Here is a 66,509-nt window from a genome sequence, read left to right as displayed (position 1 = left end):
ATTAGGGTAAATGCTGGCTTTAGAAATATTCAATTTAGACATCTGCTTAGGCAGAAAGGGGTTAGTTTCTTTCTCATCGGGGGGCTCATCCTCATCCTTGTCCTCTATTTCCTTCCTGTCCTCACTCTGATGGCCCATGTCATGGCACTCCCTGGAAAAGATGGTGATTTCTTCCTCCTCCACTTCAGACTGCAGCAGATCTAAGGCCGCTGCAATCTGTTGGCCTAAAGCCCACACCACCAGTGGTATAGTCTCTCCTTTTTGGTATGCTCTATATAGCACCTTCATTACCTGTTTCCACTGTTTAAGATTCAAAAGATTTTTTCCTTGTGGCTGAAACCAATAACAGTGTTTTTGTACTAGACCAAAAAGTTCAAGTAAATCAGCAGTTTTCACTGAGACTCTGATAGTATTTAAAAGAGATTTTAGTACCTGTGAATATTCTTCCAGATGTCCTGGTTGATTTCCCATACCCTGATGCTAGCAGCAAGCAAAATTAATTAAGATTCTTACCACTGTATTGTCAGACTCGAGTCACCTTTTCATGGATGCCTCAACCTTTCAGGAAGATTTTCAGTTTCTGCGTTCCCAATACTGCCATGGAAGAATCTCTGCTGCAGTCACTGCTTCAGGCCCCAGATTTCGGAGTCGCAGACCGAAGTGTATTGGGAATGAAAGCAAAGAGAGATTGGGATCAGGGGACCTGTGAGCATTGAAGCCTCATGCTCATCAGACAAGTTTATTAATCTCAAGGGCTTCTTTATATACCCCAAGCAATCGTGAGAACCAGCAACTATTCTAGCTAACTATTCCCATTACCTCAGCCTGTGTAATATAATGGATCAAATGCTACGATTATAATTCAAAGTACAAAATTTCAATGTTCTATTATATTGTTGAGAAAACATACCCATAAATCTTGTTGCCCAGGTTGTTCCATTCTACCTGGTCCTTGTTCCACCTGAATGGATACATCTCCTTGCTCGATTTATGACCTGCACATATAACTATGAAGAACACATGACTCAGTGGTCAAGGAAGTAACTTGCTTCCATGGAAACAACATGCCTTTGTTTCCCACACCAACTGACATGGCCCTGAACTCCAGAGCCATCTGCCTTGACCATAGAACCTGTAGGTCACTGCAGCCCTCAGGAGAACCAGCACCTGGGTTGCCATCTACCTTGACTGTCTTTGGTACTCTGCTGAGGTGTGCATAAGCATCACCCTCTGATGACCTCCCGACTCTTTTTTGGAGTCTCTTAGCCATATAAACTCACTTGTCCTTTCCATTTCCCCCTTTTTATCCAAAGTCAAAAAGCAGTTTTTAACATCTGATATTACATGTAGGCTGAGATATTTTGCTGGTTTGAGTTGACCTCTTTGTTCATGGTCTTTTTGTAGTTACATCACCAGCTGGTGCTTGGTAGTAATCCCTCTGTGCCAGGGAAGTTCATCCCCAGGAGTCATGTCCCAAGCTGGGGGGAAGGCAATGTATCTACATGCTGGGTTTGGCTTAGAGAGTGGCCACATTTGAGCAACATGCAGGCTCTCAGGAGGTAACTCTTAGGCACTCCACAGCTATAGGCCTAGTTCATATTTCAGGCACACAGGCTCATAATTGGAGCCATCAGTATCAAGAGCTCATCATTGGACCATCCATCTTTATTGGTCTTTGCCATTGCACTTGGGGGATTCTTGTTGTTCCATTGGGGAATGTGATAGAGCTCCCCTGGTCAGGAACTCAGCACTCTCTCATCTGTCAAAACCGCTATGAAAATATCCAAACCTTCCTATGTACACTGTATAAATGCCCTGGAGAACTCCCTCCCAACTGTGTGTCCCCCACCAATGATGACCCACACAAGTGCTCCTCCCCCACCATAGTTGAACCTCTCTGTAGTCCAAAACTTCTTCAAAAAGGAAACCCAAAATATCGCCGGGTTCCCTTAATAGAAAAATGGAATATAGTGATGGGTTTAAAGGTTAGATATAGAATACATGGAAATTTAGAAAAATTAAAGGAAAAATAAATTGGGGTATCAAAGAAATGAAAAAATGAAAAAGCTTTGTTTTTGACATTTTGCCTTTCACTACTGCTACAGGTATTGCCCTATATGTACAGTGGCAAGGCAATTTCTTCCATTTCTTCCTCAGTGTCTACCTCTTTTTTTTTTTTTTCCTGATTATTAAGTTTCTCTTGACATAAGTTTTAGGTTACAGTAATTCACATATACAATATATGGAACTTCCACATATTGAACATCAAACTTTTTGTCTCTTCCCCAAAAGTGATCTTTTTACATGTTCATATTTTTTTTTTTTTTTGCAGCTAATGTACAGATATTGAAATAATAGCTTTCATACATGGTTCCATTTGGGTTTACATTACGGTTTATATTTTAGATGATACAATTTTCTAAATTTTTAGTTATCTTATGTTATACATTATGGTTTACATTTTAGCCTATAGACTTTTATACATTTTTGGTGTAATTTAATATGACCTATATCCACCATGGCATGATTTGGTGTATCAAATTGTGTATCAAATTGTCTCAATCAAACACCCAAGTAAATGCTGATCCATTTGAGAACTTCATGAACTCAATTATATCCATCTTCATTCATTAATAACCCAAATTAATATATTTGGCTCAATCCAGTGTGACATTTGATATTCCTTGGTTACACATCCTCAGAATTCATTTTCACAGTTTTGCCTATATAAATCAGCAAATCTTACAATTCTTTTAGAGTTTAGAATTTTCTCAGGGTTGATATATTGTTTATCCTGTTAGAAGAGGCTGACATTTGCTTCTTGGTTTAGAGGGAATAAGGGGTGACTAGGATGGTTTCCATGAGGGATCTAAACACCTTCCTCTTAGGCAACAGCCCCAAGTGAAATTGTTATAGGACCTTCAAGCAAGAAAGACTAATCTATTTAGACCTAGGAAAGCAGGCTAGCTTCTCTGACAGAGAGGCTCAAAAGTACTTGTGACTGCCAAAGAATAAACACAAATAGAAAAAAAAAATACACATGAAGAAATGCTCAACATCATTAATGATTAGGGAAAAGCAAATCAAAACTATGAGATATCATTTCACATGTATCAGAATGGCCACTATGAAAAAGACAAGTTTTGGAGAGGATGTGGAGAGATAGGAACACAAGTTTGCTATTGGTGGGAATGCAGAATGATACTGCCTGGTTGGCAGTTCCTAAAGAAGTTGAATATATACATTGCCACCTGACCTTGAAATACCACTAGTGGGTATATACCCAGAAGAATTGATAGCAGCATCAGTCAGCACAGCAATGTTCATAGCAGCATTACCCATGATTGCCAAAGTTGGAAACAATCCAGTTCTAATAAACTGATGACTGGATAAACAAACTGTAGTCTATTACATGATGGAAGATTATGCAGCTGTAAGAAGAAATGAAGTCATAAAGCATATGACAACCTGAACCGGAAGGACATATGTTGAGCAAAGCAAAAGCAAACCAGACACACACAAAAAAACAAATACTGTATGATTTAGTTATTATGACCAAATACATTGTGTAACATACTGTATGATTCAAAAGAATTTTTTTATATATATCCAGTACATTTAACTGAGAAATGTATGTATTTATTTAATGGTGTTTTGTACTTATTTTTAAACTGCTTGTATTTTCAATTATTAAATGTACAAAATAGAGTTTAAAATAAAATACTTGGGGTTGGGGGGTGGGGTTCAAGATTCTCAGCTTCATCCAAAACCAGCCATCCATTTCTTTTCCAAGTCTCAGCCTCCTGAGCTTTTCTAATCGCTCCTAAATGTCATATAAAGGACCCGAGAAAATCAAGGTTTCAAGTTATACTGAAATTCCTCAACCAATGCAATTGAATCTTGGGTCTGACTTTCTGCATTTGCACCTTCAGTCAAATGGGATGGGATAATTTTGGAGCCACAGGACAGTTTGTCATCTTTGACAATGATTTGACCTAAGAGGTAAGCCCTGACTGGGAGTGGCTTCTAGTCAGTTTCCCAGTGTATCAAGAAGCAAAGCATCCAGCGCCTGGTCTTTGTGGTCAATAGTGTCACCATAGCAGTGAACAGCAGTAGCCGCAGGTCCTTCAAGTCACTAGCTCCAGAGGCTCTTCATCACAATCAACTATAAGAGATAATTTCATTAATCATGATGCCATTGCACATAGACTTTGACCCATCTAAGGAAGAAACAAAAAGAAACTTTTCCAAGATTTCTCAGTGGATGGGGACACACACACCCATTTGGTGGAGTGAAATATTAACCTGATACCATGATCTGACCAGAACATTCCAGGAAAATGAAATTGGAGACCAATATTCATCATGAACATGGGAAAATACCAAAAAATTAAGCAAAGGAAATGACCCAGAAAAAATTATTCCTCAATAAGAAAACTCAAGGAACAAGACTGTCAAATGTTCAAGATTTACATAATTCCACTTTTACATGGACTCTTCAGATATGTGAAATCAGGAGAAAAGACATCCTGCAATGATGTTTGGGTATGCAATGATTTTCTGCAAGTCACTGTCCTCTCTGAAGCTTGTGCATCTTTCTGCAGAGGAGGGAAGTGGGAATGGCTAGTCACTAAGGACCTCTCTGTTGATCTGTGGGTCTGAACTTCTGTGGATCTCCATGTCCACTCCCAATGGTGGCCTGTTGGAGCATCCATGTGTTTTCCCATGCAATTTTTATTTAGCCTGAGGAACCCTGGGAAGCAAACATCCCTAGTGTTCAGTGCAGAACTCTCAATTCAAGAGATGCTCCTGGCATATTTCCAAAGTAGACATACAAATGACCAATAAGCTTAAGAAAAGATGCTCAATGCTATTTAACATTTGGGACATGAATATCAAAAGCACAGTGAGACACCATTTCACACCCACTTGATGCTATTACTAAAAAATGGGAAACAGCAAGTGCTGGATAGGATGCTGAGAAATTGACACTCTAGAGGGTTGTCGTGGGAATGTAAAGTGGGGCACATGCCATGGAAAGCAATGTGTGAGTTCCTCAGAAAGTTAAATATAAAAATCCCATACGATCCAGCAATTCTCACTTCTGGGTGCAATCTTCTGCCCACCCAGAGCAGATTGTCTCTCCCTGATCATTGTCTTCCCCATTGACCCCAAACAAAGCCCCAGCCCCACAGCTGGTCTGTACTGATGCCTCCTTGGCCTCCCTCCAGTAACCGGTGCAGTTCTGTTCCCCTGCCTGGCTGCCTCAGTGTCTTTGCCCCTTGCTTCCTTCCATGTGAGATACCCTCCCAGCCTGTGCTGATTGCACCATCTCCCCTCATCCTTCTAGTCCCAGTTCAGCCTCCCCTTCCCCCCTGAAGCCTAAGCCTGACCTGGAGCCAAGGTCATTTAGACATTTCGTCCCATATTCACCCACCCCTGAGCCTTGCCATAAGGTCATGAGCACTCTGTGTCTGTGAGTGGGTGCAAGGGAGAGCATGGGAATGTACTTCTCTAGGGTGGAGAGGGACCTATGGTGAAATATATTTACATAAATAACCAGCTGTTGTTGAGGGTGACAGGTAAGGAGTAGGTCAAGGAGAGGACACAGGGGCTGGATCTTGAGTGGCCCCAGGGCAGGGCTGACCTGGGATCCCTGCTCCTCATCCTGGGGTTAAAGCAAGGCTGGGCTGAGGGGAGGAGCTGGAGCAAGCCTGAGGCTCCTCTGGGGCTCACCTTGGCACCCCGTCCTCCTGGTCCTGCATCACCCTCTCTCCTCATCAGCCCTGACCCACAAGCCCCAGGTCCAGATCCCTGGCACTCTTGAGTCCAGCTGTGCCAGCACCCTGACCTGCTTTGTGACCTAGGTCTTTGGAAAGATGCCCCCCACCTTCTCCTGGACTCCAGCCACCATCATCATCCTAGGCCCCGGCACCTGCATCTCCTCCATGCTCATCCTCACCCCACGCCCCCAGGACCACGGCGCCAGCCTCACCTGCCAGGTGGCCTTCCCTGGAGCTGGGGTGACCGTGGAGAGGACCGTCTGGCTCAATGTCTCCTGTGGGTGCTGGGCCAGGATGCTGGGTCCCTGTGGTGGGAGGTGACAGAATGTCAGGGCCTGGACACTGGGCGCTGGTCACGGGATCTGGGTTGGAGGGTGAGGGGTCACCTGCCCCTACCCTGCTCTCCTCTCTGGGCCTGGGGTGGGGTGCTGTCTCCCAGCTCTCCCACTGACTCAGGTCTGCCTGTCCCTGCCCAGACGCCCCCCAGAACCTGACCATGGCCATCATCCAGTGAAACGGCATAGGTAGGACACGCCTCTAGGGGCTCGGGGTGGGGGCTCTGCCGGCTCAGGCCTGTCCTCAACCTGCCCTCACCTCAGACCCCCTCGTCGGGGAGCCCAGGGCCCCTCCACCCGCAGATTCCCTGGGCCTCAGCACAGCAGGAGCAGAGTCTTCCATCTGCTGATCTGGGCGCAAGGTCCCTGATCAGGAAGATGACGAGCTCCTTCCCGTCCAGAGCCTGCACGTCCTTCACCCTGGAACTCTGTCCCTCCTTGGCCTGGTTTTCTGCTCAGTGACTTGACTTTCATCATTCACATCCGGAGCTCTTCCCAAGTTAGAGGAATTGGTATGGTCTATGGTGAGAGGAGCAGGGGCTTTTCCCAGCAGCCCACGTGTCTTCCTTCCTGGATAACGTGGTTCTTATGCCTATTGGGATGGATTTCTTTCTGTAGTCAGTTGCTAAGCTCTTCTTTCATGGCTCCTGATTTTTCTTGCTGAGTTTGTAAAATATGGCCTCACCATTCCCCTCCCATGGCCTCGTCTCTGACCACATGCCCTGCTTCCCCAACCCTACCAGTCCCCCTTACTCCAGGCCTGGGGTGGTTTGCTGTTGCCTGGCTGTGCCTGGGTCTTGGACCTCTCTTCCTGTTCTCTTTTTCCTCCACACCCTAGCCTCCACCAGTGGCCCCTGCTTGCCCTTCCACCTTCTACTTCACATGCTCCTCCTCCACGAAGCCCTTCCAGATGAGCCAGTTGCTCCCATATTTCCACCCAATCCAAGCAACTGTTCCTGGAAGCCTGTCCCCACCAGACTGGGATTTTCTCAGATAATTTCTTGAAGCCCCCTCTCAGAGGCACCTCATTAAATCAGTACACTGAGGTTTGATGAAGCCATGAAGAGAGGTCAAGTCCCTTCAAGGACAATCTGGGTTCTGAGTTGTCAGCAGGACCAGCTGGGGGGACCTGCAAGGAAGGACTTGGGTGGGCTCTGTTGGGCATCCTGGGAAGCCAGAGGCCCACCCTCCCTGCTGGCTTCTGGGGCAAATCCAGCCTGAGGGGCTGCAAGAGAGGAATTCAGGTCCTGTGTGTGGGGAGAAGGGGCCTGAGGGGCTCTGGTTTCTGTCTTTCTGTCTCCACCTGTGTGTGTCTGCCTTCATCCTCCTGTACCCTCCCTGTCCCCTCCTTCTCTCCCTCTCTCTCTCTCACTCTCTCATTCCCCAACTCTTTGTCTTTCCTGCGCTCCAGCATCCACATTTATAGGCAATGGCTCATTGCTGCCAGTCCAGGATCGCCAGTCCCTGTGTCTTGCTTGTGTTGCCCTCACCAACCCCCCTGCCAGGCTGAGCTGGTCTCAGTGGGGCTTAACCCTGAGCCCATCCCAGCCTCAGACCCCAGGGACCTGGAGCTGCCTCAATTGCAAGTCAGGGATGGAGGAGGATTCACCTGCCAAGCTGAGAATGCACTGGGTGCCCAGGATGCCTCTGTGAGGCTCTCCTTGCAGAGTGAGTGTCAGGGGTGCACACTTGACCCTATGCCCCCGATGACCTTGAGATCCCCTGGTCATGAGCATGCAGCCCTCAGCTTCAAGGCCAGCATTTCAGAACCCTCTGGCCAACTGCTGGACAGTCAGAGTGGGGTGGGGTGAGGGCTGGGGGCATGTTTGGTTTCTTGTTGGGTTTTAAAAGCTCTTTATATATGCTGAAAACTATACCTTTATTCAATATATGATTTGCAAATATTTTCTCCCATTCTGTGTGTTTTCTTTTTACTGTCTTGATAGAGAGTTGTGAGGAATAGAAGATTTTAATTTTGATGAAGTCCAAGTTGTCTGTCTTTTCTCTGTCCCACTGCTGTACGAGTAGAGCATATGTAGGTGAAGTCAGGGTGGAAGTGACCCCACATCCAGTGATGCAGGGAAAGAGGGTGGGGGCAGCAGAACAAACCACAGGGTCCTGTAGGGAGAGAAAGTGCTGAGACCAGCTCAGCAATGGGTTTTCACAAAGGGAAGGTAACACAGAACTGAAGAAATAAAAGGACAGAAAGAAAGACATGAGAGGAAATAAAGATGGGACCAGGGGACTCACAGCTTTTGAAACTGAGAGCCTCAACCTTAGTTTCCACATTGTATTTATTTAGGAACTAACAAGGAGCTATTTGTTATTTACTATAAAAAGGGACAGGTGCAACATTAATGATAATAAGGTATAGGTCATAAAAAGTTCAAATGCCTCCTCACACAAACATTTTTTTTGTGCTGACCAGACAGTGTTTGATCTAGTCAAGGCCTGGTGTTCCTAAGCCTGCACTTTTTGTGTGTGTTATGGGAACATTTCAACTTCAAACCATGTTCCTTACTACTGTTTTCCCACAACAATTCCCCCATTTAGTTTTTGCAAAGCAGCGATGACACATATGGCAATTTCTTGCTGCTTCCTACCCCAGATGGTTTGTTGTGTGTATCTGAGGAGGTTGCTGTTATATATGGTAAGCATAGCTACCAGCAAATTAGGAGCACTTACTGGCAATTCCTCCTTTTCTAACTGTTGTTCAGCTGCTTGACTCAGACATTTAATTTGCCCCCATGTGGGGATGAAGGCGCTTCGGTCTTTGGAGTGGGACCCAATCGTGTAGTTTCTAGCATCAATCTCTCCATCTGCATAACCAGAGGTTCTGGGTTCCACAGGAACTTTCATCATCTTTTGGCATTTGTGATATGGTTTTATTCGATGAGCTAGTACCCACACAGGACATTCTCCATCTCCTGGAGAAACACAAAGCATATTCTTATCCCCAAGATAACAGCTTCCCTGTTGACCATTCACTCATCAGTGGATCATTCCACCAAATAAAAAGTTTTTCAAACAGAGTCTGTGTTTGAGTTTTCAAATTATTTTGGAAATGCTGTTCAGGTGCTGTCCCTTCCAGGGTGGTTCCACAGTTAAGAAAATTAACAGTAAATAGTGCTTTATGTAACTGCACCTGTGGTGTTTTCTTGTTTCCCTTTTGTTTTTGTAACATAAGTTTAAGGGTTTGATTTGCTCGCTCCACAATAGCTTGCCCTTGTGGGATATACAGAAGTCCTGTAATATGTGAAATACTCTAAGTATCTAGAAATCTTCTAGGGGAAACACTGTATAAGGAGGAGCATTATCTGTTTTTAGAGACTGGGGAATTCCCATTATGGCAAAGCAAGCTATCAAATGCTGTCTTATGTGTCGAGCAGTTTCTCCCATTGGAGCTGTAGCCCAAATGAATCTTGAACAAGTATGTACAGAGACATAAGCATAATGTAATTTTCCAAAGGAGGAAATATGAGGTATATCTATTTGCCATAGTGAGGTAGCAGTTAAACCACAGGGTTCCAGGTTCCAGTTGTTTTTGGTTATTAAGAATTTGATAGGGTGGACAAGTCTGAACAATGTCCCTAGCTTGTGTCCTTGTTAAAGGAAAATGAGCTTTGCATCCAGCTGCCTTTTTATGGGTTAGATTATGAAAATGAAAAGCTTCTTGTAAAATAGGAGTGTCTAATTTATCAGTGGCATTATTGCCTTGTACTAATGGTCCAGGTAAATTTGAATGAGAGCGAATGTGAGTGATAAAAAATGAACTTTTTCTATTTCTAATTATCTGTTGAAGTTTGTGAAAAAGGTTATAAAGAAACTGATTTATGCCAGGCTTGATAAGCTGTTTCAATCAATTGAGTAACTTGGATGGCATACGCTGAGTCTGAAAGGATGTTTATGGACTCTGGTATGTCTTGCAAAGTAGTAAGTACTGCTATTAATTCAGCTTGCTGAGTTGAAAATCCAGTAGGAATTTTTTTTAGTTTTATAACCAGCACACCCAGCTGTGCCATTTCCAGACCCATCAGTAAAAATGGTAGGGGTGGCAAGTATTGGTTGAAACTTAGTTATGCTAGGTAAAATCCATTGAGTGCTTTTAATTAATTGTAATATGTGATTTTTAGGATAATGATTATCTGTCAAATATAATCAGCAAAGGCTATTTGACATTGTAAATGATATTGTAGGCAAACCTCAACTTCCTTGTGCAAAAGTGGAAGAATGATATGAGAAGCGAACTGTCCATGAAGGGCACAAGTATGTTCATGGCCTTTAAGTATAATTTGGGCCATAAAATCCACATAAGGAGATAAAGTTTTAACAATATTGCTAGCTAAAAATATCCATTCTACAATATAATCTTGTTGTGTAAGGATTCCCATAGGGGAGTGTAAGGAAGGCAAGATAATCAACTGCAGTGGCTGTTCTGGATTAATGTGCTCAACTTGGGGACTTTGGATTTTTTTCTCTATTAGTTTTAATTCCTGTTTGCTTCTCTCATTAGGACCCAGGGGCTGTTTAATTGAGGATCTCCTCAATTGAAATATGAAAAAATATTAAAAAGTTCATATGTGGAAAAGCCTACTTTGGGCATAAGCCAATTTATATCTCTAATAATTTCTGCAGATCATTCAAAGTTTTAATAGAGGCCCTATGAATCTGAATCTTCTGAGGCTTAATTGTAATTTTATCAACAATAGTCCAAAATAAGAAACAGGAATAACCTTTTGAATTTTCTCAGGGGAAAGTTTTAACCCTGCTGCAGTTAAACTCTTTTCTAAGGCTTGATATGCTAGAACTACAGTCTCAGAAGAGGTAGCAGCACACAATATATCATCCATGTAATGTATACTATAATAAGAAGGAAAAGCCAGTTTGATGGATTTAAGACTTTAGCTACAAAATTTTGACATATGGTGGGGCTATTAAATATTCCTTGAGGAAGATATTTCCACTGAAACTGTTTCATAGGTTGTTATTGAAAGAAGTCACTGAGAATGCAAATTTCTCTTGGGGAGCCAAAGGTATACAATCCTTTAAATCAATAACAAGTGGCCAGCTATGAGGGATCATAGCTAGAGTAGGCAAACCTGGCTGCAGTGTACCCATAGGTTGAATGACTGCATTTACTGCTCAGAGGTTTGTTAAAAACCTCCATTTGTCGGATTTTTTCTTAATAGGAAATACTGAAGAGTTCCAAGGACTAAAATGTTCTTCAATATGCCCCTTATCTAACCATTCCTTAACTAATGTATGGAGTGCCTCCAATTTCTCTTGGATTAATGGCCATTGTTCAACCCAAACTGGAGAGGTTGTAGTCCATTTAAGAGGAATGGGTTTGGGTGGTTCAAGGATGTTAGACTGAGCAGAGACCATTATGGAAAAGGTGAGTATCCTAATCCTTTACAATTACCATGAGATGTGGAATCAATTGGTTTAATGATTCCCTGGTGGTGCTTACCCAATCCTAACCCTAGAACATGCCCTTGTTTCCTCATTAATTGTTGACTTTGTTTAATATATTGGCTAACCTGGGGAATATAAATTTCAGTCTGTCATTGTTCTAATATATCATGTCCCCAGAGATTAATAGGTAAGTCTGCAACATACACCTGCAGGGTGGCATGTTGCCCATCAGTTCCCAGACAATTAAAAATTTGCACACTCTGTTTTAAACCTCTGGGAGTGCCAAGTTCCACAACAGAAATAAATGCATCTTGTAATGGCCAACCAGAGGGCCAATGGCTAGAACTAATGATAGAAATGTCAGCTCCAGTATCAATAAGTCCTTTAAACCATTTGTTCTGAATGATTACATCACAAATGGGATGAGCTTCTAAAATTTTTTCAGTTAAGAATACTCCTTTTGGCAAGATGGCATCTGAGTGAGCACACCTTATAATCTCTTCTGCAAAGAAGTGGCTGAGTAGGGTTGGAATCCTGCTGGACTGGGCTGTTTGCAGGGCAGGAGATGTCTGGACATTGATTTAGTGGGACAGTGACAGAGAAAATTCTTGTAAAAGGTAGAATTTTGGGGCTCTTTCACAGAGATTGGGGCTGCACATGGGATGCTTCCCCCTGGGGCTGGTGGCCCAGCAGTGGTGATTCCTGGAGGATTTGCTGTGCTGGGGAGTTCCCAAGCCCTGAACAGGCAATTCAGGGCCTTGCAGGGTGGGAGGTGTCTGGAAGTCAATTTGGTGAGACAGTGATGGAGGAGATTTGTGTGAGAAGTGGAATTTTGGGTTTCTCACATGGAGATCAGAGCTTCCAGCTAGAGCCCCTCCCCCTATGGCTGGTGACCCATCTGCGGTGGTCCCTGAACTGCTTGTAGTACAGTGGCATCCCCAGCAGGCTGTTTTGGGGGGCTTGCTGGGTGGGGGGTGTCTGGAAGTCTATTTGGTGAGACGGTGATTGAGAAATTCTTCCGAGACGTGGAATTTTTGGTTTCTGACACAGAGGTCAGAGCTTCCAGCTAGAGCCCCTTCCCCTAGGGCTGGTGGATCAGCTACAGTGGTTCCTGAATTGTTTGTAGTACCATGGCACCCCCAGCAGGTTGTTTAGGGGCCTTGCACGGCAGGAGGTGTCTGGAAGTCAATTTGGTGAAACAAGGATGGAGGAAATTCTTGTGAGATGTGAAATTTTGGGCTTCTTGTTGGAAACTGAGGCACAGTGGCCTCTCAAGGAGAGATGTGCTGTCTCCATGCTCGTGCTGTCTCCATGACTATGCTTGCAACCTAAGGAATGCAGTGATTGGGAGTTCTGGGCAAATGGGCTGAAGCTGTTAAAGGCTGAAGGAAAAGATGAGCTCATACCTTTTGTAATGTATAGAACACTTAGACTTTGTACCTTGAGATAAGTTTTTTTTTCTAAAATTCCTTAGACTATAGGTAATGCTGATAGTTAATACGAGTTGCTCCTTAATGTCACGTAAGCTATGTTTCTACTAGGTCTGTGCTTATTGGCATGTAGGCTGTCGTGGTCCTGCTTGTAGACACATACACTGTGGTATATAAAGAGCCCCTTGTAATCAATAAAGTTGTCTGATGAGTCTCTCCTCGCAGATTCCCTGATCCCAGGTCTCTTGTTATTTTTTTCTCTCTCTTTCTTTCTCCTTGTTTCCTTCCCCCTTTTCTCTTTCTTTCATTCCTGATACCCTTCGGGTCCATCGACTCTGACACTTCCGACACTGAGGTCAGAACTTCTGGCTGGAGCCCCTCCCCCTAGCGATGGCTGCTCATCTGCAGCGGTCCCCGAATTGTTTGTAGGGCAGTGAAGCCCACAGCAGGCTGTTTTGGGGGCTTGCAGGGCGGGAGCAGTCATGAGGTCGATTTGGTGAGACAATGACAGAAGAGACTCTTGTGAGAGGTGGAATTTTGGATTTCTAATACAGAGGTCAGAGTTTGCAGGTGTGACCCCTCCCCATAGGGCTGGTACCCAGCTGTGTGGATCCCTGAAGTCTGTGTTGTGCTGCAGTGCTCCCAGGCTCCCTGTTAACTGGATGTGTGGTTCCCAGGTCTGTGTCCCCTAAACCCTGGTGGCCCACACTCCAGAGAATCACACCACTTGAGTCTGCAATATCACAGACTTCCGATCCCTGAATCCACCATACCCTGAGGTCCATTAGAGGTCCTTGATTGTCCTAGTCCTTGGTGTTTGTGTTTTTTTTCTCTCTCTTTTTTCTTTTTTTTATTGTATTGGTTGCTAATATTGCATTATCTCCTGGTCTTTTCTCCCATTGTATCCCCCAAGGTCTTTTATCATTTATTTAGTTTTTTTTTCTTATTTTCTTTTTTTGCTTGTTTCCCTCCTGTTTTCTTTGCCCACCTCCCTTTCTTCTTCTCTTTTTTTCTCTTTTCTCTCTTTTTCTTCTTTTTTATTTTATTTTATTTTATTTATACAAAACATGCTGGAGGGAGCACCTCACATTTGCTCTGTTTCCTCATCCTCCATTTCCTCATTTCTTTGTAAATTGATTTTGGCCATCTACACTATTCCCTTTCCCTCACATCTTGCTATCCTCCATCATCTACTGTCTCTCTTATATTCCATTTCCCTTTTTTTGATCCCCAAATCATCTAACTTTTAATTTCTAATACCTTTGTTCTGTTTTCTGTCTTTTACCCACTCTTGAAATTATTGTCTTTCATTTCTCTTTCGCTCTCTCAAGAAAACACTGGCTTTTTAATTCATACTATATTCCTCCCCATATTCAGTTGACTGTCTCATTATAGGTAATCAACTTACTGCTATAACTCTACACAACTTACATGAGTCTAATATCCATTCTCCCAGATCTCACGTTGTTGCTCTGTCAACAGTTATTACCAATACTACCTTACACATTTTCCTTTTTTACACAATTTCCTTTCCCTGACCCTAATAATTTCCTTCAAAGTGAACTTAGCCAGCAACAAGAAATTAGAGTAAGAAGAATAAAGTGACAAACAGAAGACATAACACTTCCACAAGAACAACAACTAATTAATCCCGAAGACTAGACAAAGAAGCTAAGGAACTGATTAAACCCGTCAAGATAAAATGATGACCAGACAGCAACAAAAAACTACAAACCAAACCAATAATCAGGAAAACATGGCTGAATTCAATGAACAAACTAAAAACCAGGAAGGGGAGCAGGACATCGGACAAGTAATTAAAGATCTCAAAATATATATTAGAGACCAATTTAATGAAGAAAAGGAAGAGTTTAACAATACGAAGAAAACACTTGGAGAGGAAATTGCAGACACACGTGAAAAGATAACAGATATGATGGGAATGAGCACCACAATTCAAGAAATCAAAAATACACTCTCAGCAAATAGCAGCAGATTACAAGAGGCAGAGGAGAGAATTAGTGACATGGAAGACAGTACATCTGAAATCAAACAGATAGTAGAATTGATCAGTAAAAATATAGAAAAAATCCAGCTGGGACTTAGGGACTGGAATGACAATGCAAAATGCACAAACATACATATTATAGGCATCCCAGAAGGAGAAGAGAATGGAAAGGGGACAAAAGGGGTGTTGCAGGAAATAATGGCTGAAAACTTCCCAAATCTACTGAGAGAGACGGATGTATATGACCAGGAAGCACAACGCACCCCAAACATCATAAACCACAACAGGCCCACCCCAAGACATATACTTGTTAAATTATCCAATGCTCAAGACAAAGAGAAAATTCTAAAAGCAGCAAGAGAAAAGAAAACCATCACCTACAAGGGAGACTCCATAAGATTAAGTGCTGATTACTCATCTGAAACCTTGGAGGCAAGGTAGTGGTATGATATAGTCAAGGTACTAAAGAAAAAAATTTCCAACCAAGAATACTCTATCCAGCTAAACTAGCATTCAGAAATGATAGAGAGTTCAAAATATTCACAGATAAAAAGAAATGGGAAGAGTATGCCAACAAGAAACCTCCCCTTCAAGAAATACTAAAGTTAGTTCTGCAGGAGGAAAGGAAAAACCAGGAGAGGAAGAGTTGGAGAAGAGTGTAAGAGCAACAAAAAAGAAAAAAAGAGAAGGAAACAAACAAACAAAATATGACAAACACAAGTCCAATCAGAATATGGCTAACATAAATAATGCCCTGAAAGTAATAACAATGAATGTCAATGGATTAAACTCACCTATCAAAAGATTCAGACTGGGACATTGGATAAGGAAATATGACCCATCTATATGCTGTCTACAAGAAACACACCTTAGACCCAGGGATTCATGGAGACTGAAAGTGAATGGTTTGAAAACAATCTTACAAGCAAACAATAACCAAAAAAGGCAGGAATAGCTATATTAATATCAGACAAAATAGACTTTAAATGCAAAACAATTGTGAGTGACAAAGAAGGATACTACATATTAGTGAAAGGGACAATCTCTCAAGTAGAACGAACAATCATATATATTTATGCTCCTAACAAGGGTGTCTCCAAATACATGAGACAAACACTGGAAAAAATAAGTGAAAGAACAGATGCCTCTACAATTAGAGTGGGAGACTTTAATACACCACTATCAACTTTGGACAGAATATCTCAAAAGAGAATCACTAAAGAAACAAAATATTTGAACAGTATATTAGAGGAGCTGGACCTAATAGACATATACAGATCATTACACCCAAATACAGGAGGATATACATTTTTCTCAAGTGCACATGGAACATTCTACAAGATAGACCATATACTAGGCCACAAAGAAAGGCTCAATGAATTCAGAAAGATCGAAATCATACAAAATAACATCTCTGACCACAGTGGAGTGAAACTGGAAATCTGCAAGGGCCAGAGGCCCAGATTTCACACCAAGATATGGAAATTAAACAGCACACTCTTAGAAAAACAGTGGGTCAAAGAGGAAATCTCAAAAGAAATCAATGACTACCTTGAAACAAATGATAATGAGAACACAACATACCAAAATTTATGGGATGCAGCAAAAGCAGTACTGAGAGGGAAATTTATACCCACCAATTCATACATTAAAAAAGAAGAAAGAGCAAAAATTGAGGAACTAACTTCACATTTGGTGGAATTAATAAAAAAACAACAAAGTAACCCCACAGGAAGAAGAAAGAAAGAAAGAACAAAGATAAGAGCAGAACTAAATGAAAAGGAAACTAAGAAAGAACTTGAAAAGATAAGGAAGACAAAGAGCTGGTTCTTTGAGAAGATCAATAAAATTGACAACCCTTAGCAAGACTAACAAAGAAAAAGAGAGAGAAGATGCAAATACACAAAATAAGAAATGGGAAAGGCTATATCACCACTGACCCCACAGAAATAAAGATTATCATAAGAGGATACTTTGAAAAAGTATATTCCAAAAAAAATGACAATTCAGAGGAAATGGACAAATTCCTAGAAACTCATAAGCACCCTATATAGATGAAAGAAGAAATTGATGATCTCAACCAAAAATCACAATTAAAGAGATAGAATCAGTTATTAAAAACCTACCAACTAAGAAGAGCCCAGGGCCAGATGGCTTCACAAGTGAATTCTACAAAACATTCTGGAAAGAACTAACACCAATCCTGCTGAAACTCTTCCAAAAAATCAAAACAGAAGGCACATTACTGAACTCATTCTATGATGCCAACATTACCCTAGTACCAAAGCCAAATAAACACACCACAAGAAAGGAAAATTACAGACCAATTTCTCTCATGAACCTAGATGCAAAAATCCTCAAGAAAACACTTGTTAACCATATTCAACAACACATTAAACAAATTATACACCATGACCAAATTGGATTCATTCCAGGTATACAAGGATGGTTCAACATAAGAAAATCAAAATGTAATACACCATATAAAGAGATTGAAGGAAAAAAATCACATGATTATATCTATAAATACAGAATAAGCATTTGACAAAATACAGCACACTTTCTTGATAAAAACACTCCAAAAGATTGGAATACAAGGAAAATTTATGAAAATGATAAAGAGTATATATGAACAACCCATAGCCAACATCATTTACAATGGTGAAATCTTAAAATCCTTCCCTCTAAGATCAGGAAAGAGGCAAGGACGCCCACTCCTCCCCTTCTATTTAACATTGTGTTAGAAGTATTTGCTCAAGCACTGAGGCAAGAACCAGTTATAAAAGGCATTCAAATTGGAAAGGAAGAAGTCAAAATTTCATTATTTACAGATGACATGACCTAAACATAGAAAAACCTGAGAGGTCTACAACAAAGCTTCTAGAAGTCATAAATGAGTTTGGTAAATTGGCAGGTTATAAGGTCAATGCACAAAAATCAGTAGCATTTCTGTACACCATTAATGAGCAAGATCAGGAGGAAATCAAGAAACAAATGCCATTTACAATAGTCAATAAAAAATCAAACATCTAGGAATAAATTTAACTAAAGATGTAAAAAAACTCATACACAGAGTACTACACAAGACTGTTCAAGGAAATCAAACACCTAAATAAATGGAAAAATATTCCTTGTTCATGTATAGGAAGACTAAATATTATTAAGATGTCTATCCTACCAAAACTAATCTACACATTCAATGCAATCCCCATAAAAACACAGCATTCTTTAAGGAACTAGAAAAACTAACTATGAAATTTACGTGGAAAGGAAAGAGGCCACGAATAGCCAAAGAGATACCGAAAAAGAAAAATGAAATTGGAGTAATCATACTACCTGACTTCAAAACATACTACAAAGCTACAGTAGTGAAAACAGCATGGTATTGGCACAAAGAGAGACACACAGACCAAGGGAACCGAATTGAGAGTTCTGATATAGATCCTCATATATATAGCCATATAATATTTGATAAAGCCACCAAACCCTCTCAACTCAGAGAGAATGACCTATTCAACAAATGGTGCCTGGAGAACTGGATATCCATATGTAAAAGAATGAAAGAGGATTACCATCTCACACCTTATACAAAGATCAACTCAAGATGGATCAAAGACCTAAATATAACAGCCTAGACCATAAAGACCTTGGAAAGCAGTGTAGAGAACCATCTACAAGACCTTGTAATAGGAAATGGCTTCATGAACATCACACCAAAAGCATGAGCAGGAAAAGAACAAATAGATAAATGGGACTTCCTCAAAATTAAAGCCTTCTGCACCTCAAAGGAGTTTGTCAAGAATGTGAAAAGAGAGCCTACACAATGGGAGAAAATATTTGGTAACCATATGTCGGATAAGAGATTTATAGCTTGCATATATAAAGAACTCCTATATCTTGAAAATAAAAAGATAAACAACCCATTTAAAAAATGGGAAAAAGATTTAAACAGACACTTCTCCAATGAAGAAATACAAATAACTAAAAAGCACATGGAAAGATGCTCAAAATCTCTAGCTATCAGGGAAATGCAAATCAAAACTACAATGAAACACCATCTTACTCCCATAAGATTAGCAGCTATGACAAAAACAGAAGACTACATGTGCTGGAGAGGATGTGGAGGAATGGGAACTCTCATCTACTGCTGGTGGGAATGCAGAAGAATCCAACCATTCTGGAGGACAGTTTGGTGGTTTCTCAAAAAACTAACCATAGATTTCCCATATGACCCAGCAATTCCACTGCTGGGTATATCCTCTGCAGAACTGAAAATAAGGGCACAAACTGATATATGCACACCAATGTTCATAGCAGCATTGTTCACTATTGCCAAAAGTTGGAATCAACCCAAATGCCAATCAACAGATGAATGGATAAATAAAATGTGGTGTATACATACAATGGAATACTACTTGTCTTTAAGAGCAAATACACTACAAACACACGTGATAACATGGATGAATCTTGAGAACATTATGTTGAGTGAAGCAACCCAGGCATTGAAGGACAAATACTACATGACCCCAGTGATATGAAATAAGTAAACCAAGCTGCCTCAGAGAGCTAGAGACTGGATGATAGGCTTACAGAAAATTGGGGGGTAGAGGAAGGATGTAAGCTGTCATCTACATGGGTGAAATCTATGATAAGCTGGAGGTAAGTGTGTGTACAAGGAAGGGATAGAATGGGGGCATAGGGTTACCTTTTGGCGGGGCTTTGAGGGCTTGAGTGGTGCTAGGGATGGGAGGATGGGTAATATTGCCCAAGAAATTTGGGGGAGGGTGGGGCAGCATATGAACATAGCAGATTGTCAGGTGTTCATTGAGAGTATAATGTACAGAAAACCTTTTCAAAAATATAATAAGGAAAGTTACCTGTTTAAGATACTTAAAGGGGATAATCTGATGCAGGACAGACTCCTAGGGAATATGTGAATGCTCATTTTGCCAGAGTGGGTTATATCATTGTGTAGAGACCCATATACTGAGAGTGAAGGTATACTGACATCCTGGGTAGGACTGATGTCATCAAAGAGAGGGAATTGTATATTTCAAGAGAAATGGTGGATCCCAGGGCATTAGGGCAGTTGAGCATGTCAAGCCCTGAACACTGTTGTAAGTATCTCTGAACATGGCTCTTCAAGAAATGAAGATTGACTGTCACTGTGGGCCCCAAAGGAGGGGGAAATAGGTATTGAATAGATGGAACCAATGTAACTCTGTGGGTAATAGAAGTGTTCCACAAGAGTATGCAAGGATGGATATAAGATGTATAAAATTACACCAAAAATATACAGGGGCTGATAGGCTAAAATGTAAATCATAATGTAAAACATAAGATAACTAAAAATTTAGAAAATTGTATAGTCTAAAATATAAACCGTAATGTAAACACAAATGTTACCTTGTTTGAGAGCTATTGTCTCAATATCTGTACATCAGTTCCAGTAAATATGGTATGAATATGTTCAAAGATTATTGCTGTAGAAGGGAAAAGGTTTTATGTTGGATATGTGGGAGTACTGTATATTGTATATATGAATTACTGTGATCTAAAACTCTTGTGAAGATAAGCTTAATAATTAGAAAAAAGAAAAGAAAAAGATAGGATATAGAATTTTTCCAAATCAATATGTATTCTATATTTAACCTTTAAATTCATTACTATATTCCATTTTACTATTAAGGGAACCTGGCAATATATTGGGCTTCACTTTTCAGGAAGTTTTGGATCACAGAGAGGTTCATCAATGACAGTGGAGGAATACTGGTGTGGGATATTATTGACAGGGGACACATGGGTGGCAGGGAGTTCTACAGGGCATATATCCAGGGTACATGAAAATGTTTGGATATTTCCATAGTGGAAACAAATAAAAACAACAACTGAGGGAGTTCTGAGTTCCTAGCCAGGGGAGCGCTATCACATTCCCTAAAGGAAAAGCAACAATCCCCCAAGTGCAATGGCAAAGACCTAAAAAGAATGAATGTCCAACAATGAGCCCCTGATACTAATGACTATGCTTGTGAGCCTGTGTACCTGAAATAAGAACAAGGCCTAGAGCAACAGTGTGCCTAAGAGTTACCTCCTGAGAGCCTCCATGTTGCTCAAATGTGGCCAGTCTTAAAGCCAAACTCAGCATGTAAATTTGCTGCCTTCCCCCCAGCACGGGACATGACTCCTGGGAATGAGCCTCCCTGGTGCCCAGGGATTACTACCAAGTACCAGCTTATGATGGAACTAGAAAATGACCTTGAATAAAAGGGTCAACTTGGAGCAGTGGAATATCTCTGTCTCCATATAATAACAGGAGTTAAAAATGCTTTTTGAGCCAAATCAAGGTGGAAATATAAAGGACAAATGAGTTTATATTGCTATGAGTCTCTAAAAAAGAGCCAGGAGGTTATCAGAGGGGTTGCCCTTATGCACACCTGAGCAGAGTCCCAGAGACAGATAAAGTAGATACAACCCCAGGCATTGGTTCTTCTGAGGGCTACAGAGACCCACAGGTTTTATGGTCATGGCAGATGGAGCTCAGTGCCATGTCAGTTGGCCCTTCTTTGGAGTTGGTGTTTCTGTGTGATGGAGCTGAACTCAGATGTGATCTATTTTCACACGCCTTTCCTGTTACTTTACCAGAATTGTAGTTGGTGCTGGGGTTTAATATATACCCAGGGGATCTGAATCTCTGGACTGACCATATGATAGCCAGGCCCTGAGGCTCAACAGACTTCAGCTCCAACACTCTGGTTTATTGGACTTATCCCACTCAGCTAACATAGAGTTGAAGAATGTCAACCACCACACCATGGAGCCAAGAGTGCCTACAACTGAAAGCAGGAGGATTGCATCCAGCATCCATGTGGAATCTAAGCCCCCTCTTGACATAGTTGTGGGATAGACACAACCAATCCAAGGTCCACAGGATGGAGGAATAGAGTATGGATTAGAGTGGACTTACTGATATTCTATTCATGAACTATTGTGATTAGTAATTGAAGAAAATTTGGCATTGGTGTGGAGAAAGTGGCCATGGTGGCTGCTGGGTGTAGGGAATGGGAGGAAGAGATGAGATGTGGAGGCATTTTCGGGACTTGGAGTTGTCCTGGGTGGTGCTGCAGGGACAATTACCAGACATTGTATGTCCTCCCATGGCCCACTGGATAAAACGTGGGAGAGTGTGGGCTATGATGTGGACCATTGACCATGAGGTGCAGCAATGCTCAGAGATGTATTCACCAAATGCAATGAATGTGTCATGATGATGGAGGAGAATGTTGCTATGGGGGGAGTAATGGGGTGAGGGGGGTGGGGGGTATATGGGGACCTCATATTTTTTTAATGTAATATTTAAAAAATGAATAAAGACAAAAATAAAAGAAAAATAAAGAATACTCCTGTTATTCTTGTATTTCCAAAACCATTTTTCCCTCAGACTTTCTCACTAGCTCCTACAGGAACATAAGAGAGCAACAACAATTGTGCTATGTAATCTCCAATATCATCTTTCTGTGGAACTGAGGTGGACATGATAACTTGAATCTCTCCTTCATAGTCACAGTCAATTACTCCTGTATTCACTCTACCTCTCTGGGAGGTGAGACTACTTCTCCCGAGGAGAAATCTGACCATGCCAATTGATATATTTTCCTTTATTCTCATTTTTACACAGACAGGGGTATCCCCTGGAAGCAAGATAACAGGTTCTACCATAAGAATATCTATGACTGTGCTTCCTGCTGTGGTGGGGATAAGTCAAGGGCACTGTGGAGTATTGAGGGGTGCCGGGATTGCTCTGCTGAACCAGGAAAGTTCCCTTTTGGAATGGGGCTAAGAGCGGGCCCTGCTGGAATTTTCCTGACAAGGGAGTGCCATTCTTATGATAATCAGCCTGACATTGGCTAATCCAATGATTTCCTTTACCACAGTGGGGGCATGGTTCAAATGGTTTCTGAGCAGAAATATTCTGTCCGGAAGACATTGTTTTTCCCTCAGACTTTTTCTGATAATCTTTTCTCATGTGACCACATTTTCTACAATTGAATCATTTTCCAGAGAACCTCTTATTGGTTTTCATTCCTGCCAAAGCCCAAACTATCATAGTGGCATGGTGGCCCTCTGTTCCTATATCCTGGCACAATTTAATATATCCAGTCAAATCCGCTTTAACTTTCATAATTCAATAGCTTTCAGAAAATCCTGATTAGCATTTTAATAAGCCATTAGCTGCAAAATAGTATCAGCAGCTTCTAAATCACTGACCTGTTTTTTGATAGCTTCTTTTTTTTTTAAGATTTATTTTATTTATTTCTCTCCCCTCCCCCCACCCCAGTTTTCTGTTCTCTGTGTCCATTTGCTGCATGTTCTTCTTTTTGTCCACTTCTGTTGTTGTCAGTGGCACGGGAATCTGTGTTTCTTTTTGTTGCATCATCTTGCTGTGTCAGCTCTGCGTGTGTGCAGTGCCATTCCTGGGCAGGCTGCACTTTCTTTCATGCTGGGTGGCTCTCTGTATGGGGCACACTCCTAGCGCCATGGGGCTCCCCTATGCAGAGGGCACCCCTGCATGGCACGGCATGGCACTCCTTAAGTGTATCAGCACTGCAAGTGGGCCAGCTCCATACGGGTCAAGGAGGCCCGGGGCTTGAATCGCGGACCTCCCATCTGGTAGATGGATGCCCTATCCACTGGGCCAAGTCTGCTTCCCTGGAAGTCCTTTTCATAGTGTCCCTGCACAGAAATGCTCCTGAGCTGCAGCATGCATGCCAGGTGGTCCTGCAGCCTCTCCACAGCCTCCCCGCAGCTGCTGGTCTGGTCAGATCGTCCCCACAGTCCTGCAGCTGCTGCCACCAGCTGGGAAGGTATAGATTCCACTCTCCATCTCCTGGGGAAATACAAGAAACCCTTGAGGACTTCAAAAGCTTTCCATACCACTCAGAGCTCTGCTCTTTTACACCAACTTTAGTTTTGCTTGAGGCAATCCTTCTTCTCTTTGTGTCCCTGGTTGGGCGCCAGGTATTGCGAGCCTTCTTTCCTTCGTACCCCACGTTGGGCACCACTTGCTGCATTCAGCTCACAATAGGTTGGCTCGAAGGGAAGGTAATGCAGAAATAAAGGTAGAGACATGAGGGAAGACAAACCTGGGACCAGGGGATTCACAGCTTCTGGAACTGAGAGCCTCTACCCTAGTTTTCCCATTGCATTTATTGGAAAACTACCAAGCAGCTGTTTGCTATTTGATCTGCAACATCATTTACAGTAACAGGGAACAACTGCAGCATTTAACAACTGCTACATTTAACAGGTGTAACATTTACAATAACAAACAGGTAAGCCAGCTTCCCATAACAATGAGGTGAGCGTGATTCCCTGAGCCTGTCTTACCCAGAGGACATCAAAGAGCAGGATTTGGGGGAAGAACACTGATTCAAGGGGCTGCTGGATCTCCAGGCAGGATGCCAGGTGGATGTTGAGTCTAAATGTCTGTAGAGTAGGAGAGGTGTCCAGGCTGGATGTGTTACAATGCGGAGCTGGAGTAGAGTGATGACAGTGGCCGAGGTGAAATAGGGCTGACTTAGGTGCAGAAGGCACGAGGACAAGCATCAGTGCAGCCCAGTGAGGAAGAACCGGCAAGGAGGAGCTGTGAGGAGTGAAGGGCAAAGCAGATGGGTATCCTTCTGGAGGCAAGAGAAGAGGACACTTCCAGGAGGAGAGTGAGCTGTGAGTCCATGTTGTGGATGTGATGTTTTTGGGTGAGGGCTGAGAAGCAGATGATTAAACCTGGAAACACGTTTGTCATTGGGATATTGACAGCAGGATTTGGTTTTATGTTTTTTTAAAAAATTGAAGTCTATCATTCATACATGAACATATGTAAACAATAAGTATATAGTAAAATTTGTGAATTTTCAAAACAAACATGCATTATAATCATACAAGTCTCCAATACATCTCCCCTCCATCAATACCTTCCATTCTTGTGAAACATTTATTCCAAATCATGAAAGAGCTCCTTAAAATATTTGTACTAACTGTAGCCTGTATCTTACATTTGTTATATTTCCCCCCAACTCACTCAATAATATTAATATTATTAGTATTATATATTTGTTACTGTTCAGGAGAAAACATCCTCATATTTGTCCTGTTAACCACAGTCCCTCTTCCACCATTGGATTTCCCGTGATATACAATCCCGTGCTGGGTACAATTCAATGTATGCTCAGGGGCTCTCATTTTCATCACAGAGTTGTGCTTTGGTTACCTCAGGCAATTTTAGAATATTTTCATTACTCCAAAAGGAAAAATCCCATTAAAATTTAAACAGCAGTGGTTTAAATGGTAAACCATTAATGGGAAAGGGGGTGAAAATGTGATTGGAGGATTTCAGAAGAGAATTGGAGGAGAGGAAGTGGGAAAGTGAGTGCAAATGACACTTTGATGTGTTTTGCTCTGAATGGGAACTGAGAAATGGGGTCAGTGCAAAATCCCTCACCTCCTTAGACAGCAGCAGTTGAATGGAAAACCATTAATGGGAAACAGGGTGGACGATGTGATTGGAGGAAGTTCAAAAGAGAGAAGAGAATTGGAGGAGAGGAAGTGCAAACCACACTTTGATGTGTTTTGCTCTGAAGGGGCTGGATGAACTGTGAAACCTTCAATCTCCCCTTAATCTTGTTGGGTCCCTGTACTGAGGCTCAGTGGCCAGTTCCCCATAACACTGAGGTCTTGTGGAGAGCAGAGGTGAGTCTGATGGGGACCCTGATATTCTCTTACACTTGGTTTCTTTCCATCACATAATAATTTACCATCACATACTTACTTGTTTGTGTGTCGTCTGCCTTCTATACCATAAAGGAGTTGGATAAGGTCTGGGCTTTTGTTTACTTTGTGCACTGACCCCAGGGCCTCCTCCTGAGGAGGGCTTCAATCAGATATCATAATTTTTTCCTCCTTTTTTGGATCCTGAATCCATCATTTCTACATGGAAAAATGATCTGATTTCTCTCAGTCTTAATTTTCTTCTCTCTGGAATGAAGAAAATAATGGTGTTTTTATAGTTTATCTGGAGGAGTCAATGAGATTAGTTACCACTCACATTTGTTTTCTATTGCAGCTCTAACAAATTACCATAAATTTGGTGGTTGAAAATAATACAAATTATTATTTTCCTGTTCTGGAGGCCAGAAGCCTGAAATGGGTCTATTGGGCTAAAGTCAAACTACTCATCTACCCAATTATGTGGATGCATGTGAAATGCATCATGCTAAGGGGATGAAGGCAAACTTTAAAGGTTACATTTTATCTGATATTCCTTTTATGACATTCTGTCAAAGGCAAAACAATAGGGATGAACCTCAGATCAGTGTTTTTCAGGGATTCAAATTGGGGAGGTTTGACTCACAGGAAAAGGCAGAAAGGAATGTTTTGGATAAGGGAAGTCTTCAGTAGCTTGATGTTGGTTGCAGTTGTACAAGTCTATGCACTTGTCAAAGCTCAGAGAATTGTACAACACAAAAGCAACTTTACTGTATGTAAACCTAAAAATAAATGTAAAAAGAGAAAACATATAATGGCATTCCAATCTAGTCCCAGTGGAATTGTTAAAATTTAAGAGACTGACAATATCTATTTGACAAATGGGTGGAGCAAGTGGAACTCAGCTGATGGGGCTGGTAAAGACAGCAAGCCCTTTGGACAAGAGTTTAGCAATTTCTGTTTAAGGCAAACATGAAGTTGTTCTTTGATCTAGCAATTCCACTTAGTGGTATGCACTCATAAGTATGGAAATGTGTCCATAAGAAGACTTGTACCTAAACACCATGGTGGCTTTCTTCATAAGAGCAAAAACTGAAAATTTCAAATGCCCACCAACAGATAAATAGATAAAAGATTGTGGTATACACATATGGTGGAATACTATTTAGTAATTAAATAGTATAAACCACATGTATGTAAAACAACTTGGACTGATTTCAAGACTATTATGCTGAGTGAGAGAAGACAGACACAAAAGAGTACATATAGAGGAAATAGGCAAAAGTTGTCCAAATAACAAGCAGATCACAGTGAGTGGGGGAACAGTTAGGAATGATTAGATGTAAAGGGGAATGTAATTAAGAGGTAACCTTGGTGGAAATATTTTCCATCTTGATTGTGGAGGTTATAACCTGCTCATACACATTTGTCCATATTCTTAGACATGTTCACTTCATGTATTTTATTTTATGTAAATTACATCTAATAATGTTCATTAAAAACACAATGACAACTTTCTTCGTATTTGCCTAGTTCATGAACATGGTACAACCTTTTTCTTGTTAAATCAAACGTAATGGTTTTTCCATTACATACCATCAAATACTTTTTAAGGCTAGAACAAGGTAATATTTTACTGGTCAGGCACTTAATTTCTTCATACATCATATAAGGATGCAAAATTTTGCCTACATTAATAAGATTGAATGAATAATTATCTAGATACTTTGTGTAAAGATTGTACAAATATATAAATGTGTATATTCTTATGTCATAAGTCTCAAGGACCTACCACATACATTTTCCATAGATCAAGAGGGAAAAGTATGTGAACTGAGACTAAAATTTTAATTTTAACCATATATTCATGTTTTCTGGGAATATTAGGTCTTTTGAATCCCATTGCGCTCTGAAAATGTTATTTTGCATAAAATCAATACTGGCATATATAATGAAGACATAAGGATAGCCCACACTGCACTGAACTGAAGACAGCACTTATGGTGAAGAAGTTCCTTCTGCACTGATTCATCTTATTCATATTCTCCGCTGTGTTCTCCTTTATTTTACATGAATAGATGCTGCAAGTTTCTTATTCTGAAGATGTCTTTGAAGCTTTGCAAATCAGCATCCTGGATGCCAGGAAAAAAATTTGAACCTCACATTTTAAAAAACCCACAATGTACTACTATACAGCCTTAAAGCCTGGCAGTCCTGTGCATTTGCTGAGGATGTGATGTGGCTGGAGAGGGAAAATCTCAATATTATGGACCAGGCAGGTCATAACCCTTCTTTTCTCCAACTCCCCAAACACATAAATGTTCACATGAATGGATGAATGAATGGATGGATGGATGGATGGATGGATGGATGGATGGATGGATGGATGGATAAATGGATGGATGGAAGGATGCTGAAGGAACAGGCTGGTAAGGGAATGGAGGGAGGAAGAACCAACCAATAGGATAAGAGATTTTCAATCAATAGGCTCCATTACCCTAATTAATAATCAGTCAAGCAATGCCTCCCAGTTGGCATAGCTTATTAACATAAATGCTTATCTACCCTCCAAACCCTCATCAATGCTCTCACACAGACCCAATGATTAACCAATCAGAGCATTCTTACTTCAGGCTCCACCCCCAGGGCTGCAGCACAGTGAACCTATATCTAGGGCAGCCCCAAACCTCTGTGGGTGCCTCTGTCTCCACCCCTACTAGGCTAACACCCTGAGCTGCAGCACCAAGCTGTGTGCCTCCACCGCCACCCCAGGCACTTTCACCTATGTCTCAGCCAGGCTTGAGCCAAAACACTGAGCTGTAGTCAAAAAACATTTGACTGTACTGAGGGTGTGTTTCTTTATTCTGAAGTTCGTCCAAACCGAAGAATATATGTGGTGATAATATTTGGTGCCGCGACTCAAATTGTATTTTTGCACACTGAAAATACTTTAGCTTATCTGACTTGAGATGAAAACGGATGGCATTCTTGTCCAATGTAGAATGGCCTCAATACAACCTAGAATTCAAAGAACATTGGCTGGTTAATGGGACTTTGAATTATAACACCATTTTTAGCTCGATCTTTTTTGCAAAAAAGAGGGGAAGTGGACAGAGATCCTTACGTCCTGCCTTTTATGTTACTCTCCCAGGACCATAGGAGAGAGAGAAATGCAGGGTCCTCCTAAGTAAGAGATCCATGGACCTACCCCATACCCTTCCCCCCTAGAAAAAAGGATCCCTCACCAGAGATGCTGGACGACAGGCCCCAACCTACCTCAACTGCACCTCCTCTTCATTTACCACCACTGCCCTCAGCTCCCTGCCTTCCCAAACCTCAGCTATCGCTGCAATACGTGGAGGGGGAACCCCTTAAGCACCCAAGGGTGGGAGCATTTAAGGGAAGTAGCACAGCAGGTGGAAACAGGGCACAAGTCCCCTTCAACACGACTGAGTTAAATAAAAAGGACGAGAGACGGGGAGGTATTCGGAGGTTCAGCAATGTTTTTAGAGGGGTTGAAATTCACCGCACAGCGGTGTAACCTGACCTGGGGAATGTGAACTTTATTCCCTCCAGCTGTAGCATGGCTGAAGAGAAAACCCCATTTAGGACTTGGCGTTTGGTTTAAATGACATCCCTCAGAAGGCACCCCATGGTTCAGGTGTGGGAAGAAGGGCCACTGGGCGCAATCCTGCCCATGAGCCCGGCCATATGCATGACTTGTGCGCCCCCAGCCATGCCCCACGTGTGCAGAGACGCTCACTGGGAGAGGGAGCGCCCCTCCCTGCAGCCCCGGGAGCCAAAGGAGCTTTCGGGGAAGGGGGACGTCAGCCAGGATTCAGAATGAGGACACCCCAGATTCCAGCTGCCCTCAGCCCACCTTCCCTCCACAGGAGCCTTGGGGTGGCCTCACAGTTCACAAAACTGCTGTTCAATTGTTAGTGTACTCAGGGCCACTTACTCCATCCTAACAGAACCCAGAGGAATGCCATGGCCCTCTGCTTCGTGGTGACAACCTGACTTTGCCCCTGACTTGCACTGAGGCAAAGATTTCATGGACTATGTCAGTTTGGCTTATGCTGCCTCCAAAGCAGCTTGCGGCGGCCCCCTCTTATCCTGCCACAAGTCTGGAATCACGGATTTCCCTTAGTTTGGGACACCCCCAGACTTGGGGAGCTGTGAGCACCACACCAAATCACCGTGAAGGACCCCACGCAGTTTCCACAGGTTTGGCAATACCCCATCGGAGGTGAGAGACAAGGGTTAGATGCCGATGAGGAACTTCTTGAACCACGGACAAGTCCCTTCCAAATTACTCTGGAACACCCGTTTTCCCATATGACACTGTAATGGGAGCATTGTCTTGTCCAGGACCTACAGGCAATCAACGAGGAGGGGTTCCCAAAACCCGACTGTGCCTCTTGGTCCTGCCTCCAGTCTAGGGAATCTCAGCTGGGGAGTCCTCCAGTACCCCCTCCTAGGAAGGGAACCCTATTCCACCTATTGTGTCACAAATTCACGGGCAAATGCTTCTTTCCACACTAAAACGGTCACCTCAATCTGTTAAATTGTGCCAGAATCAATAGCAATACCCCGCACCCACCCATCCTCACCACCATGCAGAGGTGCAAGAACCAGGGAAGACTGGTAAATGGACTCTCCCTCGTGCTCAGGCTACGGGTTCCCCTAGTCCTGGTCCTGGCAAAGCCTTTTCCTTGTCCCTCTGAGGAGGCTGCTGATGAAGCCACTATTCATGGAAATCTTGAAGAGCCTAAATTGAAATGAACACCTTATTTATTTTTCTTAACAGAACACCATGAGGTATATGAGACTTGAGTGGAACTGGACTCAGATGGGATCTCTTTTCACAAGACTTTCATGCTACTTTACTGGAATTGTAGTTGGTGTTGGGGTTTAAGACATATTTAGGGGATTTGAATCTCTAGACTGACAATATGATAGCCAGGCCCTGAGCCTCAACAGACTTCAGCTCCTACACTCTGATTTATTGGACTTACCCCACTCAGCTAACATGGAGTTGAAGAAGGTCAACCACCACACCATGGAGCCTAGAGTGCCTACAACTGAAAGCAGGAGGATTGCATCCAGTATCCATGTGGAATCTAAGCCCCCACTTGACATAGATGTGCAATGGACACAACCAATCCAATGTCCACAGAGAAAATGTGGCATTGGTGTGGGAAGGGTGGCCATGGTGGCTGCTGGGTGTGGGGAATGGGAGGAAGAGATGAGATGTGGAGGCATTTTCGGGACTTGGAGTTGTCCTGGGTGGTGCTTCACGGACAACTACGGGACACTGTAGATCCCCCCAGGGCCCACTGGATGGAACGTGGGAGAGTGTGGGCTATGATGTGGACCATTGACTATGGGGTGCAGCGATTGCCCAGAGATGTACTTACCAAATGCAATGGATGTGTCGTGATGATGGGAGAGAGTGTTACTGGTGGGGGGAATGGGGGGTGGGGGTGGTGGGGTTGAATGGGACCTCATATTTTTTCAATGTAATTTTTTTTTTTAATGAATTAAAAATTAAAAAAAAAAAGAAATATTTTCCTAAGAAAAGTCAATATTGTCTTGTGGAATCTTCAAGAAGTCTTATGGTTTAGCATTTTCATTTTGAATTACTTTATATAAATTATGTACTGATCAAATTGATTGTTTGCATATGGTCTTGTGAAGTTTACAACCATTAACTGTTGAAATGATTATCCTTCCCATGTTGATTTACCTTTGAAACATTCTCTAGGAAGAAAGCTAAAGGGCAAAACATGGTACTGTAAAATACAAAGAATCTGGCTGTGGATGATAACTCTGGTGATATAAATAAATAAAAAATGTTTTTCCATGAAAAAAAAAAAGAATTAGAAGGTTTGTGGGAGTGTAGACTAAAATTTGATGTTTGTTTAAAGGAATGTGTTTTGTCCTTAGATAATATGGCTGGTTTCCATAAAATCAGAAATCAGAATGGAAGTGTGGAGGACAATATTGAATGCCCATGGCCAGTTGTAGAAGGCATTGCAGAAGGTAGCATTGAAAAGGGAATGTTTTGTAAAGGTGAAATTTGTCTTAAGATGAAGTTACTACAGTTTATGTGGTAATGGATAGTTATAAGTAGTTTGTAGAAGCATTGTTATTCAGAAATATTGAAATAGCTGGTTCCAGGAAGTCATTATTAAATAGAAACTGAATTGATGCTAATAACAAAAAGTAACTTCATAACAGCAAGAGGCCAGTTTGATCTGAATATTCAAATGGTGGTGAGGAAAGATAACCTTGATTCCATTGGGAATCTTCAGTTTTCACAAAATAAGGGAAAAATTGTTTTTCCTGTACTGTTAATTAAATTCCTTTTAATTAACACCTTTATGGTAAAGGCATAAAAGTAAAAAGGAAAGTTCTCAAAAGTGACCTTTATTTGATATGTTCCACATTGCATTTGAAGTGTTTAGAAAATGTATAAATATCCAAAGGGATACACTATAGCACTGTCAAACTCTCTTGTACTGGCCTCCACTTCACTGTATTTGCTTCTCCATATGAATTATTGGGTAGTTTTGTCACTGACCCTTAAAACAATGAAAGTATCTACTATATCTCTGGTTGCGCTCCTGAAGTCGATGGAGACTATGTTACAGTTTCTGACTCTTGCAGCAGTCAGTGATGGCTCAAAATGGCCAGATGTACAGTGGATATCACCTCCAGACTGGCTCTGCTTCATAGTGCTGAAGGGTACTATGCACCATGTTGGTGGCATACTGGAGCCTGTCTTCCCAGCTTCTCTCTAGGGTACACAGTGCTGCAGCTTGCAGGCTGTGAGAAGGACATACCAGGTGGAGCAGCAATTACCAAAGTGATGTAACTAGAGCTTAAGCACAATTGGCATCATGGCCTGCTCCCATGGAGAGATTACATGTATGGTATTGCAAACCCAGAGCTTAGATATGCTAACTTCAGCTTAAAAAGAAACTTATGCATTAGTTAGTGCATCGATTAGTATTAAGTACTGTACCTGTATTGTTCCTATTCTCCACATATGCCCAATGATTATGGTGATAACTTTCCTAGATCATATGCCAAGGAATATTGAACATGTTAAAAGTCCTGGTAAACTTGGTCTTAAAATTAGTTAATGAACATGCTTAATCCAGGTCTCCCTCCTAGTCCTTATTCCAAAACCTGTCCCACTCATCCTGGGGAGGACTGGCAGACCCTGTATGCCCTTTGCCAAGGCTAAGCATTTCTTATCATGAAGGAAACAGCAAACAAGGTGGCCAGGACCCACTTCATCTTAGCCCTTTCAAGACTGCCTATGGGTAACCTTTCCTCACCAGGGTCTGGAAACCAGGTTCTGATCAAAACCTAGCAAAACACACATACACATTCACACCTAATAAAACAACAACAACAAAAAAACAACCCAAAAACAAACAAACAGCCTCATTTACAATTAGAGTCAAAATGGTAGGCACTTTAGCTCTGAGCCATGACCTCTCCCACAGCTGTTAAAGTTTGAGGAATTGCCCTCTGGGTGTGTTTATCTCCAGTGTACCCAGCTGTCCAAGGAAGTGTGGTCTCCAGAAGCACTGGATGGGATGCACACATACCAGCCATTGACAGTCTGGACTAGGTCAAGAAATGGAGCTAAGTAGTCTATGTATCAAAGTGAGCTGTTTCCTCTAACTCCAACCCAGGGAACTGTTGCTATGAGGAGGGCAAACCAGAAACCCCTTAAGAAACCTTGTCTACTTTCATTTCTTGTAGTTTCTCCTTATGTAAACAATTCTGAAATAGTCCTAAACAGTACTCAAAACCTGCAAAATAAAGCCCACCAACTTCAGCAAGATGCAGCATCAGAAAAGCACCTGACCTTTTCTACTTGTGTGCACCAGTATCCTTTCGAGGGGACCATGTATCCTCCAAATTATAATGAAGTTTATTTCTTCCAGAATTAACATTTTGTTAGTCATAGGGGGACTTCATCGAGCTTCACCTATGTTTCCAGATTCATCTTCCCTCAACCAAAGTAGAATGGCAAGAGGGTTTTACACCTTGTGAGGCAGGGCCTACTGCCCCTAACCAGCAGGAAGTAGATACATAAGGGTGATCATCTCTGTCCAGCACCCCTTTAAGAATGAAGGTGTAAACTCTTTGCGGGGATAGTTGAGGTAGCCTAGCAAGGGAATAAAGGGTTGAATCTGTGACCTAGCAGAAAAACCACTGCCATTAAACACATGGCCATGGATACCCCACAAGATGGTGCTAGAAGGACCTTAGGAGAATTCCCATTCAGAGCAGGATTTCCTCCAGAATCAAGGGGAAGACCTAGATATTTTCCAGGTACCTTATCATTGGGCACTCCCAGGGGAATGATGGGTGGTGTAACCAATCAGAACAGCAAAAAACTGGGATCCCTCCCCCAATATTATTAAAGGGTGGAGTCATTAGTGGCTTTAAAAGCAAGTGCAAAACTGAAATGGCCCCTGTTCTTGTCTTTTTCCCTTGCATGGATCAGCACACAAGTAAACTGGGCATGTATAATCTGTAATGGTGATTGTAGTCTGTAAATCAGCCCTCTTTATCTCTTTCTGCCCCTTCCTCTCTACCTGGGACCCAAAATCTGTTATTTTCTCCCATTTCTCTTCTCTGTGCATTCAAAGAGAACAATGCTGTTTTTAGGTTAAGAGGTCGTGAAAAATCCAGATCGTAATCCAAGAAGTGAAACAAGATGCTTACTAGTGGAAGCAGGAGGACAATTCCAACTCTTCCCTTGAGTGATGGCTTCTGCCTATCCTCCTCCAGCTCTAACTCTCTGATCATCATCCTGCTTCTACTCCTCCTGTCCTATCCCTGCTCAATGCTATCATCATTCATCTCCTCCTGACTGCAGGCCCTTCTATTTCAGCTTATTCTGCAACCTGTCCTGGGAAATGGGGTCAGACTGCCAGATCCTTTGCTAGACCCTTTGTTCCAACCCTCCCTTTTAGCCACACCCACTGTACTGCAAGAGGTAGCTGGACTCAAACTGCACCCAATCTCCCATAAAAGAAAAAGGTGGGAATGAAAGAGCGAGCTGGTAAACAAAGTGTGACCCCTTGGCAGAGGGAGGAAGCCAATGAATAGGATAAGAGATTTTCAAACAATAAGATCCCTTACCCTAATTAATAATCAATCAATGCCTCCCTGTTAGTATACCTCATTAACATAAAATGTTAATCTAGGCTCCAAACCCTAAACAATGGTCTTCCACAGACCCAATGATTAAGCAATCAGAGCATCATAACTTGAGCCTCCATCCCTAGGCCTGCAGCACAGTGAACCTATATCTAGTGCAGCCCCACAGTCCTGTGGGCACCTCTGTCTCCCCCAGGCCAGAATGACACCAGGAGGTGCAGCACCAAGCTGTGCGCCTCCACCTCCCGCTGGGGGCATGTTCACTGAAGTCTCAGCCAGGTTGGAGCAGCAACACTGAGATGTAATCAAATGAATGTTAGACTGTACTGAGGTCGCGGTTCTTCATTCTGAAGTCCATCCAAACTGAAGAATAAAAGTGGGGAAAACATTTGGTGCCGTGGCTTGCATATATTCTCCTGCACTGTAAAGACTTTGGCTGAAGTACATCTTTTTTTTCCTTTTTGTCTTTATTTTTTAATGTTACATTCAAAAAATATGAGGACCCATATACCCCCCACCCCTCTCACCCCAATCCTCCCCCCATAACAACAATCTCCTCCATCAACATGAGACATTCATTGCATTTGGTGAGTACATCTCTGAGCATCACGGCACCTCATGGTCAATGGTCCACATCATAGCCCACACTCTCCCACAGTCCACCCAGTGGGCTATGGGAGGACATAAAATGTCCGGTAACTGTTCCTGCAGCACCACCCAGGACGACTCCAAGTCTCAGAAATGCCCCCACATCTCATCTCTTCCTCCCACTCCCTACCCCCAGCAGCCACCATGGCCACTTTCTCCACACCAATGCCACATTTTCTTCGATTACTAATCACAATAGTTCATGAATAGAATATCAGTAAGTCCACTCTAATCCATACTCTATTCCTCCATCCTGTGGCCTTGGAATGGTTGTGTCCACTCCACATCTATATCAAGACGGGGTTTAGATTCCACATGAATGCTGGATGCAATTCTCCTGTTTTCAGTTGTAGGCACTCTTGGCTTCATGGTGTGATGGTTGATATTCTTCATCTCCATGTTAGCTGAGTGGGGTAAGTCCAATAAACCAGAGTGTAGGAGTTGCAAGTCTGTTGAGGCTCAGGGCCTGGCTATCACATGGTCAGTCCAGAGATTCATGTCCTCTGGGTATACATTAAACCTCAGCACCAACTACAGTTCTGGTAAAAGTAACAGAAGAGGCTTAGGAACAAAGATCACATCTGAGTCCAGCTCTATCACACAGAAACACAAACTCCAAAGTAGGACCAACTGACATGGCACTGAACTCCATCTGCCATGACCATAGAACCTATCGGTCTCTGTATTCCTCAGAAGAACCAATACCTGCAGTTGTGTCTACTTTATGTGACTCTGGGATGAAGTACATCTTAATCAAACAATAAAAGTGGCAAGAACAGAGGTCTCCCTTTTTTTTTGCTTTGCCCCAGACCCTCACAAGACCCTAAAGAACCCCACCCCTGGCAGGACTGTCTGCCCCATGGCTCTAGATGAGGCTGGGGCTCTCTGGGCCAGACCAGGAGTGGACAAGCTCCCTGGTGGAAAATGGTGCACAGAAGAGCCCCTCGACTGGGAGGACACGTGCAGCACACATCCCACTCCCACATCCCGGATGTCCTGGAGATCCCTCTGCACCACGACTAGAGACTGGGAGGTGGGATGCGAGGCTCTGTCATTCCTGCCATCCCCCTTGTGCAGGTCTCTGGGATCTCTGGTCTTGGGATTTCTGTCCCCTCCTAGAAGTGGGAGATGAGATCTGGTTGCCTGTGAGCTGAAGTTCTTCTTCTCTGAACGCCATGGTCTTGTGCTCCTCACCAGCTTTCGGGGTATCCCCCACCATCCCTCCCCTTAGGCGTGCCTTCCTCTGCTCATCTCAGAGGCAGCCCCAGGTCCCCCTCCTCAGAGATGCTGCTGCTGCTACCTCTGCTATGGGCAAGTGAGTGCCCCTGGGGAGGGGGAGAGGGGGTGCTGGGCTGGAGCTGCGGCTGACCTGGATTCCCATAGGGTCCCTGGATCAGGATTTGAGATTCCAGCTGCAAGTGCAGAGGTCAGTGGAGGTGCAGGAGGGCCGTGTGTCTTCATGCCCTGCCAGCGCTCCTACCCCCAGGATGGCTGGGCTGACTTCCACCCTGCTCTTGGTTACTGGTTCTGGGATGAGACTGATACAGATGCTCCAGTGGCCACAAGCAACCCATATCAAGAAGTGCAGCAGGAGATCCAGGGCCGAATCTGCCTCCTCAGGGATACCAAGTCTTACAACTGCTCCATGGACATCAGAGACACACGGCCGGGGGGGGGGGGGGGGCGGGGGGAGGGGCACAGTGATGTACATCTTGTGGAAAGGAGAGATTTGAAATGGATTTATGTATCAGGCAAGCTCTCTGTGTGTGTGACAGGTAAGGAATAGGCCAAAGAAGAGACATGGGGGGTGGACTCTGCGACCCCTGCCCCTAGTCCTGGGAGGGGCCCCAGGGGACAGGACAGAGGGGCTGGCTAGGAGCATAAAGCTTGTCTGAGGCAGAGGCTGCACCCAGGGGCACACACGGTGTCCCCACTCCAGGGCCCGGCCCTCTCTCTCTCCTCTCCAGTCCTGACAAAGAAATCCAACATCCACATCCAGGGGACCCTAGAATCTGGCCACCCCAGGAACATAACATGCTCAGTGCCCTGGGCCTGTGAGTGGGGGAAGCTCCCAACCTTCTCCTGGACCAGGGCTGTCCTCACTACCCTGGGCCCCAGGACCCACCTCTCCTCCATGGTCACTCTCACCCCATGGCCCCAGGACCATGGCACCAGCCTCACCTGCCAGGTGGCATTCCCTGGAGCTGGGGTAACTGTGGAGAGGACCGTCTACCTCAACATCTCCTGTGAGTGCTGGGCCAGGACACTGGGTCCCTGTGGGTGGAGGGGCTGGGAAGGGGCTGGGCCAGGGTTTGCCCCACAGGAAGGGGCACCCCTTACCCATTTCCATGGCTACTGGGGGACAGGCCCAAGGCCCAATTCCCTTTCTGTTCCAGATGCTCCCCTGAACGTGGCCATATGCATCTTCCAGGGAAGCAGCACATGTAGCAAAGCTTTCTCCTCTCCCAGGTGGATGGAAGTGGGGTGCCTGCCACCCAAGCAAGGCCTTCAGGCTCAGAACTGCAGTGAGAGACCAGAGTGGAGTCAGATGTGGGGCTGCCAGGGTCACCCACCCACATCTCTGCCCACAGTCAGTCTTCACTCACCACAGATTCCTTTTACCAACTCCAAAGGAAGCTCCTTTTGCTTCTTTTCTCTGATGTTTTACCTCCTCCTGCTGCTTGATGTTTTTATTTCTGTAACAGACTATTTTTTAGAGCATGTGTAGGTTTACAGGAAAATTATCCAGAAAATACTAAATGCCTGTTTTACTTCTGGTCCAGGTTTTCCCTATTTACAACATGTCACATTAGTGTGGAAGGTTTGTTAAAATTGATGAACCAATGTTAGTACAGCTATATTATTAGCTAAACTCTAGGGTTTAAATTAGGTTCACTCTGTTGTGCAGTTCTGTGTTGTTTCATTTTTAATTATGGTCACTACTGTACAACCTGAAGTTCCCATCTGAGCCCCTTCCAGAGTGTGACTCAGTGCTGTCCATGCTCTCACAGTACTGTGCTGTCCTCACTACCCTCCACTTAGCAAAGCTCTACTCTCACTCCAATTCCCTTAGGTTTCCCCTTGGCCTCTCACTGCGTTTACTCACCATACCTCAACCAGGTAAACTACCTGCACCTCTTCTGAAGGCCCAGGACCCCAGCAGCGCCCCCACAGGCTGTCACAGGCCAGCAGGAGAAGAGGGAGCTGCCCAGAGCCTGGCCAGGAGGAGGGCAGGAGCTCAGCCTCTCACAACCTGCCCTTGCTTGCTCTCCTTCTGTCTCTGCTTCTCTCTCCCAAAGCCCTCAGGGTCCTGAGAAATTTCTCATTCCTTCCTGTCCATTAGGTCTAGGCTCTAGAGCTGCTCTGTGATGGCTGGCAGCAACCCCTATGCACAGCTGAGCTGTTTCCAGGGGTCCCCAATTCTGCACACCTCCCATGTCTCCAACTTGGGGGTCCTAGAGCTGCCTTGAGTAGGGACTGGTGAAGGAGAGCTCACCTACCGAGCTCAGCATCCACCGGGCTCCTTGCACTTATCAATCAACCTCTCTGTGCTCTGTGAGTGGGGATCTCTGAGGTCATGTCTCCATGGCATTAAAGAAGCAACAGCCTCATTGCTGAGTCCTCTCTTAACTTCCTACGAATGCTCCTGCTCCCAGAAGCCTGAGGGTCTGCACTGCAGCTGCTGTGCCTCAGTTCAGCAGTGCCCTCCCTGCACTGGAGGGAAAGGCTTTTCCAGTTCATCTAGGCAGGCCCTGGGCCAAGAGCCCCTGAGCCTCAAGGAGATGGTGTGTTGCTGTCGTGAAGGGTTCCATTAGGACCCCAGGCTCAGCTCTGAGGCCTAAATGTTCATGGAGCTCACAAGTTCAATATTCTGTTCCAGGCAGGTCAGGCATCTGCTGGTGTGATGCTTGGACACTTGAGAGATGGAGCCCAGTGATGGGGACCAGGGCCCAAACCGGAGCAGCTGGGGCATAAGATCTTCAGTCCTGTGATTAGGGCCCAGGGACTAAAGGGAAAGGGCAGCCAAGAGAGCAATCCCAGAAGGGGGGTGGGCCAACAAAGCAGGTGGAAAATGGGCAGCTGATGGAGGAGCCCATGTACTTGGACTCAGGTTTACTGGAATGTCCACCACCACCAGGGGAATGAGTGCCCAGGTCAGGGGGCGCTCTGTACTTGTCTGGGGGTGCTGGTGCAATGGCACTGCTCTCTATCTAACTTTACCTTCTTTTGAGGTGAGATTGGGCTCCAGGATGCAGGGAGGGTGTGGGGCAGGAGGGGCATGGGTTTGAGAATGTCAGAACCCTTGAGCTGGAGGAATGTGGAGAGGTTGAGAATGAAGCAGGGAAGGAGGTTCAGTGATGGCACAATCAGCTCTAGCTGGGCCAGACTTGGGATCTGTGGTTAGGGGAAACCCTGGAGCCTCAACTCACCCAACCATGCTCAGGCCGACTGGTCAACTGTGTTGCCTCAGGCTGATGACCTGCAGGAAGAAAGAAGCTCATATGGCAGGAAGCACAGAGTGTGAACTCAGTCAGTGAGAGGTGGGGGTGCCTCCCCTTCATCAAGGTCTCTCACAGGGCCCATTGGTTTCCCTGGTGGTGCCCAGTGCTCCATGTCCTTCACATACAAGTCCCATATCTGGAGGACTTGGAGTTGTTCTCAGACTGGGTTCCCTCCCTGGCCCTGCCTGGCCCACCTGGGCACCTTGTTGGCCCTCTTCTGAATGCCTGTCCCACTGCACTTTCTTGCCCCATCATTCAGACATAGATTTTGTTTCATTTCTCCATGGTGTGGACAGCTCAGCTTGAACTGATTGCTTGGAGTACAAATCTTCAGCAGGTTTGTCAGGTCCTCGGTGATAGTCCTGTTCTTCTCCAGCCCATTCCTCCCTCTCCATGTCTTCAGGATCTGCTCTTGACTCCTTGTTCTCATTTGTCCCCAACAGACCTGGCTCTGCTCTGTGTAACTCTTTTCTGGTTTTGCCACTCAGTGCCTGGGTCCACTGGCAAAGTCCTGCCCATCCTTTAAGATCCTGAGTAAATACTATCAATTTCCTGTGATGCCCCAAAGGGGAGGTTGTCACTCCCCATTCTGTGTCCCTATAAGCCCAGTGTAAACCCCTGTCCTGTGGGTTCACCAGGTTAGAGCTGCAGATCCAGGGCTGGATCTCACACTAGGGACTTGCAAGACAAGGGCCAGGTTGATACAGGGCTCTGCTCTCCTTCCTCACTGCCCCCATCCCTGTCCTCTGCTAGGATAGTGTGACCATTTAATTCACCTCAGGTCTATTAAATCAGCTTTCTCCAAGAGCTTGCTCTCCTCTTGGCCCTCTTCTCTTTCATTTCTCCATTTATTTATTTATTTATTTATTTATTTATAATAGAGTATAACACCACGAATGCTGACAATAGCTTCCATGAACACTGTGCTTATTTCTGATGTCTCTATGTCCATCCCAATTAACTTCCATACTTTTTTTAAAAGATTTATTTATTTATTCATTTCTCTCCCCTTCCCCCCCACCCCCACCCTGGTTGTCTGTTCTCTGTGTCTATTTGCTGCACCTTCTTTGTTCACTTCTGTTGTTGTCAGCGGCATGGGAATTTGTGTTTCTTTTTGTTACATCATCATCTTGTATCAGCTCTCTGTGTGTGCGATCCTATTCCTGGGAAGGCTGCACTTTCTTTTGCGCTGGGCAGCTCTCCTTACAGGGTGCACTCTTTGTGCATGAGGCTCCCCTACGCAGGGACACCCCTGCATGGCAGGGCACTCCTTGCGTGCATCAGCACTGTGCATGGGCCAGCTCCACACGGGTCAAGGAGGCCCGGGGTTTGAACCGCGGACCTCCCGTGTGGTAGACAGATACCCTAACCACTGGGCCAAGTCCACCACCAATTTCCATACTTGAATTCTGTTTATCACTCCTGGGGTTTTTGGGCTATAACTCCTATCACTTTACCTAAACAATATGCTTGCATTAGCTAATTTAGTGACTTTCTAACAAGTGTGTTATGCCAAATGCACTCTTAGGATTCTTGCTTTTTCCACTGAAACTCACCTGAAGATTCATCCCTATTGTTATTTGTAGTGATAGTTCATTGATTTCTACTGCCATTTAATAATATAGCAGTTGGTTATTGCAACCCACTTGCTTTGCATTTCATGTTGACATGCATTTACATTGACTCCAGGTGAGCTGTCCTAAGCATTATTATTTACCTCTCATTGTGTTCATATGCGGAGGTTTCTCTTGGGCATATACCTAAGATTAAATTATGAGTCACAGTGTGGGAATGTGTTTACAGGTGTCTTGATTTTCCTGGCTGACAAATACCACAGAATGGGTTGGCTTAAATGACGGGAATTTACTGGCTCATCATTTTGAGTGTACGAGAAGTAGAAAACTGAAGTACCAACAAGGTGATGCTTTCTTCCCAAAGTCTGTGATGTTCTGGGGCTGGCTTACCCCTTGGCTTGTGTCCCTGCCTCATGGTACATGATGATGTTCTCTCTTTCCTCCTCTGGGTTCCATTGGTTTCCAGCTTTGGCTTCTCTGTGTGGCTTTCTCTGGCTGTGTCCGAATTTCTTCTGCCTCTAAAGGATCTCAGGCAGTTGGATAAACAGGTAACCTCATCCAGGTGGTCCACACTTTACCTAAAATGAACTTCAAAAGGCCCTATTTGCAAAGGATTCATCCCACAGGACTGTGGAGTATGATTAAGAGCAAGTCTAAATTGGGTTATATGGTTGAACCTATCACAGAATGTAAAGCCCAGTGGGTTTTCAATATAGTGTACCATGTACCTGCTTATAAACCTTGTCTCAGAATTTTGATCATTCACATCCTCTCCAGCACTTGACTTTTCAACACTTCTCAAGTTTTACGAATAGAATGAGGCTAGCACAGTGTCTCATTGCAGCCTTGATTTACTTTTTCTTGATTAGTAATTGCCTTGCATGCATTGATGCTTTTGTTGACTATATGTATCCCTCTTCTATGAATCATGCCCTCTCCTTTGCCAAGATTTTTTTGGTAGCTTGTCCTTTCCTATCTGGTTAGTAGGAAGTCATTATATATGTTCAACACCAAATTATGTTAGTTATGTATATCATAAATGATATTTTTTTTAATGTGCAGCTTGTCATTTCATTTTTCTTCAGTAGACTGTCGGTGATCAGAAGTCTTTAATTTTTATATAGTCATATTAATTAAACTTTTTTAGCAATTGATTTTTGTGCCTTGCTAAAGAAAACATTTCCTGCTCCAAGAGTAGAAATATATACATGTAAATTTTCTACAAAAGCTTAAAATGTTTGCTTTTGACATGCAGGTGATTTAGGTCTTAATCATTCTAGAGCTGTGTTTTATGTATTGTGTGAAGAGGGAATCTGATTTCATGATTTCTGTGTGGAAGGGCATTTTACCCTCCACCTTTACAGGATAATCCTTCTTATTAGGTTGGGGAAAATGAATTCCAGTTTCAGACCGTGATTGTCAAATCATTATAACTAGGCTCAAATACATCTCTATTAATCAAAATAGTAACCATTACAATCAACACATTTTTGCCAATGAAAAATAAGTTTGCTTATTTATGTAGCTTAAAAACCCATGCTTTGGGATTTGACAAGCTCTTGGAAATCATTTTCTGCATTCTGCTGGTTGTGGAGGTGTTTTCCCTCTAAAAGTTGCTGAGATACTTGAAGAAGTGGCAGTTGGTTGGCAAGAGCCAGGTGAATAGGGTGGAGGAGGCAAAACTTAGTAGTCCAACTCTTTCAACTTTTGAAGTTAATTGTGTGATGTGCAGTCGTGTTGCTGTGGAGAAAAATTGGGACCTTTCTGTTGACAATTGGCATCAGTAAGCATTGCAATTTTGGGTGCATTTCATTGTTTTGCTAAGTATACTTCTCAGATGTACTCATTTCACTGGATTCAGAAAGCTAAAGTGGATTAGACAGGCAACAGACCATCAAAAAGCGACCATGACTTTTTTGGTGCAAGTTTGGCCTGGGAAGTTCTTTGGAACTTCTTTTTGGCCCAACCACTGAGCAGCTTGTCACCAGTTTTAGGAAAGCATCCATGTTTCATTGCACATCCTAATCTAATTGAGAAATGATCCATTGTTCCATAGAATAAGAGAAAGTGACACTTTAAAAGGACGTTTTATTTAAATTTTTGGTCAGCTCATGGGGCACCTACTTATAGAGCTTTTTTAACTTTCCAATTTGTTTTAAATGCTGTATGATCTTAGAATGATCAATGTTGAGTTCTTTGGCACCTTCTCGGGTAGTTTAAGAGGACCAGCTTCGATGATTGCTCTCATTTGGTTGTTGTCAGCTTCTGATGGCTGGTCAATGCTCCTCATTTTCAAGGCTCTCATCTCCTTTGCAAAACTTCTTGAATAAGCACTCAACTTTTCATTCATTAGCAGTTCCTGGCCAAATGTGTTTTGATGTTGTGAGTTGTCTCAGCTGCTTTATGACCCATTTTGAACTCAAGGGAACTCCCCGAGGGCTTCACTTTGTGCTGCCCTGGCCTGTGACTAAAGTCAGTGGAAACTGCTACACCCCCTCCAGCAAGGACTAACAATGGCCCAGAAACTTCAGGAATGAAGGCCTGACTCACCCACTAGGCAAAGAACCATGGCCAGGTGAGATGCTTGCTGAGGAGAGAGGACATCTGGAATGGGTAGTTGAAGACGGTAGTGAAAACCACGAACTATGCGACTAGTTACAGAAACTAAGACTGTCATGCTTAGGAATATTTCTTCCTTGTTTTTTTATGAATACATTTGTTTATGTACATAAAGCAAATATCTTTGTTTCTTCCCTATCTTTTCACCTTATATGGCATAAATTACGTTATTTTATATATTTATTTTGAGGTACCAGGCTTGGCAATTAAACTTGGGAACTCATATGTGGGAAGCTGGCCATCAATCACTGAGCCACATCCACTCCCCTGTATTGCATTTTGTGCTTGTTTGCTTGTTTGTTTTTGTTTTTGTTTTTAGAAGGCACCAGGAACCAAACTTGGGCCCGCCTAGGTAGAAAGCAGGGGCTCAAGTCCTTGAGCCATATCCTGTCTTGTGGGTTAGTTTTTTGTTGAAGTATTATGTTATAGGGTATCAAGTTAAAGAGTGAATGCTACCCAAGGACTTACATCCTATCTTGGAGAGAGTTAGTGCGTTTTCAGTAGTACGCAGGACACAATTGAGTATTGTTAGGTGAAAATATGAGTATTATTAAATATTTTTGAGTGAATGAATGGGTAAGTGATAAAAGTCCCATCAATCCTAATCCCTCTCTGTCCTTGGCTGCCTTCTCCAAGTTCTCATTACCTTGCTATGACTCCTTCTCTTCCATCCACTCAGAGGCACAAGCACCAGTTCTGGAGAAGGAGTGCTTCTGATCACTCAGACCCTGTCAGGGCTTGAGTCACCCCAAGAGAAAGACAGGATCTGCAATATGCTGGCATCAGGTTTCACAAGCCGAAGCCTGTGGAACTGGAAGTCAACAACCCTGAGTAGGCAGAGATCAGAAAACCACAGCCTTGCCTGGAGAGAACATGATGTTCTCAGGATCCAAGACTTTAAAAATCAATGTCCTTCTTGGCCATGGATGTGTGAATCCAATGGTATATGTTGAAAAACACAGGATTTGTGATCAAGAGAAATGAATCAAATCCATCTATGTCAATTATTGATCAAGATACTTTCATTCTCTGTGGGGCTCTGGGCCTCACTTTACTGTTCTGTAGAGCAGGGTATTAAGCCTGAACTTTCACTGATCTTGTGAAAGATCAATGAAGAATTGCATGTAAAACAGCAAAGAAATGTCCTTGCACAGTGTATATACTTAATAAATGCTAGTTTTTTCTGCCTTTAACAGAAAGCTTCTGCTGACAATTTCTCCTGAGGTCATTCAACCCCAGTCTCAGAGGCCAAAGACAGCTGCTGTGTCAAGCCCCACTCAGAAATCTTCCATGACCTCCCCAAATAAAGTTAATGCCTTCACCTTTCTATTCAAGGCTCTACATGACTGTGGTCGGTGCAAACATCTCCAACTTCATTTCTCACCCATCACCGTGTTCCACATTGATTCAGTAACTGCCTCTTTGGTGCCCTTGCCCCCATTTTCTTCAGTGAAATTCAATAAAACCTGTGACAACCAATAACCAAGGGAATTTGTTGAAAGTCACCCTGAAAAGGACAGATTGCATTTAAAGAGCACAGTTAGACTGGTGAATGATTCCTTCATGAGCAGTGTTAGAAGCCTGCGTGGAATGATATCTTTGATATCTGTAAAGAGGTAAGTTAGTTTAGAAATCATTCTCAACGAAAACAGGTTTTATACTGGAGGATAAAGAAAGATATGTTAAGACAAAAAATCTGAGATTTGGGGAGCGGATATGCCTCAAGCAGTTGGGCACCCATCTCCCATGAGGGAGGTCCCAGGTTTGGTTTCTGGTGCCTCTTAAAACAGATGAGCAGACAATGAGTGGACACAACAAGTAGAGACAATGCTTAGTCAGACAAGGAAGCCATATCATGGGGGGAAATATGAGAGTTCATAACCAAGACTTTTCAAAGGAAATGCTAAAGGATATAAGTCAGGCATTAGACACATGATCTCATACAGAAGTCTTCAGAGGCAAAACAGAATGAAAACCTTAAGAAATTGACAAATATTTGAGCTAAAGAACACAAGCATTTCTTGTAAAAAGTAATGACAGTTTGTAGATGGTGTCTATAAAATATAATTTTGAATTACCAGACTACAATAACATATCAGAAGAGAGTAAATAGAATTTGTATATATTTAAAAATCTTTATATTTCTCAGGAAAAGATTAAATGTTAAGGTAAAATTTACATTTTGATATTTTTAATGTTATAAACTGAAGTAAATTTACTAAAATTTTGAAACAAGTTTATCACCTCCAAAATAGAAGTATCAAAAGTGTTGGAAATTTTAAGCAATAAAATCTGAAAAAACAAAATATGAGGAAGAAAAAACAATGATGAGAATATAGAGAGAACAATATAAGATGTTATATTTAGACCCATATATCAAAAATTAAAAAATTGCAAAACTTGAGTGCATGCCCAGATAAAATATAAGTAGAGTCAGACTAGAAAAAAAGAAAAGAAAACCCTGTAGCAATATGCTGTTTACAAGAGACCAATATAAAAATATGCAGAAATAGAAGGAGAAATGGAGAAAGACAAGATATACCATGCAAATACTAACCAAAAGGAAACTAACACAAGACTGTCAGCCAGGCTCCACCAGGAGAATAGAACCTCTAAAATACACTCACATGTTGCAATTTACTGCGCTGAGGTGGTGGACATGCTCCAGGGCTGGCTCAGCACCTCCAAAGCCACCAGGAAGGGCTGACTGGGACCCTCCAGTGGGAGCTGCCACTGCAATCCACAGGCAGGCTTTTCCTCACGAAAGCTCTTAAGTCTTTAATGGTTGAATCAAGTCTACCCAGATTACAAGGATAATCATCCTTCCTTAAAATAAACTGTAGACTTAGTCACATTTACAAAATTCCTTCACAGCAACACCTAGATTAATTAATGTTTGACTGACACATAAAACTAACCATCATCTGTATGTGTGTGTGTGTATGTGTATATATATATATAATTTAAAACAAATACTGGTAAGTGGGAGCATTTCAAAATGACCAAATGTTAAATCTACCAAGAAGATATAGCAATTAAAATGTGTATGTTTGTGGTTGCATTGTTGCAGAGGGTGGGGGAACATATGAACATAGGAGATTGTCAGGTACGTACTTGAGAGTATAAGGTTGAGAATACTTTTTCAAAAATATAATAAGGAAGGTTACCTGTTTAAGATGCTTCAATGGTAGAATCTGACACAGGACAGGCTTCTAGGTAGTGTGTGAGTGCTCATTTTGTGACAGTGGGTTATATCATTGAATGGAGACCCATACAATGAGAGTGAAGGTATACCCTCATCCTGGGGAGGACTGATGTTGTCAAATAGAGGGAATTGTATCTCTCAAGAGAGATGGTGGCTCTCAGTGTGTTAGGGCATTCGAACATGTCAAGCCCTCATCATTATTGCAAGTATCTCTGAACATGGCCCTTCAAACGATGAAGATTGATTGTCACTGTGGGCCCTGAGGGGAGGGGAAGGGGAAAGAGGTATTGAATAGATGGACTCAATGTTAACTGTGGGGCAATGGAAGTGTTTCACAAGATTATGCATGGATATAGTACATGTTAAATTACACCAAAAATGTATAGGGGCCTATAGGCTAAAATGTAAATCCTAAAGTAAAACATAAGATAACTAAAAATTTAGAAAATTGTATAGTCTAAAATATAAACCACAATGTAAACCCAAGTGTAACCTTGTTTGAAAGCTATTGTCTCAATAACTGTACATCAGTTACAGAAAATATAGTATGAACATATAAAAAGATTATTGCTGGGGAAGGGACAAAGTGTTTTATCTTGGATATGTGGGAGTACCGTATATTGTATATAAGAATTACTGTGATCTAAAACTTTTGTGAAGACAAGCTTAATAATGAGAAGGAAAAAAAAGGAAAAAGAAAGGACGTAGACACTGAGGAAGAGATGGAAGAAGTTCCCTTGCCAATGTGCATACAAGGCAACACTTATTGCAGTGATGGAAGGCAAAACATCATAAAGGAAGCTTTTTCATTTTTAAATTTTTTGATACCCCAAATTATTTTTACCTTAATTTTTCTAAATTAATATGTATTCTATACCTAACCTTTAAACTCATCACTATATTTCATTTTACTATTAATGGAACCTGGCAATATAGTAGGCTTCATTTTCAAAGAAGTTTTGGATCACAGAGAGGTTCAACACTGGCAGCAGAGAAATACTGGTGTGGGATGTTATTGACAGGGGACACATGATTAGCAGGTAGTTCTCCAGGGAATACATCCAGGGTAAATAAAAATGTTTGGGAATTTTCATAGTGGTTACAGTTAAAAATGACAACTGAGTGAGTGCTGAGTTCCTAGCCAAGGGAGCTCTATAACATTCTCTAATGGAACAGCAACCATCCCCCAAGTGCAATGGCAAAGACCAAAAAGAAGGAAGGTCCAACAATAAGCCCTTGATCCTTGATACTAATGACTACGCTTGTGAACCTGTGCACCCGAAATAAGAACTAGGCCTAGAACTTCAGGGTGCCTAAGAGTTACCTCCTGAGAGCCTCTGCATTGCTCAAATGTGGCCAAACTCAGCATGTAAATGCATTACCTTCCCACCAGTGTGGGACATGACCCCTGGGGATGAGCCTCCCTGGTGTTGAGGGATTACTACCAAGTATCATCTGATGATGTAAATACAAAATGGCCTTGAATAAAAGGGTCAACTCAAACCAGCAGAATATCTCAGCCTACATGTAATATCAGGAGTTAAAGATGCTTTTTGACCTTGAATAAAAGGGGGAAATGAAAAAAACAAATGAATTTATATGGCTATGAGTCTCCAAAAAAGAGCCAGGAGATTATCAAAGGGGTCACCCTTACCCACACATCAGCAGAGTCCCAGAGACACCTAAAGTAGATACAACCCCAGGTATCAGTTCTTCTGAGGGCTACAGAGACCCACAGATTCTATGGTCATGGCAGATGGAGTTCAGTGCCATGTCAGTTGGCCCTACTTTGGAGTTTGTGTTCCTGAGTGTGATGCAGTTGGACTCAGATGTGATCTTTGTTCACAAGCCTCTCCTGTTATGTTTACGGGACCTGTGATTGGCCCTGGGGTTTAGTGTATATTCAGGGGACCTGAATCTCATGACTGACCATGTGATAGCCAGGCTCTGAGCCTCAACAGACTTGCAACTCCTACACTCAGGTTTATTGGACTTACCCCACTCAGCTAACATGGAGGTGAAAAAAGTCAACCACCACACCAGGGAGACAAGAATGCCTACAACTGAAAGCTGGAGAATTGCACCCATCATCTGTGTGGAATCTAAGCCCCCTCTTGATATAGATGTGGAGTGGACATAACCATTCCAGGGTCCACAGGATGAAGGAATAAAGTATGGATTAGAGTGGACTTACTGCCATTCTATTCATGAATTACTGTGATTAATACTTGAAGTAAATGTAGCATTTATGTGGAGAAAGTGGCCATGGTAGCTGCTGAGGGTAGGGAGTGGGAAGAAGAGATGTGATGTGGGGGCATTTTCAGGACATGGAGTTGTCCTGAGTGATACTGCAGGGACAGCTACTGGACATTGTATGCCCTCTGATGGCCCAATGGGTGGCCAGGGGGAGAGTGGAAATTATAATATGGACCATTGACCATGTGGTGCAGCATTGCTCAGAGATGTATTCACCAAGTGCAATGAATGTCCCATGATGATGGAGGAGGTTGTTGTTATGGGAGTAGTGGGGTGTGGGAGGGTGGGGAGTATATCGGGACCTCATATATTTTTAATCCAACTTTAAAAAAATAAAGACCAAAAAATTAAAAAATTAAAAAATTTAGAAAAAGACCAAATATATATATATATGGCAATAACTGACCACAAAACCTAGACAAATCCACATTCAAAGAGGGTAATTTTATAACATAGATTATATTAACTAATGTAACAGATAAGAAAACCTTTAAATCTATATAAGACTTGTAAAAAAATGTGATTAAAAATATTGCCCCTAGGCTACAGAGACCCACAGGTTCTATGGTCATGGCGGATGGAGTTCAGTGCCATCTCAGTTGGCCCTACTTTGGAGTTTGTGTATTTTTGTGATGGAGCTGGACTTAGATGTGATCTTTATCCACAAGTCTCTCCTGTTACTTTTACCAGAACTGTAGTTGGTGCTGGGATTTAATGTATACCCAGGGGAAATGAGTCTCTGGACTGACCATGTGGTAGCCAGGCCCTGAGCCTCAACAGACTTGCAACTCCTACACTCTGGTTTATTGGACTTATCCCACTCAGCCAACATGGAGGTGAAGAAGGCCAACCACCACACCAGGGAACCAAGAGTGCCTATAACTGAAAACAGGAGAATTGCATCCAGCATCCATGTGGAATCTAAGCTCCTCTTGATATAGACGTGGAGTGGATACAACCATTCTAAGGTCCACAGGATGGAGGAATAGAGTATGGATTGGAGTGGACTTACTGGTATTCTATTTATGAGCTATTGTGATTAGTAATCGAAGAAAATGTGGTGTTTGTGTGGTGAAAGTGGCCATGGTGGCTGCTGGGGGTAGGGAATGGGAGGAAGAGATGTGATGTGGGGGCATTTCTGGGATTTGGAGTTGTCTTGGGTGGTGCTGCAGGGACAGTTACTGGACCTTTTATGTCCTCCTATGGCTCACTGGGTGGACTGTGGGAGAGTGTGGGCTATAATGTGGACCATTGACCATGAGGTGCAGCGGTGCTCAGAGATGTATTCACCAAATGCAATGAATGTCTCATGATGATGGAGGAGGTTGTTGTTATGGGGGGAGGAGTGGGGTAAGGGAGGTGGGGGGTATATGGGGACCTCATATTTTTTGAATGTAACATTAAAAAAATAAAGACAAAAAATTTTTTTAAAAATATTGCCCTTAGAACCACAGATAGAACAATCATTCCCAGAATTCACTTTCTGAGTACACATAGAACATATCAAATATTTTACTGTATCCTGCACCATAAGGTTAATTTCAACATACATTAAAAGACAGAAATCATATAGAATATGTTTTCTGATCCCAATGTTAAGTTAGAAATCAATAACAAAAACATACTCAAATATATTTCCACATTAATGGAAAACTAGAAACTCCCTCATAAATAAGTCATTGAATAAATAATCACAATGTCAATTAGAAATTATTTTAAATTGAATGATAATGCAAATACTATGAAACTTTTAATGTAAAGCTGAAGCAGTTTTTAGAGGAAATATATATAATCTCAGATGTGTATATGAGAGATGAAGAAATGTTAAGATTTGTTAAGGAAAGCTTTTATCTCAAGAACTTAGAGAAAAGAGCAGTAAAATAAAACAAAAGGAATTTTTTTTGAGGTACAGAGGGCTGGGAATTGATCCTCAGATCCTGTATGTGGGAAGTTGGCACTCAATCACTGAGCCACATCAGCTACCCTGAGTTGGTTTTATCATTTGTTTTGCCTGTTGCTTTTTTGTTGTTGGTGGTGGTTTCTCAGGAGTCAGCTGGAACCAAATCCAGGAACTCCCAGGTGCAATCTGGGCATTCAACTGCTTGAGCCAATCTGCTACTCCAAAATGAATTTGAAGGAAGGAAATATCAAATCACAAAAGCATAGATCTTAGGAAACATTCAATAGAGAGGATCAATACCATGAACTGTTGTTTCTTTGATGTGAATAAATGAAACTAATAATCACAGTTGAGGATAACCCATAAATAATGATGGGAGGCAAAAATAACTAGTATCCAGGAATATAAAGGAGGAGACAGCTCTGAATACTGTAGAAATTAAACAGAAAGTAATGAACATTACAAAAAGTTTTATATTCATTAAGCTGAAAATGTGTATGAAATGGAAAAATTCCTAGAAAAAATGTTTCCCTAACTTTTAGCCACAATTCAGCATGGCTCCATACTTTTGGCCATTCTCTCAGTTCAGATGAAATGAGCGACCAGATGCCCTGTTGAAATTCTGCCACAGGGAGAATTCCCTCCAGCACATTCAGGTTCACAGGGATTGGGTTTGAATTGCTGCAACTGTCCAGAATATCATGCAGAATAAACTTTAAACCCGATGGGAATGCTTTGATTCTCCAACAACGATCATAAAGAACTTTGCCCAAGGGTTATGTGCTATTCCATACACAATAGGACACTGAACCAGGAGTAGGTGTTGAAGGGGTCTGCGCCCCCTCCCTCTGTGCCTTACTTGTGATTTCTGGAGCTGCTGAATCCAAGGTCATGGACATTTCAACTGATGATGGGCTGCTGCTGCACATGCCCAACTTTGGCTTGGTGGGTCAACTGGTGCCTCATTCCTCATGGGCAGTCCTTATCATGCATTCATTTGATAGCCCATGGTCAGTAATGTGTCAGAAGCTCTTTCTCTAAAGGCTCACCACGTTCTGGAAAAGAGAGCATGGCTTTGCAACAAAAATCCCAATGCCCACACTATGGGGCTTTCCAGAGAATGCATACAACCTTCCTAATGTCACAGATGCTTCAAGTATAATTTGAATTTCTGAGTTCTAACCCCAAAGTTGTAAAGCTTCTTCCTTTAAAGGCTGGACTTGCTGTAGGACCTTCTCTTGTTCTGCAACAAACTCAAACTAGAAGGCTTAAGGAATACATGATAAATGGTTTAGAGCAGCAGATCAAGGAGAGTATCCCTTGCCCTTAAAATACAAAGATGATAAAAAACATGGACCTGTTTTTCTATAGGGTGATTGCCACTTCATCTCTGTACCTCTTTACAGTCAATGTACCCACCTTGTCTCTGAGGCTTCAGTGTTGTCACTCTGCTTCCACCACTCTAGCATCTCATTGTCCCTGTTGAAATCAGAATCCTGTGTCAATTGCACCATTTCCCTCTGTCAACCCCATCCTAATCACAAGAGCCCCCATGAAGCTTTACACAGATACTAGTGCTCTCCTTACTAATATATTACCTCAGGAAAAGAAGCAGGGGGAGTGAATGAGCAGGTTGTACAAAATAGATACTCTCCAACATTTTTATCTCCCAAAAGCTTTGGATTAACTTCCTCTGTGTTATACCAAGAAAGTTCTGGCATCAACCTTATTGAATGTAGGCCATTGTTGAATCCATGTTCTTTGTGTTCATGGCTATAACATTGTCTCACTGAAACAGCCAAGTGAACTCTGATCCATTTGACAAAATTCATGAACTAATTATGTCCATTATCATTGATTAAGGACCCAAATTAGTGAAGTTAGCTCAGCCTGCTGTGATATTTTATTTTCCTTGATTTCACATCCTTAGAATTCCTTTTCACAGGTATTCTCTAGATTTCTAGCCCTATAAGTCAGCTAGTATTACAATTATTTTAGAGTTTAAGATTTCCTGAGTCATCATCATAGTTATTTTGTAATGTCTTAGTCAGGGTTCTCTAAGGAAACAGAATTAACAAGGGATATCTTTTGATAGTATGAGATTTATCGGAGTCTCGCACACAGCTGTGGGGATGCACAAGTACAGTTTCACAGTCAGGCTGCAACCAGGAGCTCCTATGAAAGTCCAGTGAAGATTCTTGATGAGTTCTGGGACATGATGGCTGTCCAAAGCTGAGCTGGAAAAATTTCTCTCAATGCTGGAATCACTTCCCCTTTTAAGGGATTCAACTGATTGGGTTAAATGTCACTCACTGCTTATGGTAATCTTACTGACTGATGTAATTATAAATAGTATCTTAGATTTACCACTGAAGTAAAGTCATTGGTGACTAAAGTCAATAAATGCCCTTGCATTGAAGTTAGCCTAGTGCTTGCTTAACCAAACAACTGGACACAATTACCTGGTCGAGTTGACACAATAGTCTAACCATCACAGTCCACCCATTGTCAACTTGGCAACCATAAATAGTTCCTTAAACCATACTTAGTCTCTAAGTAAAATCAATAACACACATGCATATGTCTATATTTCCGCCTAACATTGTTCAACTGTCCTGCGTACAACCAGAAATGCATTAATTCAGAGTAGTGTGGGAAAATAGCTTGAATTTGAATGTGGGAACCTGGCTAGAAGTTGAAATGTGTCCATAATTCAGATAACAAGTGTGGGCTTAGGAACACTGGCCTTAACTAGACGGAATGCTGTCTGGTCAGCACAAAAATTGTTTCCATGTGGACACATTTGAACTTTGTTATGGCCTGTTTTCTAGCATTGCCAGTGCTACAACTTTAATAACAGCAGTCTTGAAAATAAACATAGATAACTACTGCTTTGTAATTTCTAATAAATATGATGTGGAAACTAGGGTCGAGGCATGCATTTCCAGAAGCTGTTGAGTCCCCTGGTCCCATCTTTATTTTCTCTCTTGAGTGTTTCTTTCTGTCCTTTCCTTTCTTCAGTTCTGCACCACCTTCCCTTCATGCAAACCTATTGCTGAGCTGGTCTCAGCAAAATAGGGTGCAAGTTTGTGGAAAATATTCACTCTCAAACTTGACATCATTCAATATTATGAAATGGATACAACTTGTTATAGGATAAGGGAAAAGTTGGGAGAAGAAGACAAAGAAATTCATTTTGTGTACAAATACTGTCATCATAATGAAACGAGGAAGAAAGATTCATGACAATTATAGACCTCTTTTCTGTAACTGGTCATGTGGTCGAAGTTCATATTTATCACTACCTTCTTCTACTACCCATTTCATTTTTCCATTACCCTCAGAAGCACTTCAAATGGCCATGGTTCTTTGCCTGGTGGGGTCACACAACTTTCATTCCAGAAGATTCTGGGCCATTGTTAGTCCTCCTTTGATTAGGTTGTTGCAACTTTCCATTGACTTTAATCATAGGACATGGCATGATGGAGATGCCCTAGAGGATCTCCTGTATTCCAGGCAAACACTTCTTTACCCCCATTATGCTGATGCAATCTTATTTCCCCTTGATAGTCATGATCAATCACCCTAGCCAGTACAGTAACTCCCTTCTTTGAGTGTTGATTCAGAGATAAGAGGAGCCCAAAATGACCAGGTGGCAGTTTTATCTTCCAGTTCAGTGGAAATATTGTTGCTCTTTGGTAAAAGCACTCCTCCTTTTGGGGTTAAGACCTGTAGACCAGGAGAGTTTGTGGTTGCAAGGACAAAGCAAAAATTTTCCAAGTGGGTCACTAGGGGTAATAGTGAGTGGTGCTACTCCCAAATCCACACCTTGATTCCTGGACCCATGGATCTTGGTTTGGGAGAAAGAGCACCATAAAGTGGATGCTGATTTAAAGCATACACAGGTTCCTGGAGATCATTGCCCCAGCCCTACAAAGTATTACAACCTAGGTGGTGCCATAATTGAATCTTCAAAAGGCCATTCTGCTGTTCCATAAATTCAGCTGCTTTAGGGTGATGGGGAACATGGTAATACTAGTGAATTCCATGGGCATGTGCCCATTACCAAACATCATTTGCTGTGAAATGGGTTCCTTGATTGGAAGTAATGCTGTGTGGAATGTCATGGTGTAGATAAGACAATTGGTAAGTATATGAATGATAGTTTTGGAAGAAGCATTGCATGCAGGAAATGCAAACTGATACAGATTATGGGTCTATTCCACTTAAAACAAATCGCTGCCCCTTCCATGGTGGAAGTGGCCCAATGTAGTCAACCTGCCACCAAGTTGCAGTCTGTTCACCTCAATGAATGATGCCATATCAGTGGTTGAGTGTGGGTCTTTGCTGCTGGCAGATTGGGCACTCAGCAGGGGCTGTAGCCAAGTCAGCTTTGGTAATGGGAAGTCTGTGTTGCTGAGACCATGCATAACCTCCATCCCTACCTCCATGGTCCCTTTGGCTAGAGAATGAGGCTGAGATTTAACCACAGAGTGGGTCATCTTATCCACTTGATTATTAAAACCTTTCTCTGGTGAGGTTACCCTCTGGTAAGTATTCATGTGGACACAAACATTTTCATATTTTTTGCCCACTCTAAAAGGTCAGTCCACATACCTCTTCCCCAGACCTCTTTGTCACCAATTTTCCAGTCATGTTCCTTCCAATTTCCTGACCATCCAGCCAAACCATTGGCAACAACCCATGAATCAGTGTACAAATGCATCTCTGGCCATTTCTTCTTCCAAGCAAAATGAACAACCAGGTACACTGGTGGAAGTTCTACACACTAGGAAGATTTTTTAAAATTCATTATAAAAAAATATTACATTAAAAAAAATGAGGTCCCATTCAACCCCACCGCCCCCACCCCACCACTCCCCCCACAGCAACACTCTCTCCCATCATCATAACACATCCATTGCATTTGGTAAGTATATCTCTGAGCATCGCTGCACCTCATGGTCAATGGTCCACATCATAGCCCATACTCTCCCACTTTCCATCCAGTGGGTCCTGGGGGGATCTACAATGTCCGGTAATTGTCCCTGAAGCACCACCCAGGACAACTCCAAGTCCCGAAAATGCCTCCACATCTCATCTCTTCCTCCCATTCCCCATACCCAGCAGCCACCATGGCCACTTTTCCCACACCAATGCCACATTTTCTCTGTGGACCTTGGGTTGTTTGTATCCATTGCACATCTATGTCAAGAGAAGGCTTAGATTCCACATGGATACTGGATGCAATCCTCCTGCTTTCAGTTGTAGGAACTCTAGGCTCCATGGTGTGGTGGTTGACATTCTTCAACTCCATGTTAGCTGAGTGGGGTAAGTCCAATAAATCAGAGTGTAGGAGTTGAAGTCTGTTGAGGCTCAGGGCCTGGCTATCATATTGTTAGTCCAGAGATTCAAATCCCCTAGATATATCTTAAACCCCAGCACCAACTACAATTCCAGTAAAGCAGCATGAAAGTCTTGTGAAAAGAGGTCCCATCTGTGCCCAGCTCCATCATGCAGAAACACCAGCTCCAAAGAAGGGCCAACTGACATGGCAGTGAACCTCATCTGCCATGACCATAGAACCTGTGGGTCTCTTTAGCCCTCAAAAGAACCAATACCTGGGGTTGTATCTACTTTATCTGTCTCTGAGACTCTGCTCAGGTGTGCATAAAGGCAATCCTTCTGACAACCTCCAGACTCTTTTATAGTGACTCATAGCCATATAAACTCATTTCTCCTTTCCATTTCCCCCTTACATTAGGTCAAACAGCATTTTAAACTCCTGTTATTATATGTAGACAGGGATATTCTGCTGATCCATGTTGAACCTTTAATTCAAGGTCATTTTCTAGTTCCATCATCAGCTGGTACTTGGTAGTGATCCCTCGGTGCCAGGGACGCTCATCCCCGGGTGTCATGTCCCACGCTGGGGGGAATGCATTGCATTTGCATGCTGAGTTTGGCTTCGAGACTGGCCACATTTGAGTAACATGAAGGCTGTCAGGAGGAATCTCCTAGGCACAGTGCTGCTCTAGGCCTTGTTCTTATTTCAGGCGTATAGGCTCACAAGCATAGTCATTAGTATCAGGGGCTCACTGTTGGACTCTCATTCCTTCCTGGTCCTTACCGTTGCACCTGGGGGACTGCCGCTGCTCCCCTAGGGACCACAACAGAGCACCCCCAGCCAGGAACCCTCACTGGGAAGATTTGTCCTCACCGCTGTCCTTCAGGGATGTCCCAGAAAGAGGCTGCAGTGCTACAGCTGTCCTCTTTTGGGTGGTACCTGCATATTGTGTAGAATCATCTGTAAACCAGGCCTGAGTTTTCTCTTCCTCAGTTAACTGATTGTAAGGGTCTTCCCAAGATCCCAAAGGTGTGGGCTGGGAAAGAGAAGGTAACATGGCAGGGTGCTTCTCCCTAGGGCTGGCAGTGGTGGTGTTTCCTGAGAACTGTCTGTTGTGTGGTGGCATTCCTGGGCCCAGTGGTCCCTGGATGCATGGTCCCCATGAGCCCCCATAGCCTGTGTTCCACGGATTGTGTGCCCTGGGTCTGCAGAGTCCGGGACTTCCCTTTTCCAAGTACAGTGCCCCTGGAGATCTGGGATTGCCTTAACCCTCCAGTTTTGGACTGATTCCGTGGGTGGGAGGGATTTGGTGGGAGGTGCAGTAGGTAGGCCTGGCTAGTGTGGGTTTGATTTTCTGGTGTCCCCCCCCACCCCCTTTTTTCCTTTTCATTTTCTTTTCTTGCACTTGGAGGAGCATACCGGCTGGCTTGGGGAGAGTCTGCGAAGAGAGAAGTGGAGAATCTGCTGAGAAAGCCTGATTCACCTAAATACCCTGGGATAGGAAACTTCGCCTGGGAGAAGGTGGAGTCAGAAAATCAACAAGCCCTCTCATAGCACACCTAAAGGAGAACGACTGTAGGAGCTGCTTTTCAAGCCTCCAATAGCATACTTGGGGTTCCTGGTGAGATGCGGGTGCTCTCTCTCTGGAAATTAAGAGTCAATGTTTACTGTGCAGAGCTGACTCAACAAGGACCCACTTGAATCTCCGACCGGACCTCTCAGGCAGCTTTCCTGCTGCTTGAAAAAGAGGGAAGTGAAGAAGGGAGAAAAGGGGGAACAGCAGATCCCTAAGCGTTTTATTTAACTACAAACAGGATTCCTTGCTTGAAACTTTCCCTAGTATTTGGTTGTTTTTTCCTTCCTCTTTATCCCCCCAAGGCCCTTTTTCCTTTCTTTCTCTTTTTCTTTTTCCTGCTTACTTCCCCACTCCCTTTTGTCCCCCTTTTTTTCTCTTTCTTTCTTTCTCTGCTTTCTTCTTCTTCTTACATTAGGTGCTGCTGGGAGAGGTTCACATTTGCTGTATTTCCTCATCTTCCATTTACTCTTCTCTGTGTGTATTGATTTTGGCCACCATCTTTCCTCTACATCTTTCTATCCTCCATCATTGATTGTTTCTCATACATTACACCTCTCTTTGTTAGCCCCCCTATTTTTTTTTTTGGACATTTTATTACTAACATCTTTGTTCTGTTTTCTGCCTTATATTCACACTTTATATTATTGTCCTTTCTTTTCTCTTTCCCTCTCTCCTGAACACAGAGGCCTTTTAATTCACACTGTTCCTCTCCATATTCAGATTTTTATGTACTCTACTTTTCTTACTGTTATAACTCTACATACCTTACATGAGTCTAATATCCATTCTCCTATATCTCACATGGTTTCTCTGTTAATATTTACTATCAATACTACTATTATTCATTTTCTTTTCTTACTCCTTTTACTTTCTCTAACCCTTATATTTTCCTTCAGGTGAACTTAGCCAACAACAAGGAAATAGAATATGAAAAACAAAGTGACAAAGAGAAGACGAGAAGACTTAACACGCACACAAAAACAACAACTAATTAAACTCCAAACTAGACAAAGAAGCTAAGCAATTGAGTAAAGCTGTGGAGATAAAATGATGACCAGACAGCAACAAAAAACTACAAACCAAACCAATAATCAGGAAAACATGCCCCAAGCTAGGAAGAGGAGCAGAACATTAAACAAGTAATTAAAGATCTCAAAACATATATTAGGGACCAATTTGATGAGGTAAAGGAAGAGATTAAGAATATGAAGAAAACACTTGGAGAGACTACAGAAGAAATTGCAATCATACACAAAAAGATATCGGATGTGATGGGATGAACAGCACAATTCAAGAAACCAGAAATACACTCTCAGCAAATAACAGCAGACTCAAAGAGGCAGAGGAGAGATTCAGTGATGTGGAAGACAGTACATCTGAAATCAAACAGATAATAGAACTGGTCAATAAAAAGATAGAAAAAATCCAGCAGGGGCTTAGAGACATGAATGACAATGCAAAACATGCGAACATATGCATTATAGGCATCCCAGAAGGAGAAGAGAAGGGAAAGGGAGCAGAAGAGGTGTTGAAGCAAATACTGGTTGATAACTTTCCAAACCTATTGAGGGAGATGGATGTACATGTCCAGGAAACACAATGCACCCCAAACAGCATAAATTCCAATAGGCCTACCCCAAAACATATACTTTTCAAGTTATCCAATGCTCAAGACAAAGAGAAAATACTAAAAGCAGCAAGAGAAAAGAGGACGATCACATACAAAGGAGGCTCCATTGGATTAAGTGAAGATTTCTCATCTGAAACCATGGAGGCAAGAAGACAGTGATATGACATAATCAAGGTTCTAAAAGAAAAAAATTTCCAACCAAGAATACTCTATCCAGGAAAGCTAGCATTCAAAAATGATGGAGAGTTCAAAATATTCACAGATAAACAGAAACTAAGAGAGTATACCAACAAGAACCCTGCCCTTCAAGAAATCGAAAGGAAGTTCTATGGGAAAAAAAGAATAAAACAACAGACACAGAGTTGGAGGAGAGTGTAAGAGCAACTAAAAAGGCAAAAACAGAAAAAATCAAACAGAATATTACAAACACAAATCCAAAGAAAATATGGCTAATATAAGTAATTCCTTGAAAGTAATAACACTGAATGTCAAAGGATTAAACTCACCTGTCAAGAGACTCAGACTGGAAGATTGGATAAGGAAATATGACCCATCTATAGGCTGTCTGCAAGAAACACATCTTAGATCCAGGGATTCAAAGAGGTTGGAAGTGAATGGCTGGAAAACAATCTTACAAGCAAACAATAACCAAAAAAGGGCAGGAGTAGCTATATTAATATCAGACAAAATAGTCTTTAAATGCAAAACAATTGTGAGAGACAAAGATGGACACTACATATTAGTGAAAGGGATAATCTTTCAAGAAGAATGACCAATCATAAACATGTATGCTCCTAACAAAGGTGCCTCCAAATACATGAGGCAAACACTGGAAAAACTAAGTGAAGGAATAAATGCCTCTACAATTATAGTGGGGGGCTTTAAGACACCATTATCAATTTGGACAGAACATCTCAAAAGAGAATCAATAAAGAAACAAAGACTTTGAACAATATATTGGAGGAGCTAGACCTAGTAGACATATACAGAACATTACATGCAAATACAGCAGGGTACACATTCTTCTCAAGTGCATATGGATCATTCTCCAAGATAGACCACTGCTAGGCCACATAAAAGGTCTCAGTGAATTCAGAAAGATAGAAATCATGCAAAATAATTTCTCTGACCACAGTGGAATGAAGCTGGAAATATGCAAGGGCCAGAGACCCAGATTTGGCACCAAGGTTTGGAAGTTAAACAACACACTCTTAGAAAAACAGTGAGTCAAGGAGGAATCTCAAAAGAAATTAATAACTACCTTGAAACTAATGAAAATGATAGCACAACATACTAAAACTTATGGGATGCTGCAAAACTGGTACTGACAGGGAAATTTATAGCCATAAATTCATACATCAAAAAAGAAGAAAGAGATAAATTTGAAGAACTAAACACACACTTGGAGGAATTAGTTAAAAAACAATAAACTATCCTCAAAGGAAGAAGAAAAAAATAAATAACAAAGATCAGAACAGAACTAAATGAAATAGAAAATAAGAAAGCACCTGAAAAAGTAAACAAAACCAAAAGCTGGTTCTTGGAGAAAATGAATAAAATTGACAAACCCTTAGCTAGATTAACAAAGAATAAAAGAGAGAAGATACAAATACACAAAATAAGAAAGGAGAAAGGAGATATCACCACTGATCCCACAGAAATAAAGACTATCAGAAGAGCATACATTGAAGAACTATATTCCAACAAAAACAACAATTTAGAAGAAATGGACAAATTCCTAGAAACACATAAACAGACTACATTGATAAAGAAGATGACAATCTCAACAAACCAATCACAAGTAAAGAGATAGAATCAGTCATTGAAAACCTCCCAACTAAAAAGAGCCCTGGGCCAGACAGCTTGACAGGTGAATTCTACAGAACATTCCAGAAAGAACTAACACCAATCTTGCATAAACTCTTCAAAAAAAATTGAAACAGAAGGAGCATTGCCTAACTCATTCTATGATGCCAACATTACTCTAGTGCCAAGGCCAAACAAAGACACCACAAGAAAGGAAAATTACAGACAAATCTCTCTAATGAACACTGATGAGAAAATCCTCAACAAAATACTTGCTAATCGTATTCAACAACACATTAAACAAATTACACACCATGACCAAGTGGGGTTCATTCCTGGTATGCAAGGATGGTTCAACATAAGAAAATCAATTAATGTAATACACCAAATATACAGATGGAAGGGGGAAAAAATCACATGATCATATCTATAGATACAGAAAAAGCATTTGACAAAATACAGAACCCATTCTTGATAAAAACACTGCAAAAGATAAGAATAGAAGGAAACTTTCTGAACATGATAAAGAGTATATTTGAAAAACCCACAGCTAACATCATTTACAATGGTGAAATCCTAAAATCTTTCCCTCTAAGATCAGGAACAAGACAAGGATGCCCACTATCACCCCTCCTATTTAACATAGTCTTAGAAGTACTTGCTCGAGCACTGAAGCAAGAACCAGACATAAAATGCATCCAAATTGGAAAGGAAGAAGTCAAAATTTCACTATTTTCAGATGATATGATCCTATACATAGAAAACCCTGAGAAGTCTACAACAAAGCTTCTAGAACTTATAAATGAGTTCAGTAAAGTCGCAGGTTACAATATAAATGCACAAAAAACAATAGCATTTCTGTACACCAATAATGAGCAATCTGAGGAGGAAATCAGGAATCAAATACCATTCACAATAAATTAAAAAATCAAATACCTTGGAATGAATTTAACTAAAGAGGTAAAAGACTTATACACAGAAAACTACACAACACTATTCAAGGAAATCAAAGAAGACCTAAATAAATGGAAGAATATTCCCTGTTCATGGATAGGAAAACTAAATATTATTAAGATGTCTATCCTACCAAAACTGATCTACACATTCAATGCAACCCCAATAAAAATCAACACATCATTCTTTAATGAACTAGAGAAACTAACTACAATATTTATTTGTAAAGGCAAGAGGCCCCAAATAGCCAAAGCCATATTGAGAAAGAAAAATGAATTGGAGGAATCACACTACCTGACTTCAAAACATACTACAAAGCTACAGTAGTGAAAAGAGCATGGTATTGGCACAAGGACAAATACACTGACCAATGGAACTAAATTGAGAGTTCTGATATAGATCCTTCTATATACAGCCATATGGTATTTGACAAGGCCACCAAACCCTCTCAACTGGGGGAGAATGGCCTCTTCAACAATGGTGCCTGGAGAACTGGATATCCATATGTAAAAGAATGAAAGAGGATTACTAACTTACACCTTAGACAAAAATCAACTAAAATGGATCAAAGATCTAAATATAACTCCCAAGACCATAAAGACCTTGGAAATAAAAGTAGGGAAGCATCTACAGGACCTTGTAATAGGAAACGGCTTCATGAACTTCACACCAAAAGCACGAACAGCAAAACAACAAATAGATAAATGGGACTTCCTCAAAGTTAAAGCCTTCTGCACCTCAAAAGACTTTGTCAGGAAAGTAAAAAGAGAGCCTACACAATGGGAGAAAATATTTGGTAACCATATATCTGATAGGAGACTTATATCTTGCATAGATAAAGAACTCCTTTATCTTGAAAATAAAAAGACAAACAGCCCATTTTAAAAATGGGGAAAAGATTTGAACAGACACGTCTCCAAAGATGATATACAAATGGCTATAAAACACATGAAAAATGCTCAAAATTCCTACCTATTAGGGAAATGTAAATCAAAACAACAATGAGATTCCATCTTACTCCCATTAGTCTTGCAGCTTTCAAAAAAACAGAAGACTGTATGTGCTAGAGAGGATGTGGAGGAATGGGAACACTCATCCACTGCTGGTGCAAAAGGATCCAACCATTCTGGAGGACAGTTTGGCAGTTTCTCAAAAAACTTGCTATAGATTTGCCATATGACCCAGCAATTCCACTGCTGGGTATGCACCCAGAAGATCTGAAAAGAAGGACACAAACTCATATATACACACCAATGTTCATAGCATCACTATTCACTATTGTCAAAAGTTGGAATCAACCCAAATGCTCATCAACAGATGAATGGATAAATAAAATGTGGTATATACATACATTGGAATATTACTCAGCTATAAGAACAAATACAGTACAAACACATGTGTTAACATGAATGAATCTTGAGGACCATATGTTGAGTGAAGCAACCCAAGCATTGAAGGACAAATACTACATGACCTTTCTTATATGAAATAAGTAAACTCGATGATAAACTTTAAGGTAGTTAGAGGGTAGAGGAAAGTTGTGAGCTGGAAGCTACTTGGGTGAAATCTATGATAAGCTGGAAATAAGTATTTGTACAGGGAAGGAATAAAATGGGGGTATAGGGATAACATAGGGTGGGGCTGCATGGGTTTTAGGGTTGCTAGGGATGGGAGGATGGGTCAGATTGCTCAAGAAATTGGGGCGGGGGTGAGGGGAACATTAGATCATGGGAGATTGTCAGGTATGTCGTTGAAATTGTGGTGCAGAGAAAGCTCTTTAGAAAATGTAATATGGAAGGTTGCCTGTTTGGGATGCTTAAGGGGGATGGGCATCTGACACAGGGTAGGCTTCTAGGAAGTGTGTGAGTGCTCATTTTGTAATAGTGGATTATATCATTGGGTGGAGACCAATACAATGAGAGTGAAGGTATACCCACAACCTGGGGAGGACTGATGTTCTCAAACACAGGGAATTGTATCTCTTGAGAGAATTGGTGGCTCCCAGTGGGTTAGGGCAGTCAAGTATGTGAAGCCCTCAACATTTTTGCAAGTATCTCTGCATATGGTTCCTCAAGATTAATTGTCATGGTGGGCCCTAAGGGGAGGGGGAAAAGGTGTTGAATACATGGAATCAGGGTAACTGTGGGGCAATGGAAGTGTTTCAAAAGATCATGCCATGATGGATATAAGTCCTGTTAAATTACACCAAAATGTATAAAAGTCTATAGGCTAAAGTGTAAACCATAATGTAAAACATAATATAACTAAAAATTTAGAAAATTGTATAGTCTGAAATGTAAACCATAATGTAAATCCAAATGGAACCATGTTTGAAAGCTATTGTTTCAATATCTGTACATTAGCTGCAGCAAATTTAATATGAACATGTAAAAAGATCACTGTTGTGGAAGGAACAAAGAGTTTGATGTTGGATACGTGGGAGTACCATATATTGTATATGTGAATTACTGTGACCTAAAACTTATGTCAAGAGAAACTTAATAATCAGGAAAAAAAAGAAAGGAGGTAGACACTGAGGAAGAAATGGAAGAAATTGCCTTGCCACTGTACATACACCTGTACAGGGTAACACCTGTAGCAGTGATGAAAGGCAAAATGTCAAAAACAAAGCTTTTTCATTTTTTCATTTCTTTGATACCCCAATTTATTTTTCCTTTATTTAATTTTTCTAAATTTCTATGTATTCTATATCTAACCTGTAAACCCATCACTATATTCCATTTTTCTATTAAGGGAACCTGGCAATATATTGGGCTTCCTTTTTGAAGAAGTTTTGGACTACAGAGAGGTTCAACTATGGCAGGGGAGGGGCACTTGTGTGGGGTTTCATTGGTGGGCTGCACATGGTTGGGAGGGAGTTCTCCAGGGTATGTATACAGGGTACATAGAAAGGTTTGGATATTTTCATGGTGGTTTCAGTTGGAAACGACAGATGAGAGAGTCCTGAATTCCTGACCAGGGGAGCTCTATCACATTCCCCAATGGAACAACAAGAATCCCCCAAGTGCAATGGCAAAGACCAGTAAAGATGGATGGTCCAATGATGATCCCTTGATACTGATGGCTCTCATTATGCACCTGTGTGCCTGAAATACGAACTAGGCCTATAGCTGTGGGGTGCCTAAGTTACCTCCTGAGATCCTCCATGTTGCTCAAAAGTGGCCACTCTCTAAGCCAAACTCAGCATATAGATGCATTGCCTTCCTCCCAGCATGGGCCATGACTCCCAGGGATGAGCTTCCCTGGTACCAAGGGACTAATACCAAGCACCAGCTGGAGATGTAAGCACAAAAAGACCATGAACAAAGAGGTCAACTCAGACCAGCAGAATATCTCAGCCTACATGTAATATCAGGTGTTAAAAACTGCTTTTTGTCTTTGGATAAAAAGGGGGAAATGGAAAAGATAAGTGAATTTATATGGCTAAGAGACTCCAAAAAAGAGTTGGAGGTCATCAGGGGGTCACGCTTATGCACACCTCAGCAGGGTACCAGAGACAGCCAAGGTAGATGGAAACCCAGGTGCTGGTTCTCCTGATGGCTGCAGTGAC

General features: G+C 42.2%; 1 pseudogene; it reads left to right on the top strand.

Moving 5' to 3' along the window:
* Positions 1–5,879: 5,879 nt before the first annotated feature.
* LOC101412682 (sialic acid-binding Ig-like lectin 6) lies at positions 5,880–39,384 on the top strand (annotated as a pseudogene).
* The last annotated feature ends 27,125 nt before the right edge of the window (positions 39,385–66,509 follow it).

This window comes from Dasypus novemcinctus, chromosome 18 (genome assembly GCF_030445035.2).
Source record: "Dasypus novemcinctus isolate mDasNov1 chromosome 18, mDasNov1.1.hap2, whole genome shotgun sequence".
Taxonomy (NCBI): domain Eukaryota; kingdom Metazoa; phylum Chordata; class Mammalia; order Cingulata; family Dasypodidae; genus Dasypus; species Dasypus novemcinctus.
This window is presented reverse-complemented; position numbering and strand designations above follow the sequence as displayed.